We start from the raw sequence: 72,089 nt of genomic DNA on the forward strand, positions 1-72,089 counted from the left end.
AGTTGTTAAACCTATCAGATGTCAGAAAAAAGGAGATTAAAGCTCTAAAGGCACATGAGCAGCCTGCCTCCAAGGCTCACCGACAGAATTCTGACATTCATACGAGGGGTCAAGTTAACAATATCATGGATCACACAAGTCAAACACGGCCTAGGAAAATTAGAAAACGATCCAACAGAAATTGAAGACACAGACATATACAAAGACAGAATATACAAGAAGAACGTTAAGGCAGGAATGAAGTCCCAAAGAAAGCAGGGACCAAGTGGACTGAGAATAGAAAGAGTTTCCATGGAGAAAAAAAAAGAGAGATTCGTGAAAGATCCGAAAAAATGCTCAAATGAGGCAGAATTCTTTGCGTGATCCAACAGGGTCCCGATGCAAATAATAATAATAATAAGTATATGTATAAATGCGTATATGATTGTATATGTAAACTTCGAAGACAGCTAGAGTATACATGCCGTACTTTCTTGAACCGTCATTACAGACTTAGTTACGTGTCAAAAATATGTGTATGTGAATGTAGTTGTTAGACATTAACTACAAAGATAAAATATTAAATTAAATTTACAGCAACTTGAAACATACGCACACACGTACTTATGTACATAAGGATACTTAGATACATACATAAAAACACACATGTTCCTCTTGGAAACTGTTTTCATCAGGGACGACCATGGATAAATCCTCTAACAAATGTCATCTACGACGTGTTTTTAGTATGCTGCGTCACACTATAGGTACATCTACCATGTGGTCCATAGGTCAGAACAAATCTTGATTCACTAAAACTGGAGCAGTCCACAGTGCCGGGAGAAATGTGTAAGCCCACTAGTTCTCATGGTGGTTTCCAATAACACAATTTTCTTAACTACAAAAGCACTCTTTCGTTAGCACAGCCCTTCACAGAATCACTCTGGTGAATGAGAAGACTTTTTACCACTGGCGCAACAGCTCTTAACTTTTGCAGAAAACATTTCTTCGCACTTTTTGGAACTAATGACAGTCAGTGGTGGAAAGGAGCAAGGCTGGGAACATCAGGTGCTCTACGCGACTACTGTGACTCTCTGCACCAATTAGTGATGATGAAAACATATTATGAACGAGCCATTTGTGCTCCAAAGACGCCTCGTATTGATTGCTTATGAATTCTAAAGTTCCCGCGCGCTGATACACGGACAAACCCGACCACTTCATTCACACCGTGGTCGTGGGTATGCCCGGGCACAGTAGATGCCGCTGCCACTCTGCAACGGCTCCACAGCGACCCATCCTATTGCGCTGATTCCATACGTCCGACTGCATACGCACCACTGCAACGACGTATGTGGCCTGTCTAGGGCTACATCACTACACGAGACAAGTTCCACACTGATGAGACAAATATTACGACCAATGCTCACCGCAGGGCTGTATGCCTCCTGGTGGTGTTGAGTGCACTTGACGCAATAAGGGAGGAATGTAAGCGGAAGAGAGACAAATGGAAGTCATTATAGCAAAGATATGGGCCGCAAACGCGGAAATCAACTAATGTAAGTGGTTCTCAAACTGGTTGAAGGTTGGTGGAATAACGAGTAGGCCGTGCAGTATTGGACCATTACGTCTCATAACAAAACGTAGGGGACGGAGGATAGGCAGAAATCTGTGACAAATCTGAAGACAGAGTACAATGCTGGTGCAGGCGCAAATGTTTTAGAGCACACCGTTCGAAGGCCGTTGTTAAATATGCAGCCCCACATCACACGACCCCTACATGTTCCCGTATTGACCCAACGATAATTTCATTTATGATTGCATTGGGCGCAGCATCACTAAATTTTCCCGGTGGAGTAATAGATACGTATTGCCTACCGAATGAATCGCATTTCTTGTTACACCAGGTCGATGGTTGTGTCATTGCACTCCGTCATCCTGGCGAATAGCTGCACGAAACATGCAACACGCCGCAGCTGCAGACCGATAAGGGTAGAATTATGCTGTGGGGTACATTGAGCTGAGATTCCCATGGGATGTGTGGTAGTAACCAAAGCCATCATGACAGTAGTGAACTACTTGAACTTTATTGCGGAGCACCTGGATCGCTTCAAGCTTGAATTATCCCCCTACGGCGATGACATCTTCCAGCAAGATAACTGTCCACGTTCAAAGGTCAGAATCGTGCTTAAGTGGTTCGAGGGGCATTATGATGAAACCGGCCGTTGTGGCCGAGCGGTTCTAGGCGCTTCAGTCTGGAACCACGCTGCTGACGCAGTCGTAGGTTCGAATCCTGCCTGGGGTTTGGATGTGCGTGATGTTATTACGTTAGTTAGGTTTAAGTAGTTCTAAGTTCTAGGGGACTGATGACCACAGATGTTAAGTCCTATAGTGCTTAGAGCCATTTGAACCATTATAATCAACTCACATTGATGTCTCGGCCAGAAAATGCGCCGAGCGGTTCTAGGCGCTACAGTCTGGAACCGCAGGTTCGAATCCTACCTCGGGCATGGATGTGTGTGATGTCCTTAGGTTAGTTAGGTTTAAGTAGTTCTAAGTTCTATGGGACTGATGACCACAGTAGTTAAGTCCCATAGTGCTCAGAGCCATTTGAACCATTTGAGCCAGAAAATGTGTCTGATCTGCACTCACAGGAACACATATCGCGCCTGCTGCGTTCCCTTAAAGCACCACCCCGTAATTTTCGGGAATTGCTTGACCTGTGCGTAGACATCTGGTTCCATGTACCTCTGGAGTCCCGTCAAGGACTTCTAGGACCCATAGCAAGCAGAATCCCTGCTGCATTATGTTTGAATGGTGCACCAACACGCTATTAAACAGACAGTCATAATATTTTAGATTATGGGTGTACACTACGTTCAACGCTCCAAAACTACCTGGTAAGGAGGTGACTAATGTTTGTCTGGTGAGCGTATGATCAAATGCGCTCTCTAGATATTGTGCCATTGTTATCAGAGAAGTTGAGTGGACTCGTCCTAGGAATTTTGGAAGACGCAACTTTACAAATAGCGTGCCTCTGTCACTGTAGAAATTCTTTACATAGATTTTGTGTTAATCCTTATATCCAAAAAACCAGTTTGATAATATTTATACTTCAATGAATAATAGATCTTCTTTTGAATATTCATTGTCGAAAGTAAAAGTCGAAGCGGACTGTATGAAATGAGAACAAACTGCCTTGGCAGATAGTTTCCAATAGACAGAATAAATATTTCTTACTGGTTAATAATGAGCTCCCAGGTGTTCAGCGGAGTTGTTTCCATTTTCCGCACACTATTTTATCGGACGATTCAGTTTCGCTGTTATGTGTGCTCGGTGGCTGGATTTCGGACTGTGAGTTATTATTGACCTCGCGCCAATATTTATAGCCGAGTTCGATACCCGACATCCCCTGCGCCCTTAGATGCTCTTTTATTTTGCAGAGCACGCACTGATACTCCGTAAAACGCATATTACCTCAACGAGAGATTTGAATAAAGTGTGTGCCGGACCCCAAGGTTCACTGAAATTGAAAGCTTCATCCCTGGTTATTAGGTTTTCTTGCATCTTGCTGTTAGAAAACTTCTCGTTTGCAACAAGATACTGGTCTCACTGTAATTCGTTTCTGTTATATATGATTGACATTGTTAAGTTAGGGAGAGATCTAGATTAATGCAGAAAGACAAGTACGCCTTCAAACAGAAAAGATAGCTATAGTACAGCATTTATTATGATGACCAGTTTCACTGAATCTTGACCAAATGCATCTTATATCCTATCATATCACAGAATGATCTTTTATGAACATGAGAACAACATTACATCAGCAAGTGAAGCATAAAATAACTGTTACATAAAATAACGTTTGTATTTCATTGACTATAAAAGGTCATGTTCGTACATTAGCAGAATGAAGAATAATTAAGTTATAATCAACTTATCTCCCGAAACAGTTTAATATTAATTAACTGTCCATCGTAACACCAGTGTAGGTGTTTTAACTCTCCGGTGAGGCTCTCTTTGTTTCAAAACGTTCTTCACCTGTACAGTAACGACCTTGGCTGTTTGAATCTGTAGTTCTCTTTCAGCTTTGTTGTTTTAGTCGGGTGCGTCGCTCGCTGAGGTGCCTTGCATCTCCCCTCGACTGTTCTGATAAACTGCCCAATGTACGACATGCCACACTCGCAAGGAATGCGATACACACCAGGCTTTCGGACACGTAGGTCGTCTTTAACATTACATTTTATCTTAGTTGAAGGGAGCGAAATACACTGCATGCCATGTATCCGTAGAAGTCTACTGATCTTTCTGGGTATTGGGCCAGAATAAGGCAGATAAGCCATCTTTGGCTTCTTTTCCTCAGTCTCTGTCTCAATCTCTTTCTCAGCGTTCTTGATTGTGACTGCATCGACCGTGCAGTTTGACGCTCTGAGAACCCATTCCATCGGAACGCCAATGTAGTTGTTTTAGTTCTCCGGTGAGGTTCTTTTTTGTCTGAAGGTGTTCGATTTCCATGGACCAGTGTCCTTAGCACCGAATATGTTTGTGACGGTTGGTGAAGGCTAGGGGCGTCCAGATAAGGGTCAGTCTGTGTAGGTTTTCTGTATGCACTATGACCTGGGGATCAGTCCGATCTTAACTAACACGTCGAGGAACTCTTGAAGCTTTTACGCTCCATGCGGTCACAGCAGCAACGTGTCGTCCACGTAACTATAGAAACACTTGGGTTTCAACTTGGTGGATCCTAGTGCCTTTGCTTCAGAGTTTTCCGTGTGTAGGTCAGCCACGACAGGCGATAACGGACCCGTCGCCATACCATCGATTAGTTCACAGGAAATACTTGTGGAGAAAACCTGAGAGATTACATTAGGTACTGTTCTTTGCCAAAATTGTATAGATCTAAACAGAAGGAGATTTTCATAGTATTATTGAAAAGTTTTCTGTGGTATCCTAAAATAAACAGCAGTGCAGCTGTTCACCATCTTCCAAGATGAGACTGTGGTGAGTCTTAAAGAAGTGGCGTGGTCATGGTGGCATCGCCCTGTCTAGGCCTTGTACCAGGGGCCACCAGCGCAACGCACAATGCAGCCTGAGCGTCACGTGTTGGCCGCTGGTAAGAGCGATGAATCGCTGTGTATGATTGACACCATAAACCGTCTGCCTGCTAATTCAGAGCATTTTCCTCAGATAGATTACAAGGAGGTTCCCAATCCCAATTAAAGGAGAGTCCTTGTTTCTGTTAATTATATTATGCACCAAATCAGTTTCAATCTATTCCTTGTGTACGAAGAATTAGCAATAGAACGTGGTAGCAAGTACATTATCTTGCTGAATTCATCCCCTCAACCACTAAGCAGTGCTCCAATATAGACGATTTCTCAGGTGGTCGTAGTCTTTGGTGGCGACGGTGGATGGCAATTCTTAGCTTGGAAACACCAGTCGGTATGTGTTGGTCGTCACTGAACGCTGTACCCTAGGATTCAGGAATTCATTTTGTTTCATTTAATTTACGTCTATGGTCACAAACTTTTTGTTAACAGATTACCGGTTTCGGTCTAAAGTGACCATCATCAGATCTGTTTTATAAAAACAAAGTCCTGATGTGCTACTGACAACATGACTCGTGCATATATATTTGACGATGCTGGTGCTGATTTTGCATTTAATATTTGAAGATGCCACTATGGATGCAGTAAATTAGGACTTTGGTTTTATAAAACAGATCTGATGATGGTCATTATAGACCGAAACCGGTAATCTGTTAACAAAAAGTTTGTTACCATAGACGTAAATTAAAGGAAACTTATTGTATATACGGGTCACTGTTTTGCTAGCGACAATGTCACAGCTTGTGATTAATTTTGTTGACAAGTATATGCGAAACAGGTTCATTTTCATGCCTTCAAATTTGGCAAAAAGGACTGAACTTTCCAAGAAACTCCTAAGACTGCATGATTCTTGTCGTCAGATCATTTAGTTTCAATCAATTTATCTCCCCAAAAAGATTAATTTCAATCAACTGTCCTAAGAGCGGTATCCGTAAGATTTCCCACGAATAGCGGTTGCAGCTTAGAAATTTTGAACTGAATCCGTAGTACGTGAGAGAGTGTGAGTCATACCATGAGGCTCTCCGATGAAAGACAGAGGTGTGTTTCTTATGACTTCGGTCACGTAAAGGGAAAAAAAAGAAGGTAGACACACGCAGGGCAGAGCGATGAGTGATGGAAGACAGAGCACCAGCAGCTATTCAGAGGCATTTGTTGACGCATTGCCCTCGGCAACGTGTACAGTGGTGGTGTCTTTTTGCAGCTTTCGGAGACTTTGTTCTGCGACAGCCGAGGACAGGCGGTCCGGACAAGTCAGGCGTCTCCCGTGACCTTCCGATGGGCAGGGTGGCGCAACACGTGAGCACGCGTCCCGGTGATGGGCACGGGGTTCAAGCCCCACACTTGCTATATAACGCTGGGGCAGCCGCCTCTAAGCTCATCTCAGTGCAGCTGGCCCCCGCAGCGACTCCGACATGGCCGCCTCCGCCGCCGCCTGCCGCTCGCCGCCGCTGCTGCTTCTGGCGTTGGTCATCACCGTCGTCGCACCAGCTTCAGCCCTCCAGTTGCGTGAGTAGCCACGTTACAGGCTGCGAAGACGGCTTAGTTTCGCTGCTTATCAGACATGTACTAGATGTGGTTGCCAAAACCTGCTTTATTTGGTCTAAACTCGCACACACGCATACAGCGGTTGCGCAAAAGTGTGGAAACACCGCAAGAACAAACACATTACCGTGGCTAATGAGGTGCAGGAAAGTTGTTGACATTCAAAACAGCTTCCACGTATCCCGGAATGAATATAGGTCCTGTGTGATTTCCAAGGAAATTATTCTTGAAAAACAGTCGCAAGTTCAGCTATCGAAGATGAACGTGCACAGCAGTGAGTTCTGTTGACTGTGGGGGCCACGAGAGATGTGACGACTCATCCTCGAGCTCGTATAACCAGTCCCGGACGATGCGGGCTGTCTGAACAGGGACCATTCGTCTTAGAACACAGCACCTGTTGTATCCCGCCTACACGTCAAATATGGGGTGCCTAAGAAACCTCCTTTCTCGGATCGCTAGACAATAATTCAAGTAAATCAAATGAGAGAAGTATACTATGGAAAGTAAATGATTAAAATACTCTGTGAGATACGGATGTGTCACGAGCAAAAGACAACAGACATACAAGAAATCTCTTCAGCATATACAAATCGTAATACAAGAAAAGTAATGCAGTTACTAAGTCGCTGCTATACAAGTGCCTGTTCTTGATGCCACTGTGGAAGTCGTAGAACTCGCAGAACTGGCTAGTCTTAAATTGTGCCGCGGCCAGGCGCTTACGCCCTCTTCGTGCCGAGGGCGCTGCCGTTGGGGTGTCGTCCTAGGGAGGGGTTGGTCCGCGTGCAAATGGATAACGTCTTATTCATAGGCCTCTCTGCTCTGACCTTCCAAAGCGGCGTGCCGGCGCTTGACTTTACGCTCACTATTGAGGAAAAACATTGTAACAGGGGAGGGACCTGATCAGCCAAACTGGTCACATGTTGTTGTTGTGGTCTTCAGTCCTGAGACTGGTTTGATGCAGCTCTCCATGCTGCTCTATCCTGTGCAAGCTTCTTCATCTCCCAGTACCTACTGCAACCTACATCCTTCTGAATATGTTTAGTGTATTCATCTCTTGGTCTCCCTCTACGATTTTTACCCTCCACGCTGCCCTCCAATGCTAAATTTGTGATCCCTTGATGCCTCAGAACATGTCCTGCCAAACGGTCCCTTCTTCTTGTCAAGTTGTGCCACAAACTCCTCTTCTCCCCAATTCTATTCAATACCTCCTCATTAGTTATGTGAACTACCCATCTAATCTTCAGCATTCTTCTGTAGCACCACGTTTCGAAAGCTGGTCACATAATAGAATGAAATTTTCACTCTACAGCGGAGTGTGCGCTGATATGAAACTTCCTGGCAGATTAAAACTGTGTGCCGGACCGAGACTCGAACTCGGGACCTTCCTTTGCCTTTCGCGAGCAAGTGCTCTACCAACAGAGCTACCCAAGCACGACTCACGCCCTGTCCTCATAGCTACAGTTCCTCCAGTACCTTGTCTCTTGCCTTCCAAACTTCACAGAAGCTCTCCTCATTCTAGAAACATCCCCCAGGCTGTGGCTAAGCCATGTCTCCCATTTCCTTTCTTCTAACCGAGCGAGGTGGCGCAGTGGTTAGCACACTGGACTCGCATTCGGGAGGACGACGGTTCAATCCCGTCTCCAGCCATCCTGATTTACGTTTTCCGTGATTTCCCTAAATCGTTTCAGGCAAATTCCGGGATGGTTCCTTTGAAAGGGCACGGCCGATTTGCTTCCCAATCCTTCCCTAACCCGAGCTTGCGCTCCGTCTCTAATGACCCCGTTGTCGACGGGACGTTAAACACTACCCACCACCACCATCCTTTCTTCTAGGAGTGCTAGAGCTGCAAGGTTCGCAGGAGAGCTTCTGTGAAGTTTGGAAGGTAGGAGACGAGGTACTGGCGGAATTGAAGCTGTGAGGACGGGGTATAAGTCGTGCTTGGGTAGCTCAGTTGGTAGAGCACTTGCCCCAGAAAGGCAAAGGTTCCGAGTTCGAGTCTCGGTCCGGCACACAGTTTTCATCTGGTCACATAATTCTTCGCAGTTATGCGACCTCACAGAGTAATCATAGGGCCTACGGAATACCACGATATGACTACGCAAACCATCACAGAACCCCAGCCATGGTTCAATCTTGCGATGTAAACTCGGCTAGAAGTTAGAAACACTGTGAAACAATACTCATCTGACCAAAATACTTTCTTCCATTGCTCCATACTCCAGGTTTTATGGCTTCGGCAACAACTTTTCCTATTACGAGCATTTGCAACTCTGATGAGAAGTTACAGAATTCACTTCGTCCTGCAATTCCCTACTTACGGAGCTGCCTTCTTCTTGTTTTGACGCAGAGAGGATTTGCGAGTGCGACATTCAGTCCTGCAGTGGTTCTTGCAGCTCTCGTTCTTTTATCTTCCGTCACAATCCTCTTCAACGGCAGATTGTCATGATCGCTCTACACACACGTCCATCCTGGTTCTGACTTACCAGGTGACCTTTTCCACTGTCGCTGTATACGGTATAAACCTTCCACACGGTGACTCTTGAAACAACAAACACTTGCTTACGGAAGCATCCACCATACCAGCAATTTGACCACGTTCGTATGCACTGAGCTCCGACATGACGCACTTACAACTAGACACAACGCTGTTCCAATCACGACTGACACTTTATACGTATCCAGGACATTCCACATGTGCCGTTAGTGGCGAAATGCAACGGCCCAACCTGCCGGCTTGGCTAGCACCTGCGTTTATGTTCAGTCATGCATTTCTCGCGGAGCTTCTATTAATATGGTCCAACAACTGTGTAAGTTCTTTTTACAGGAAACTCTTAGAGCGAATTCTAAGCATAAAACGTTAGTTAGCTAAGTGAGTCGTCGAGAGGGATGAATAAAGGCATTCACAAATTTAGTCCACACGATGTCGTCTAACATAACATTTTCCAGTTCCAAGTACGCATGCGGGGGTAGGCTGTTGTTACGTGGATAGGCGGCACTGCTTGACACCCATACAAGCTCATTATGATCGGGCGTTAACAGCGACTACGCCTGTACGGCCGGCTACTTGCGACTGATTGCCTGCCAGCGACTTGCCGCTGAGGCATCCTTCTTGTCGACAATGTAGCCATGTCAATCATCGCTGGATACATCTATCTGCTAAAGCGGTACTCTAATCGGTCCCGTCAAAGTCGCTTGTTTAGCGAAAAGATCAGGACAATGTGGGAAACTATTTGACATCATAATTTCTTTTTTCTTTTTTTTTTTTTCCAACACAGTCGCCTGTTGCTTAGATGCAATCTGTTATGCCACTAAGTGAAAGTCTAGCAGATCCTCAAATTACCTATTTGCGGCTGCTATTATCTCTTCACTATGCTGAGTGCACTTTCCATCGACAAACGTCTTCAGATATGTAAATAAGTAGTAGTAAGCAGGTGTCATTCCTGGTCAATGGTATGAATTATCTAACAACTGTTACTTCAAATACCATAACTTTCCCGTTGCCCAAGCATTTTCTTTTTAAATCTGGCAAAACGCAGATGCTTCTTCTCTTGCAAAACAAACCTATTGCATATTTTTTCATTCAACTGGTTGAGAATATTTGCGTAGTAATAGTTTCTTCATGTGTGAGTCCACGGCCTCAAAGTAATTTCTAAATGCTAAAACCATTTTAAAGCCCCACCAAAGGCTCTCAGATTTTTTTTATTTATCAATTTTATTGCAACATGAATTACATTTCTGACCAGTTTCAGCCTATCGACATTTTCAAATCCAGCTGTGTCGGTGAAATGTGTATCGTATTTTAAAACTATTTAGCGTTACGTGTGAAACAGAATCCCGTTTCAACAAACACGCCGAAAACAGCATATATCGTCTCTTCTAATGTGACAGATATTTTAAGGACGCTACAGAATATGGAAACAGGCCGATACTGGCTACTAATGTAACTCATGACGCAATAAAATTCATCCACTTAAAGGAAATAAAAATTCTGACAAGTGAAATAAATGGCTGTAGCTTCGTCATAAGTTGCATTGAGAATTATAAGTTTTTATTTCTTGATGTGACTATTTTCGGACACCCGTGTCCATTTTAAAACCATCCGTGCCGTATGTGTGACAAATACAGGCGATAGCCCATGTACAGAAACTGTCCCTGCAGCAAACAAAGCATATACCGCCGACTTAAAACAGAAAATTACCAGTTTGCTTCTCAGTGTAATTTATGACGAAGCTACAACCATTTATTTCACTTATATGAAAATTTGCGGACCTATTTTTCATCTGCAGAATGCTCCAAGTTCATAAAAGTCTTGGCAGTCTGCGGTGGACATATAAAATGCTTTCAGTATAGAGAAATTTGTGTAGTAGCCCACAGTTATAGCGTTACGCGCTCGAAGGTAAGAAGTTGGAACTTAGCCTTCCTGGTGCAAGTGCATAGCCTTCTAATACATAAAACGCTGTTTTATTGCTGCCTTTACGTAGCAGACCAACGTATCATCTACGGTACAAATTGGGGCACAAAAGAAGTTGAATACTTTTAATTGTTCAAACATAGATGAGAAATCCGGTTTCGTATTTACAAGAACCTCCCATTTGCTGATCATCCAATAACACATTGTGCATGTTCTAATTGGTTTCGACTGTGGTTTCATTTTTGAGACAGACATACTTCGTGTGCATCATTTTCTTAATCAATACAGCAGTTTTTCAATCAGCCACCCAGTGCTTAAATGCCGAAATTGACGGTGCACACTCTTTATAAACCGTACAAAAAGAACGTCATCATATTTCGCTGTACTGATTTCAAGGTCTTACGTACATCACGACTAGTTTAGAAAGACGTATAAACCGAATTTCTCAAGCAATTGGCAAGCAAAGAATGATCGCATCATGATGGTACAACAATTTATTACATGAAGTCTGTTGTCAGTTCACCACCGAAACCTGTAACTAAAACTATTTGCGATTGTTTTTCGTAGTTTAATATTTCTGCACATTTATATATACTCTCATTTTAACGAGGCCATTCACTGACTGGTACTCGCCTCATGTAGGGGAGACATGCCTAAATTGTACCATTTTTGAGATTTCATTTATTATAGCCTAAACACTAAGTTTCAAAATTATTTAACCACTGCCATTCTCATCAACAGGATGTCGTTCTTCGCATGTAAAGTAAAGGATTGAAATTCCGAGAAAAATAAACACACTGTGCTTAATTTTCTAAACATCCCCAAGCGGTACAAATTAGGAATCTGGTTTCTCGATTTGTTCCAGTGGGTGCATAAATTGTACCACCCCTATCTTTCTGAGCTCAAAGATGTATACTACTCTCAAGTATAAGGAAAGTTGCATATATTAATTCTCACCCCTCTACAGGCATTGCAATACAAATTTTTCCTTTATCCCCCCCCCCCCCCCCCTTTCACCGCACTTTTCATCAATTCGCGTTTTGATTTTCATGAATATGATTATTTTTCCGTTCGATCTTCCTCGCACAACTCGCTGTACCCTTTTATGAATGGGTTTCTGTGATGGCTTACCCACAGAGCCTCCAAAACTTTTTTTTTTTTTTCGGGCGGGGCCGCGGGTCTATATTTCTTCTCTTGTGATTCGTTTACTTTTATACCATGGGCTGTTTATCAGCTTATAGGCTTCTTGGCTGCTCCTGAAGTTTTGGTTGGAGCTTTCATCATTTTCTTCGGATTCCGCGATATCTATTGAACGGAAACCTTCATCCCACTTTTTGCCTGCCATGGTGGCGATGATATTACGGGGCAATCAGTTTCGTTCTGCAATGCTTAACGGAACTATTCTTATGTCCGGCATGCTTAAACCGAAACTCATCTATTCATGTATAAGAATCTACTCTTCCAGTTTGTTTTCAGATTCGATGAAAAACACTTTAATGCGGCCAGAAACTTTTATATACCTGTTTACATTTTATTTCTATTTTGAGCATGCATCTTAATTGTTGGCTAAGGTACATTTTGTATGAGTGCAAATTCATTTAATACACGATCTTCATTTAAATATTGTTTTACAGCCAAATGCAATTCATCTGTGCACCACTTCCCATAAAGCCTTTCTGTGTCCATGTTGTATTACAAAATACTTACTTAATTAACGCTTTTGGTCTTCACCATACCATTTATAAACGTTATGTGGCAATAATAATAGTAAACGCATTTTTAAAGCCTGCTATACGATCACGTTTATTAAACTGCACCAGAACAATATCTAAAACTTCTAGCGGTACATTTTCTGTTTTTCAGTTTGCTGCAAATCAACCAAACGTACATTCTCAGAAATTTCTTCCCCAAGGTGTAGATGTGATACTAGTGGACCTCTCTTGGCCCTGTTTGAGAGTGCTAGATTGCTTTTGATGTCGTCATTGCTCCGTCCGTCATGGGTTATTCTGCTGCCTAGCTAGCAGAATTCCATAACTTCATTTTTTTAGTGATCACCAATTCTGATGTTAAGTTTCTCGGTATTCTCATTTCCGCTACTTCTGAGTACCTTCTTCGATTTACTCACTGTCCATATTCTCGACTGATTACCTTATTCATTCCATTCAACACATTCTGTAATTCTTCCTCACTTTCAGTGAGGATAGGAATGTCATCAGCGAACCTTATCATTAATATCCTTTCACCTTGATTTTAATCCCACACTTGAAACTTCCTTTTACTTCTGTCATTGCTTCTGTGATATATAGATTGAACACTAGGGGCGGAAACCTACATCTCTGTCTTACACCGTTTTAATCCGAGCACTTCGTTCTTGGTCTCTCACTCTTATTGTTCTCTTCAGGTTCTTGTACATACTATATTTTACCCGTCTCTCCATACATCTTATTCCTATTTTTCTCAGAATTTCGGACATCCTCCGTCATTTTACACTGTCGAAAGCGTTTCCCACGTTGACGATTGCTAGGAACGTGTCTTTCTTTTTCTTCAGTCTTGCTTTGTTTACCAGGCTCAACATCAGAAGTGCCTCTCTGGTGCCCCTACCTCTCCTAAAGCCAAACTGACCGTCATCTAAAAGATACTAACTTTGCTTTTCTATACCTCTCTATGTTTTTCTTTCAGCAACTTGGGTGCATGAACTGTTAAGCTGATTGTGCGATGATTTTCGCACTTCTCGGCTCTTGCTATCTTCGGAATTGTATGGATGCTGTTCTTCCGGAAGTCTTACGCTGTATCGTCAGTCTCATACAATCTACACACTGACGTGAATAGCCGTTTTGTTGCTACTTCCCCCAATGGTTTTTAGAAATTCCGATGGAATCTTATCTATCCTTTCTGCCTTATTGCGTCTTAAGTCATCCAAAGCTCTTAAATTCTGATTCTAATGCTGTATTCCCATCTCTCTACCCTATCGACTACTATTTCTTTTTCTATTACGTCATCAGACAAGTCCTCTCTCTCGTAGAGGCTTCCAGTGTAATCCCTCCACCTATCCGCTCTGTCCGCCGCATTTTACAGTTAATTTTCCATTGAACTCTTAAGGTTACAGCCCTTGCCTTTAATTTCACGGAAGGTTCCTTTGACTTTCGTATATATGCAAGTCAGTCCTGCAACAGTCATTTCACTTTCGATTATTTCACATACACTGAAGCGCCAAAGGAACAGGTATAGGAAACTGGTACAAGCATGCGTACTCAAATACAGAGATATGTAAACAGGCAGAAGACGGCGCTGTGGTCGGGAACGACTATTTAAGACAAGTGTCTGGCGCAGATCTTAGATCGGTTACTGCTGCTACAATGGCAACTTATCAAGATTTAGGTGACTCTGAACGTGGTGTTGCGGTCGGCGCGCGAGCGATGGGACACAGCATCTCCGAGTAGCGATGAAGTGGAAATTTTCCCGTACGACCATTTCACGTGTGAATCGTGAATATCAGGAAACCGGCAAAACAACAAACTTCCGACATGGCCGCGGCTGAAAAAAAATCCTTCAAGAACGGCACCAACGACGACCGAAGAGAATCGTTCAACCCAGGAGAAGTGCAACCCTTCCTCAAATTCCTGCAGATTTCGATGCTGGGCCATCAAGAAGGGTCACTCTAAGAACGATTCTATGAAACATCATCGATATGGGCCTTGGGAGCCTACGGCCCACTCGTGCACCCTTGACGAATGCACGACACAAAGCACTGCACCTCGCCTGGGCCCGTCAACACCGACATTGGACTGTTGATGACTGGAAACATGTTGCCTGGTCAGGAGAGTCGCGTTTCAAATTGTATCGAGCGGATGGACGTGTACGGGTATGGAGACAACCTCATGAATCCATGGATCCTGCGTGTCAGCAGGGGACTGTTCAAGTTGTGGAGGCTCTGTAATGGCGTGGGACGTGTGGAGCTAGAGTGACATGGGACCCCTGGTACGTCTAGATACAACTCTGACAGGTCATCCGTATGTAAGCATCCTGTCTGATCACCTGCATCGAGTCATGTCCATTGTGTATTCCGACGGACTTGTGTAATTCCAACAGGAAAATGCGACACCCCACACGTCCAGAATTGCTACAGAGTGCGCCAGGAAGACTTTCTGAATTTCAACATTTGCGCTGGTCACCAAACTTCCCAGACATGAACATCATTGAGTATATCTTGGATGTCTTGCAACGTGCTGTTCAGAAGAGACCTCCAACCCCTCGTACTCTTAAGAATTTATGGACAGCCCTGCAGGATTAGTGGTATCAATTCGCTCTAGCATTACTTGAGACATTAGTCGATTCCATGCCACATCGTATTGCGGCACTTCTGCGTGATCTCGGGGACTCTTCAGGATATTAGGCAGGTGTGCCAGTTTCTTTCGCTCTTCAGTGAATTTGCTGTACCCATTCCGCATTGGCTTCGATCCACTTCCCATTTATTCCAATCTTAAGTGACTTGTATCTCTGAATTGCCCGGAACATTTTTGTACTTCCTTCTTTCGTCGATCAGCTGAAGTATTTCTTCTTGTACTCGAAGTTTTTACACAGTTCCTTTTCTGCACATATGTTTTTCTCTCCACCATCTGTGACTGCCGTTTTAAAGATGTCCATTTCTCTTTACTTGAACTGTATGATATGCTGTTCATTATTGCAGTATCTATAGCCTCAGAGAGCTTCAAGTGTATCTCTTCATTCCTTAGCATTTTCGTTCCACATTTCCCTGCGCACTGAATCTGCCTGACTAGTCTCTTCAACTTCATCCTATTCTTCATTATTCCCAAATAGTGATCGAAAGTCTGTATCTGCTCTTGGGTACGCCTTACAGTCCAGTGTCTGATTTCGGAATCTGCGTGACCTTGATGTACTCTAACTGGAACGTTCCCGTATCTCCCTGCTTTTTTCAGTTTCATCTTGTGGCTTTTGAACTAAGTATTCGCTATTACTAGAGAAAATTTATTACAGAACTCAATTAGTCTTTCGCCTCTCTCATTCCTACTACCAAGCCCATATTCTCCAGTCACCCTTTCCTCTATTCCTTCCCCTCCGACCACATTCCAATTCCCCTATGACTATCGGATTTCCCCTTTACGTATTGAATTACATGTTCTATATCGTCATATACTTTTTTCATCGCTTCTTCTTCTGCTTGTGACGTCGGTATGCATACCTGAACTATTGTCGGTGATGTTTTGCTGTCAATTCGTATGAGAACAATCCTATCAATTAACTGCTGACAATAACTCACTCACTCCCCTATTCATTCTGCTTTATTCATATCGACTGCTACTGCCATTGTACCACTTTTCCATGGCATAAATAAGGAAACGCTACAATATAGGCAACTCATCCCAAAGTTGCATTAATCTTTCATTTACATCCACACCTTCATTGTAATAATCTGCAAGTTCTCAATCGTTTATACGTTATGGTGCTAAAAATACCATTGGAAATGGCTTAATAACATTTAAATAACGCAATGAAATCTCATTACTTGTAGATTTACAAAAAGTATTCCAAGTACTATTACGATTGCAACAAGGATGTGGTTTCTTCGAAGTAAAAGTTCTTCCTTGATTGTAATTTCCTTAAGGAAGGGAGAGACAAATCTGAACGAGGACGACTATGCCCAGACCAGCATCGCAGCTAGGGTTTCACTACGTCGTTTGGTTCTCATTTTCAGTTCGTTGTGAGAGCAACAATGAAAGAAGTTAATGCAGCCTGCATACTATTCATCCACGTCCAGATAGAAGGCCACACGTTACTGTGACGGAAGCGCGCTGCGCACCATGGTGCCCGTCACTCAACATGAGAGCCATCTAAATACTCATCGGAATGACGCAGAGATGGCTATCAACAAAATATTTCCTTTTTGCGTCGGTAAATGTTTTTTCAGTAACGTATGTTAATACTAAACTTGGTCTGTGAAACTGTTTCACTTATACAGCATTTCAAATCAGTAGTCCAAATGGATTACCTCGAATAGTATGTCCGACACAGTCTCTTTCTAGAAACTGCATTAATAGTGGAATTGTAGCCAAACTTAGTGAAGGTTAATGAGGAATGTGTTTCTCAGTTTGTAGCTACGTGTATAAATTAAAACGTGTCCGATTTCATTTGAAGGTGACCCACTAATAAGGGTTTCTCAAAACCGCAACGGCAAGTGAAAATGGGAAAGAGTGCAGTATGTTTTCAGTAATCAGGGGTTGAAGGTGTATGAAATAGACGGCTCCTACGACATAACACAAGAGAGATTGCAGGATCAGTTTGCGACATGGGTATCGCAACAACTAAACGCGGAAGAAAAGTAAAAAAGTGCTTATCAACACAATTTGAAGACCTTTAGAAAAATGTAAGTGATGTTGTGTGCCGATTAATTACTAAGGGGGCAATCACCAGATCGTTGGACTTCCTGTTATTTTCACGTCTAAGCATACCTGTGCCCGGAATATACTCTGCACATTTTGAAAAAATTGTCACTGTTACTGATGGGAATTCAGCACACGTCTAGGAATCAGACGTTAGAGATAGTATTCACTAATTAGAAAGTCGGTGGGCATAGTGGGTTAATTTAGAAGCCGAACTACAGTGACGAATGGGTACTTTTTACTTAAGAAAACGGAGTGCTTAACTGCCAGACAGAGATTTTCAAACTTTCATCCTATGGTGAACAACAGATTGGAGCTGCATAGAGCGATCAATTACATCTTCACATCCGTACTATGCAAGCCGTCTTGATTACAGGTGTCCTCGCGCAGCATTGTCACTTCGCTCTTCTCCTGTTATGGCCGTGCGGTTCTAGGCACTTCAGTCCGGAACCGCGTGACTGCTACGGTCGCAGGTTCGAATCCTGCCTCGGGCATGGTTGTGTGTGATGTCCTTCGGTTAGTTAGGTTTAAGTAGTTCTAAGTCTAGGGGACTGATGACCTCAGAAGTTAAGTCCCGTAGTGCTCAGAGCCATTTGAACCATTTTCTTCTTCTCCTGTTCCAGTTGTGACTGATGGTATGCGGATAAACGAATATTGGCTACTCTGTATGTGAGCCCGAATCTCTAACTTTACCTTTATTGCCTCTATTGAGATATGTATAGGTAGGATCAATATATTGATAGACTCGTTTGGGAATATACGTCTATGGAAACGGATCAGTAGCCCATACCTCGATGACACTCCCCTCTCTAGCAGCCTGCGACAATAGAGAAAGCTGAGAATCTCTGTGACGCTTTCACGCTTACTGCAACAAACCGTGTCCAAATGTCCTGTTCTTCTTTCTAGTTTCAATGTTTGCTATATCAGTGCTATCTCGTAACGCTCTCACGCTGTAGAGAAACTCTCATGTGTCGGTCGAACGAAAACATTGTAAGCTACAGAACGTCGTTAGAATGCCCATAATCAGTGTAATATCTGCCTCCCCTACGATCAGTTTATTTGGTAGTCTCACTTTAAGACGGCCCGTACGTGTACTCCTAGATGTTTAATGGAAATGACTGTCTGCAGCGATTGTTCGGCAATCGTGTAATTAGACAATAGCGGGAGTATTTCAGTTTATTTACAGGAAGTACGTTACATTTGTTTACGTTGAGCGTCAAGTGCCAGCTCTACAATCTATGTCGAGTCTCCGTAGGTCTGCCTGCATTTCGCTACATTGGTGGACTCTATGACACATTTAGCCGTCAATAACAGCAATTCGAAAAGCACTGCTCATTTCAGAGGTATTGACCATTATCATATTTCACTATGCCTGCTACGTCGCTTATAGCATTTGACTTTTTCAGATTCCCCGAGTTAAAAGACTTGTGTTAATCCTTCAGTGATCTTGTCTGTAGCTTTAAGATTTTTCGCCGGCATTCCTGTTCTATGGTTCTAGAAATAATCACCAGTTTAACTTTTCTCTCTTTCTTGCTTTCAGCCGAATACATCAAAGCGTGTTCCAGAAACGATCCGGATCTCAATGCTTGTGCATACAAGAACGCTCTGGAAGCTATACCGAACCTTATAAAAGGTGAGTACTAATTCTTAATGGAATGCATATCGATAAATATAAATGTGCGAAGATATAAAAGGGTCTCGAGGATTACTTTTTAAAAACGAATCAAATAATTTTAGTGAGTTAACAGAGTATCTAAGCGACAAACTGCTTGTGGGAATCACAGACCGTACCATGATAAAGGTGATGGTACGGTATTTTTCTCGCAGAGAATTATTTAATTTATTCAGCTGTTCTTATTTACGTTTTAACATGTTTAGAATCTAAAATGTTGTCTGCAAGAGCGGCATATCTTTTTCACTCACCTTATGGAGAGTTTGTGAGGCATCGTCTCTGATCTTGAGAAATTGCAGATTTATGTTATGAAGGGGATTTTTTTGAATCGTCGGTCTTATCACTGGTTTGGCGCTGCCAGCCACGAGTTCCTCTCCAGTGCTAACCTTTTCATATCAGAGTAGCACTTGCAACCTACGTCCTCAATTATTTGTTGGATGTATTCGAATCTCTGTCTACATCCACAGGGTTTATCCTCTGCAGCACCTTGTAGTACCATGGAAGTCATTCTTTGAAGTCTTAACAGATGTCCTATCATCCTGCCCTTCCTTGTTCGAGGCAGTTTTCTCATTTTTTCCTTTCCTCACCGATTCCGCGGAGAACCGCTTCATTCGTTACCTTTTCAGTCTATCTGATTTTCAACATTCTTCTGTAGCGCCTCATCTAAAGGGCTTCGATTCTCTTCTGTTCCGGTTTTCCAACAGTCTATGCCTTACTACCATACAATGTCATGCTCCAAAGGTACACTCTCAGAAATTTCTTCATCAAATTAAAGTCTATGTTAGTAGAATTCTCTTGACCAGGAATGCCCTTTTTACCAGTGCCAGGCCGGTTTTGATGTCTTCCTTGCTTCTTTCGTCAACGGCTTCTTTGCTGCCTAGGAAACATAATTCTTTAACTGAGTGACCGCAGCGCTACAGTCAGAGAGATACGTTGTAGTCGCCAGCCGGGAACCAGCACCGGCAGAGGAAGCTCGTACTTTCTTCTATCTCGTGGCGGCATCGGCTGCTCTGGAACCTACGGGCTGAGGTCGTGCGATTCGGATGATGATTGTTCTCACGCGATTCTTCGACATCACCTTGCTACAACTACAAACGTATAGTTCACATCAGGCGGTGCAGACAACGAACTGCTCCTTTTCCTCACAGTCTCATACACTGTACTTTCTTTTACTGTATAAATATTTATCTCAACACTGCATAGTATTCTGTTTCTTAAAAATAAACAATTAATATCTGAATTTCTAAGTTACAGTGAATGCAGTAATATAACTGTTCTCGAATGAAGAACAAAGGAACTTCAGTTCTATCGAAAATGGGTCCCATTAGTCTCGTTAGTTTCAAGTGTTGTTGACTGTGTGGTAGAAGTTATTTACAGGATAAATTTAACGTAAAAAACAAATCAGTAACATCTTCATCTGTCTTTATTTGTAGTTTCATTTAATAATCGGTATTACCCTACGCCATCTTCAAGCCCCTGACAGACGTGTAGGAAGAACCCCACCTCTCTAAAAATTAAAATAGGGGCAATGTTACAGTCACTAGTATCCGTATACTTCTTTTTAACAACTGTAACTCGTTATTTTGGATGTACAAGGATTGACATTCGTCCTACACGTCAGTCAGTGTGCCTGAAGATGGCGTAAGGCAACGCAGAAACTGGCAGCAAAATAAAATAAAATTGTAATATAGACGACTGAAGGTGACTTTGATTTGACATTTTATAGTGAGGTCCCGCAACCATCGTGTATAGAGATATAATTACAGAAATTTAACATAGGCTTCACAAAAAATACCTGCACTCGCACGCTACTTCGAAATGGTACGGGGTTGTAACACCACACTGTTGTGTCAGTACAGCTGGATGTTCGTAGACAGCTCGCCGATCCACTTCTAGCTCGGTTCCGTTGGGGAGCGTTTCAGACGCTACGATCCTAACAAACCAAATACTGGGTGTCTTCTCATTTCTAGGCCAAAATGTAAATAAATTAATTAAGTGGAGTAACTAGAACAGAAAGTAAGAAGGACGAGGATTATTAATTATGTCCAGCAATTATATTTGAAGCTAAGCGTACAGCTAATGTTCCTGGTCGAATAAAATCTCTAATTTTTTCAATTGAAACGATAAATAATATGCTACTGAAGTGACATCGGGACGCAGTCTGTAATTAGTGCAACAAAAAGATTCAGGGTTCGGGATTGGGCTTATTTGTCTGTTACGATGACTCGTTTCTTTCCGCAGAGATGAGTTGTGATATTTCAGTCTTGTCTCCACTTTGTCATATTTGTTATTCATTGCAAAAACGTGGAGTAAATCCGTTTACAGATAAAACAAGTCATTTATTAAATGCCTCACTGTCACTTACGCAGGCCACAACAAATACTGTATCACTTTACCAAAATCTTTAGCCGGAATACGTTATTTATCATTTGACGGACTGGTGAGCTGTATATTGTAAGTTTCTTCGAACTCGGAGCTAATAAAGTTACACAAATACGTTCATGGCTGTCAGATAACGCAACAGCCTTTTCCTTCTGTGTCTCGCACGTTTTCGTTGATTATTCCACGAAGCTGGAAGATTCTACAACGTGCGCGCCTTTTGCTCGGTGGGTTTTGCGCTGCCCATTATGAGGTTTTGTAGCAATACGGATTTGGAAAGCAGCCACTTCTACACAAAACGGGTGGATGCCTTCATTTTCAAACAGAGAGGTACTGTCATCACTTAGCACTTCCTATTTATCAGAAGAAAGTCTGAATTTACTATATTCTTTCCTCTATTAAATTTTCATTTGTTCAAAGCATTTTCATCTTCTTTAATTTAAGGATCTACCTTCCCACCTCGAAAATGAAGTTTATTTCGCGCTTAACACACAACGCCATTTTCATCGTTTTCCTACATTTTTCTTAAAGATTATCAATTACATTTTCTGAGATCTAGTGCTTAGTGCTTCGCTGAGGTCTATGTGTTTCACTTTTCTACTGTTTTGTCGTCTCAGAGCGTATTTCAAAGAACGTACCAGTTCCAATAGCACCGCAAAAACTTCAGCTTTACACTCATTTGTGTTTTGACTTTTATTTAAATCGTCATTGTTACGTCTTGTGCGGAACCACTCTCTCGTGATGGACTTACTACCAAACATTTGAACTGGCACACAGGTTTACGAGTTTTGCGTGGCACGAATCGGTGTTGAACATTTCGTATAACTATTAACACGAAGTACTCGTCCATGTGCGACTTCGTTATCGCGTTCACGTGACGACATATTTTTTTCCGCTACATTTGTTAAAATATAGCGTACCACACTCTCGAAATTCCACAAGTGACCTCATTTCCTCGTTGCTTTTAAGTTTATTTCTGGAGTTAGTGTACTCCTAATCTTGACTGCAAAAGGAAAAGGTTGGTGGAATAGATAGAGGGCCTCACGGATTAGTGTATTTGGTTGTAGAGGGAAGCGTGGGTAGGGGGAGAGAGAGAGGGAGGTAAACTTTGTGAATGTAGGCCTGAACTTGATTCAATAAGCAGTATTAGGAGGAAGTAGGGTGAAGTAGTTATGCAGATAAGGAGAGAGGTTATCGTGGAGATCTGCATCAAACCGGTCTTCAGACTGATAACTAAAACATCAATCATTAGCTATTGAGAATCCCCATCAATCGTACATTTGTGAAGGTAGTTCGTTTTATGTTGACTTGGTTAAGGTTACAATGTCCTGTATTTGCGTTCACCATTTGAGAGATTTTATATGTGAAAAAAGGGAATTGTGTTGGACACAGTGGTTGATTGAGGGAAGCCTTTCCCTCGAGAAATGACTTCGATCTTGGTGCTTCCTTCACCTGCTCGTAGACCAATGAAAGTATGAAGGATGTTTGTTTGTAATATTTCCTGTATTTGCAAAGTAAACACACATTTCCGCAAAAAGCAATCATGGATAACGTGTATAAATCTTACTGTGGTGTTTCAGACGTATGGCCTTGGTACTGGCTTCGGGGAGACACAATTATGAAACGTGCCGAAGAGGCCTGTATGATAACAGTTGCTCCGTTTCGCAGGTGACCGCCAGTACAACGTTCCGCCGCTGAACCCGCTCAAGGTGACTGAGATCAAGGTGAGCGGCGGCGAAGGCAGCGTAGGACTAGATATCACTTTCAGTGACGTCAGCTTCCACGGCTTCACTGAGGCGGTCGTCAAGGAGACTAAGTGAGTACTGGTTCAAACTACTTTCACGAGGTACGCGAAACCTCAACCGTGATAACCCACTGCGGAAGTGTGGCTGAGCTGTCTGGCGGTACGTTTGCATGTGCCGCCAGTTTATAACGCACTCTTTCAAGCTCAGTTCTAAGCTTTGAAATGCCCAATCATTTACGCAGTACAACACCGTAAAACACCGTGACAATGAGATTCTTAGAGGTGCTGCAGATTTAGATTACCTGCTGATTTGTACTTTCTGCCCAATAAAGTTTGCAATATGAAATTAATTAGTTTACGATGTTTAACAGATTTGCGAAGCTACGATCGTAAATCAGTGTGCAACAGCAGGTTGATTCAGATGTCCCCAAAGCTGTCGTTTTAAGCTGTTAGCTGTTCTTTAGAAACCAAGCGCGAGATTTTCGTGTTCTCTCAATCGCTACGAGCGTAAATTACTAGTCCTATAGAAAAAGTGTGCAGGACGGTTTCGTAGGTCATTTAACGTAAAATTTTGCACTGGGATACGTTTTCTTTAGAGGCCCTAGTTTTCAATCTATTAAGAAAAACGTACAAATGGCGACCTTCAAACGCACCTCTGCTCTCATACTTCACCCCCACAGGTGAGGATTTCTAGTACGTTGTTCGTAGACCTCCCTCCTCCTACTACTGTACTGTCATTTTCTGGTCTTCAATTATCGGTCGTATTATGCCACTGGTTTAGTCGAACAAATACAGATTGTAAAATTGACGTTTGTGTAAATTTTACTTAACAATTTTGTGAATTTTACCAGTATAAAACAACAGTTACATCGTTGTATTTGTCAGGGCTTATGACCACAAAACTAAGTGTTGTAAAGATTAAGTTTGGATCGAATTGTCAACGTAATTAGTTTTAACTTAATGCTTACGAAAGGTGTTTTACGTACTTTACCGTCACCGGTACAATTAAATTAACAGTGTTAACGAAGTAGTAGATTATGCTGGTGGCTTCATGGCCCAATCAATAGAGACCATAAAAGGTCGAATATCGGGAATAGTTTGTCTAGTCGGGAATTTTTTACAGTAGTAGGAAGGAGTATCACGAAAAACATACTAGAAATCCTAACTCATGAGAATAAGAGTGGAGTGGAGGTGCGTTTTCCTAGAATATCTCGCAAAACATGGTCACTAGAGAAAATTTATCCTAGAACAAAAATGTAACTGCAATAAATGTTCTAGAAAAAGGTGCTGCTCATTTTTTTCCGTTCGGCTAGTAGTCTGCGCGTAGCGAGCGAGAGAATTTGAAAATCTCGGTCATGGTTTATGAAGGCCAGCTACAACGTTGCGGGTTTCATAAAACGACAGCGATAGGAACACCTCAGTCACCCTGTCCATATACCATTCCTGATACGAGTCACCATACAAGAAACTGTGAGACATAGTTTTGGATCTCAAGCGATGTATACAGTTCCATCTATTAATCAATATTTCAATAACTGACCTAAGCATTTTGGTAGGGGACAGCTAGGACTTGTACGTTGGTAGGTCTTTTAAGTAGGCTGACCAGCGCTAGTTAACTGGGATCATACTTCACGATAGTTCCTTCACATCCGGCTCTGCGTTATTTAAGACCAATTTGATGCTGTTTAAGGTCCTGGTATATGAAAGATGGTCATGCGTATTTACTGTAACGTTATGGACTTTGGAAACATGTAACAGAAAGTTGAAATGGTTTCCAAAATGATGTTTTGCCTTTTCTTCCTGTAATTAAGCTCTGGGAGACCAAATCCGCTGAAGAATAAAGCTTTACTTGCTGTACGGCTGATGGTTAAACGTACATATCCTTAAGTATCTGACGGCTGTCTAGAGCATTAATTTAAAAAGTGTCTTCGATGGGTGATGCATGTAGCTTCTGGCCGGGTTTCAGCTGTTGCCGTCCGCGTTTTCGTGCGATCTTCTCGCGGTGCAGTCCTTGTGGAAAGACCTGTGTCTACTATCTTTGCGAAACTGTTGCCCTCAGTCCAGCTAGTCACCACTTGTTCTGCCGTTATGTCAGATAACTGGCAGTGGAATATGTCGATATGATGCTCTCCTTTTCTTCATGCGAATGGCTCGACTTTTGTCAATGTGAAATACGGTGATAAGCTGCACGTGATCATCCTCTTGGCGTACTGTGTAGCGATCTCCTGTTGAAAAGTTCCAGTGACGTGAGATACACCCAGTAGCCGTCATGTGCTCACACTACTTCTTATGTATAGGAACGGCTTTCTTCCCCAATGAAAATATGCTCGAAAATGGATGGAAATACTGAACTATAAGTTTGGTAGTGTTCGGTGAAGATGCTCTTGGTATATTCTGTCTTTTTCGTCTGCTTATGACGTCGACATGTTCGTTTCCTGTCGAGTCTGATATCAATGATCCTACCACTGAAGTGTTCGCACCAACTCTTTGCCCTTCCTACCTGCTCATTTCTATCTCTACTACCGTTAAAAATTTCTTATGTTGCTGACATTCCTTCCATTTGATTTATAATATACAAAAATACGTATCAGAAAGAAATAACACTTTTCTATACGGAGGAAACGATACGGATAAGGAGAAGTACAATATACCTAAGGAAGTCTTACTTCCCTGAGTCACCTGCTGTTAGTATGATTTATTGGGGAGACATTCACTGTGTTCGGCAGTAGTGGGTGCTTTGGTATCATCCAACTATTCAATTGTGACTAACGGTTTATTAACATCAGTAAGGATGCTTGAATCACTACCAATTTTTTCAGTGAGTACTAAAAATTAGATAGCGGATAAAAACAAAACTTTCCTCCATGTCAGTACCAATTCCGTCACTGTGGATGTTTTTTGGCAAATATCCAAAACACATTTCCCCTCAACGAAAAAAACGGTGCTTGCTTTTTTTAGCGAGTTAAATGGTTCAAATGGCTCTGAGCACTATGAGACTTAACATCTGAGGTGATTAGTCCCCTAGAACTTACAACTACTTAAACCTAACTAAACTAAGGACATCACAAACATCCATGCCCGAGGGAGGATTCGAACCCTGTGACCATAGCGGTCGCTCGGTTCCAGACTGACGCGCCTAGAACCGCTCGGCCACACCGGCCGGCTTAGCGAGTTAACATGGAGCTAATAAACTATTTAGTACATCTAAAAACTAATAATATGTTTACCGAGTGAGGTGGCGCAGTCGGGAGGACGATGGTTCAAACTAGCGTCCGGCCAGCCTGATTCAGGTTTTCAGTGATTTCTCTAAATCGCTTCAGGCAATTGTTGGGATGGTTCATTTGGAATGGCACGGCCGACTTTCTTCCCGGTCATTCCCTAAACCGATGGGACCGATGACCTCGCTGTCTTGTCTCCTCCGGCAAATCAACCAACCAACCAATAAATATGTTTGTGTCACGGCAGTTACTACACTCATGAGGATATAGTTTGTTTAACATGAGTGATATTATGTTAGGGAACTGATATTTGCGCCATTTCCTCCTAGTTATTCATTTAAGGCCACTGATATAAATTTCTATTACCTCTAAATGGTCTTCTTGCAGTCATTCTGCAAAATGTATATCATTTTTGGGTCAGCTACTGTGACACTGTGGTCTCCTTCACTGGCATTTTTCTCTATTGCTGATTTGTTACATTTGTTGGGTCTGAAACGGTTTGCTTGTAGAAAAATATTATGTAATTCCTACGCATTTCTGCTATAGAATTTATTGCAGTGACAGGAAGACACTTCACATTTACTACTACTGCTAAAACAGTCGGTTGACGGGTGTTGTGACGCGCTACTTCCATTTTTTATAATTTTTATTCTTTTATTTATTTTTTTGTCATTGGTGGTGGCAAACGTAATTTTAATTCATAAACAGGGCTTAGATATGTTCTTTGGTCTTTAGTCCATGTTATATGTTATTTTATGTACTTAGGATAACTTATTTCATAACTTTCTATTTCCTATGTTAGTTCCAAAGGTATTAGTGTATTTAGTTTTGGTTGAGCTCGAGAATTTGAGAATATCCTTGAATTCAGAATGCAGCCCCATATCGCCTGTTTCTTCACTTTGGTCTCACTTTTCCTTTGTGGCCGTGCAATCTAGATCTTCCTCATATTACAGTATATTAGCGTATCCACCTCCTTATTCTTTTAACCTTAACTGTGGTTCCTATTTGTATTTCTGATGATAGTACTTATAGGCCTGACTAACCAAACATGCATTTAATGTAGGGTGTGCTTGTATATCTTGAGTTTCTTCGCATTTCTAGTTGAGATATCTTTTCATTTTCATTTACTCTTTCTCTTCATATCGTTCGTAAGCGTGATGTGCTACAGATATAATGCCAAGTCCTGTATTTTCGTTCTATTGCCCTTAAAGTTTAGTATCTATTATTTAACCAGAAATTCATCTGCTTGTACTTTTCTAATTCCTGTAAGATCTATTTCTAAAAATAAATGTTTCCTTCTTCATACTTTACTAAATTTTTGGTTCCTGCCTGTGAGAATACCCCTATTATTATTACTAGGGTTCTCAGTTTCTTACTTCTTGAGATCTTTTCATTTCTTTTCTTATTCTTCAGCTCTTCTTTTTTTAACTAATATTTGTTTTCTTTTTTACCGTACAATCCAGAATCTTGTCACCGAATCAGTAAACTATCAGGAAGAAGTTCTTTCTAACCTGGTGCGCAAAATTTAAAGACGAAAGTAGCTTTCGCATGATATGTCATTGTCATGTATTACAGCTCAATAAATTTGGTAGTCCAGGTATGGGGAGACATGGTGTTGCATGGACGTACTGACCTCCAAATCTTGAACACGGTATGCTCACAGGTCAATGGTATCATGACGCGGTACACTATCTCCATATATGTCTCTTCAATAGTTTCGGCTCTGACATCATTTTTATAGATCGAACACCGCAGGTAAAGGAGCTCTTGGAATAGGAATGTATTTGGCGAATGGACTGGTCTACCCGTTCCCTCAACTTATTTCCCGCCGAGAACGTGTTGGACGAGTTGGAGAGACGTATTACAGCACGTCCTCATACACCAACGACCATCCAGCAATTTTCTATCGCGTTAGTGGAGGAATAGGACGCCCTACCACAAGATTACCTTACCAAAATACATGGGAGCACGTTGTAGAGGGTGCATGGCCGTCTGTGGTGACCATGCGTCAGAAATCCTATTAAGAACAGTGTACCACCGTTTGTAATGTCCAGTGGACCATTATGAACCGCGGTGACTATAGTACAATCACAGTTCTTAACAAAAAAGGATCATTTCTGTTTGTCTCATTGCTTATGTCTTTGCGCTATTTTCTCTACTACACTGTAGCATTTCATCTTGTTTATAGTCCAAGTTTCCTCGACCTCTGTCACGTGGCAGTGGCACATCTTGCGAAAGTTACTTTCGTCCGTAAGCTCTACACCGCAGTGAGTTTAATAGTTATACCTCAGTCTCGTCTGATTCTTTAGGAATGTAGCTCATAACATGATAAAGTGAATTTTGATATACAAATAACAGTAACGAATATTTTTACTGTCAAACGATGACCAACGTCGACAATTTCTTCCAAATCGTGATTTGTATTTTGTGATGTGGCCTTAGGCACAAATCACTCCTTAAGATCCATGAAACCTGTTCAAGTATGACATCTCTTAAATCTTTGCGTTATTTCCGCCTTAATTAAAGTTATGTGCCTAAGTAGCATCATTATTTGGATTCGTGTGGCTGTAAATTTTAATGGCAAGTGTTTCCGTCTTCGTTACAGCTTCGACCTCGCCAACAACAAAGCGGAAATTAAGGCATCCGTCCCGGTGGGCCAACTGCTGGGGAAATACGAGGTGGACGGCAAAGTCCTCCTGCTACCCATCAAGGGCAGCGGAGATGCCAACATCACACTCAGTAAGTTCGCCGGCGCTTATCAACTACTCGACGTACCTGTTAGTCTTGCTACAGTCGTGAGTCGGTCACAGTCATATCAGACCTACTGAACACAGACATTTTTCAACTTTCACAGGTTTCTCGGTGCAGATATGTTCCGTATCCATTTCAAAATTGACTGAAACCTCATTAAGCATAGTTTTGAACTAATTGGTTTTACCTTGCTGGTTTATTCAGTTTTTGTATGAAATTGTTATTCACGTGGAGACATGCTCCCAGATATATAGACGGCGCAGAGTTTTCAGTACACTGTATGGTGACATGCATTTTACCACTAATGGTCTGAAGATGGTTGCTTAGTCAAGGGAAACTAATCATTATATTTTAATGTGTTATAATGTACGCGATAGAGATAATAATATATATATTTTTAAGAAATCTGTATGTGATCGCTTTCTCCTTCTCTGACAATGTTAGATATAACTATTAAAGCCATGCACTAAACAGGGAATTCAAAAATTCAAAGCAAACCCTTGTTTTGTATGGCAAGTACTCTTACCTCTGGTGTTATGAGGAAGTGTTATAATAGCATAAGTTTCACTGCTGTTTAGCCTTCTGACATTCCACGCTCCGACTTGCAGAATGTTACCCTTTCGTTGGTTATTCAATCTTTTTCTCTTGGCACTCAACCCTCGGAAATCCAAATGTGGAAATAATTTGAACATTTCCTCCAATGGACAGATCATTATGGTACTTCTTCTGGTACAGGTCGTGAGTATCCTCTGAAGACATACTACATGTCTTTAATCCAGAGGTTTTCTTTGCCCTCTGCGTTTCTGATTCTTTTTCTTTAAGGCGCACTTTTTCACAATACGGGTAAGAGGTTGCTCTTGACCGCTATCCACTACACCACTATCTTTCACAAGACCGTTGTTACTATGTTAGTGACTCCTTGTACCGGAAAACTTCGACTACCATTGCTAATAGTTTTAATTCAAAATCTAATCAGTAACTTAGAAGCTTATAACTGCAGTAGCTGCGAACTTGTACACATGTCTAATATTATAGTCTTATACTAACACCAAGACAACGATCCAATATTAGTGTAGCCCCCATCCATGTGCAAACACTCCATATCCTCTCTTAGGGAATATTTAACGCCCTTCAAAGCCCCCTCCCCACCCTGGACCGAAAAATCACGCTTGGTTTCTGTACATATTATTAGCTGTAGATTATATACTGAACTCTCCCCTTTTCTAGAAAGCTGTAATTCTGGTCATCTCATCATTTCAGAAAACATCATCTTGAACAGCATCCCCATACAATCGGTTACCTACATATCTCAACACGAAGAACTCCATAGGAGAAAGTATTAGGCATATCAGTTCTGAAGCTATTGTTTTTTAAACTTAGTATAGTTTTATATCTGTTGATTATTTTTTAAATTAAAAGATGAAAAGAAGCCAAGTGGTCGGTAACATCGTGCCGATAAATAGGAGGTAATGTATGTAATATTTATGTAATCCCAGAACTCTTGTATGGAACAGAGGCATGACAATACTTCAATAATGAAGGAGATTGAGGCAGTCGATATGTGAGAATATCGTGGAATGTTAAAAACATCCTGGACACAAATAATTTTCAGTGAAGAAATTCTAACGCGAATCAGTAAGAATACGGAATTGAGAAAGTTGACGAACAACGTGGCTACAAAAGCTGAGAGAGTGGTTTGGATGCACGTCCCTACCACTAATTAGATATGCACAGTTAAAAACAATATTAACCGCCTCTCTGACGGGAGACGACACCTTGAGAAGAGAAAGAAGAACAAGAACAAGAAAAAGTATATAACAATTAAATAAAATATAATACTTTTATATAGACGAGACATGAGGCAGGCAATCACGGTTATATTGTAATGTGGTACTATATTGGAACTGAATAGATCGCTTAAAAAATTAAGGCAGCCGGTGAAAATTGCTTTATTACTCAAATTGTTCCCCTGACACCTTTCGGATTTATTTGCGTCATCATAGACCGTACAGAGTTTCGGGGAGAGCATAAGGGAACAACTGACAGGAATGGGGGAAAGAAATACAGTAGAAGAAGAATGGGTAACTTTGAGGGATGAAATAGTAAAGGCAGCAGAGGATCTAATTGGTAAAAAGACGAGGGCTAGTAGAACCCCTTTGGTAACAGAAGAAATATTGAATTTAATTGATGAAAGGAGAAAATATAAAAATGCAGTAAATTAAGCAGGCAAAAAGGAATACAAACGTCTCAAAAATGAGATCGACAGGAAGTGCAAAATGGCTAAGCAGGGATGGCTAGAGGACAAATGTAAGGATGTAGAAGCTTATCTCACAGGCAAAAAGGAATACAAACATCTCAAAAATGAGATCGACAGGATGTGTAAAATGGCTAAGCAGGGATGGCTAGAGGACAAATGTAAGGTTGTAGAAGCTTATCTCACTAGGGGTAAGATAGATACTGCGTATAGGAAAATTAAAGAGACCTTTGGAGAAAGGAGAACCACTTGCATGAATATCAGGAGCTTTGATGGAAGCCCAGTTCTAAGCAAAGAAGTGAAAGCCGAAAGGTGGAAGGAGTATATAGAGGGTCTATACAAGGGCGATGTATTTGAGGACAATATTATGGAAATGGAAGAGGATGTAGATGAAGATGAAATGGGAGATATGATACTGCGTGAAGAGTTTGACAGAGCACTGAAAGACCTGAGTCGAAACAAGGCCCGCGGAGTACACAACATTCCATTAGAACTACTGACTGCCTTGGGAGAGCCAGTCCTGACAAAACTCTACCATCTGGTGAGCAAGATGTATGAGACAGGCGAAATACCCTCAGACTTCAAGAAGAATATAATAATTCCAATTCCAAAGAAAGCAGCTGTTGACAGATGTGAAAATTACCGAACTATCAGTTTAATAAGTCACAGCTGCAAAATACTAACGCGAATTCTTTACAGACGAATGGAAAAACTGATAGAAGCCGACCTCGGGGAAGATCAGTTTGGATTCCGTAGAAATGTTGGAACACGTGAGGCAATACTGACCCTACGACTTATCTTAGAAGAAAGATTAAGGAAAGGCAAACCTACGTTTCTAGCATTTGTAGACTTAGAGAAAGCTTTTGACAATGTCGATTGGAATACTCTCTTTCAAATTCTGAAGGTGGCAGGGGTAAAATACAGGGAGCGAAAGGCTATTTACAATTTGTACAGAAAGCAGACGGCAGTTATAAGAGTCGAGGAGTATGAAAGGGAAGCAGTGGTTGGGAAGGGAGTGAGACAGGGTTGCAGCCTATCCCCGATGTTATTCAATCTGTATATTGAGCAAGCAATAAAGAAAATAAAAGAAAAGTTCGAAGTAGGAATTAAAATCCATGGAGAAGAAATAAAAACCTTGAGGTTCGCCGATGACATTGTAATTCTGTCAGAGACAGCAATGGACTTGGAAGAGCAGTTGAACGGAATGGACAATGTCTTGAAAGGAGGGTATAAGATGAACATCAGCAAAAGCAAAACTAGGATAATGGAATGTAGTCGAATTAAGTCGGGTGACGCTGAGGGAATTAGATTAGGAAATGAGATACTTAAAATAGTAAAGGAGTTTTGCTATTTGGGGAGCAAAGTAACTGGTGGTGGTGGTGGTTTTTGGGGGAAGGAGACCAGACAGCGAGGTCATCGGTCTCATCGGATTAGGGAAGGACGGGGAAGGAAGTTGGCCGTGCCCTTTGAAAGGAACCATCCCGGCATTTGCCTGGAGCGATTTAGGGAAATCACGGAAAACCTAAATCAGGATGGCCGGACGCGGGATTGAACCGTCGTCCTCCCGAATGCGAGTCCAGTGTCTAACCACTGCGCCACCTCGCTCGGTAAAGTAACTGGTGATGGTCGAAGTAGAGAGGATATAAAATGTAGACTGGCAATGGCAACGAAAGCGTTTCTGAAGAAGAAAAATTTGTTAACATCGAGTATAGATTTATGTGTCAGGAAGTCGTTTCTGGAAGTATTTGTATGGAGTGTAGCCATGTATGGAAGTGAAACGTGGATGATAAATAATTTAGACTAGAAGAGAATAGAAACTTTGGAAATGTGGTGCTACAGAAGAATGCTGAAGATTAGATGGGTAGATCACATAACTAATGAGGAGGTATTGAATAGAATTGGGGAGAAGAGGAGATTGTGGCACAACTTGACTAGAAGAAGGGATCGGTTGGTAGGACATGTTCTGAGACATCGAGAGATCACCAATTTAGTATTGGAGGGCAGCGTGGAGGGTAAAGATCGTAGAGGGAGACCAAGAGATGAATACATTAAGCAGATTCAGAAGAATGTAGGCTGCAGTAGGTACTGGGAGATGAAGAAGCTTGCACAGGATAGAGTAGAATGGAGAGCTGCATCAAACCAGTCTCAGGACTGAAGACCACAACAACAACAACAACAGACCCAAGTGCACTGAGGGTCATTACTACACGTATATGCAACATAAGTCGACAGTCTAATCAAGTAATCTGTTAACTTATGTTACATACACCTACATCTAGTAGCGCTCGTATCCTTTGATCCTCTGTGCGCTTGGATACTTGATGAAGGAAATAAATCCGAAACAAGTTAAGTGAGCAATTTGAGTTATGAAGTAAGTTTTCAACGGCTGCATGCCTTTTTTTGAATCGACCTATTCAGCTCCAGTACTATACTACATTGTAATAATACATCCAAATAGGTATTTTTAGCTCGTACATAAGTGGCTGCACCAAACATTCTGACGGGTCATAGCTGCAGTGCATTTTGTTCACTTTGATTTGTTCACACCTCTTCATCATCTAGCATAGATCTAATCATTTTAGACTGCTCTTTGTTTCACGTCAATAGTTATATTTATTTTCAATGATCATCAGGGAATCGCATTATACTCATATTTATACACTGTAAGAAGTAGTTCAACACTGGACACACGGATTACCAGTAGATGTGGTAAACACGACTCAGTGTGCTTATTTTTCTTAGCTGACTTAGATGTTGACATCACGGTGCAGTGGGAACTGGAGACGAAAGACGACGGGAAGGAGTACATCAAGCCAGTGGACTCAGACATCAAGTACGAGATGAGCCGCGCTTACATGTACCTGGACAATCTGTTCGACGGGGACAAGCTTCTCGGTAAGTGGCTTCAGACTTCTGTGTGGAAAGAATGTACTGTCAGAGCACAAGCTATTGAGTAAAACCTTCTGTTACTCGTTACGGGCATTGTTCAAGCCCAATTCTAAGAAACAAAATTCATATCCTTCTTTGATTTTATACGTAACTTTGGATCAACATTGGCTCAGCAGCTCTCCTAAGTGGAATGACAGCGAAACAAATTATAGGAATCGGTGAGTCGGCCGTCATTAGTCGATTACAAAATTAAGACAGGCTATTGAGAGGTAAAGACGGCACCAAAAGTGCTGAATCTTTTTGTGTCCATGTTCCTATTACAGCGTTCTTTTAATGTGTGCGTTTAGTTATAAGATGCAAAAGTATTTATTATTAATTAACCGTGAAGATCTCGAAATGCTCTACAGTGTATAGACCATAGTGGATTAAAGCGTACAGCTGTGTAAAACATAAAAGGTGCAGAAGAGTGAATAATGACAAAGTCATCAATTTCTTTGGGTTCAATGAATTTTTGGATAAATCTGTTATTTTATTAGTTATGCGAATGAGAGGTTTATAAATCAGTGCCTCTGAGCAGCAAAATCAGCTGTCAGCTAACAACAACAGATAACACCGCAAGCTGCTACTCGTGTGGTGGTGATTTTCAGTTCTAAGAATGGTTTGATAGTGCTTTCAACGCTAATCTGTCCTATGAACCTCTGTCTCCTCGTAACTACCTCAACCTATATCCATTTGAACCTACGTATTGTACTCATCCAGCCCTTAGTGTCTTTATACATTTCTTCAGAATTCAAATTGATCTTCCCCGAGGTCAGCGTATACCAGTTTCTCATTCTTCTAACTGTAATTCGTATCATTATGTAGGAGCTACTGGTTGTTTTGTAATATTACAGTTATCAGCTCGTGTGTTCGCTTGAATCGTAATAGTTACATACTGAGGTTAGTTCACCTAGCAGATATATCTTGCAAACAACGTGAAATAGTTCTGTCACGGCAGGCTCTCTCAAGAATCTCAATGATACTGGAGGAAAGTCGTCTACACCAGGTGTCTTGTTTCGTCTTACGTCCTTCAATGCTGTCTTAAATTCTTCTAGCAGTACCATGACCCCCTGCTTTTCATCATCTACTTTCTCTTTCCTTTCTATAGTACTGTCTTCTAGTTCACTTCCCTTGTGCATTCCTCCTATCAGCTTTCCCTTATTTGTTTAAAACGGTTTGCCTTCTGAGCTCTTGATACTTATGCAGCTGCTTCTGTTCTCCGCAAGAGTTTCTTTAATTTGCCTATAGGCAGCATCGGTCTTTCCCACAGTCATGCATGCTTTTATATCCTTGCTTTTGCCATATAGCCATTCCCTATTTTTAGACGTCCGTTTATTGCATTTTTATACATTCGCCTTACATCAGTTAAATTCAGTGCCTCGTGTGTCATCAAGGTTTTCCACTAGGCATTGTCTTTTTGCCAGTTTAAATCTATGCTGCCATAACTATTTCATATTTCAATATTGTGATTCAATTTTTACTATCTTCCTTTCCTCTATTTTAGTCAATCATTGGGTAATGGTCCCTTTGAAACTATCAACAACCTTTAGCTCTTTCGGTTTATCCAGATCGCATCTCTTTAATTTCCTGCCTTTCAGTAATATCTCTTTTTCAATCTATAGTTCATAACAAAAATGACGGTCAGAGTTCGCATCAGCCCCTGTAAATGTTTTGGAATTTAATGTCTGGTTTCTAAATCTCTGTCTTCTGGAACCTCTCTGTGTCTGCAAGTCTCTTCTTTTTTCATGATTCTTAAAGCAAGTGTTGGCAATGATTGAAACATATTCTGTGGAAAATTGTACCAGGCGGATTACGCATTTATTCCTATCCCTGTCCCACTCTCCCACGTCCATATTTCGTCTTCACTTCCTTTCTCTACTATCGAATTCCAGTCCTCTATCGCCATTAAATTTTCGTGTCCCAGAGTAGGCCTACTGTAATTTATTTTTATTCTAAATTTTTATGCTAGATTGACCTTGCGTCGATGCCACACAAAAGTATAGAAACGCATTTCAAAGACAAACGTTCTTAAAGAAGCTTTTGGTTGAACAAACCATCTTTGGGGTAACAGCAGAAAGAGCCATTCGGACAAGGATTGAATTAAGAGGATGCATATAAAATAGTCTTTATAGCAAATGTATTTTCTAAGGTCAAGAGCCTTAAGTATACTGCATTGACAGTATTTGCAGAGGTGGAGAGCGTGTGCTCTCCAGATACGTACTGGTGTACAGCTGTTGACAACAGAAGATTATAATTCGTCGCTACAGATATAAAGATGTAGTTCGTGTGCCTCGCTCTGTCTCCCTGTTTCGTGTTGTACTGCAGGGCTGGGCATGAGAGCAGACCCCGGAAGGCTGATGGGCAACGCGGATGGCTCGTTACGGAAGTGCAGCTTGTCTGCAGGGAAAGTTTCAGCAGAGACCAGGGCTGGGTTAAGGTGCAAGCGACGCCCTTGGGGCCTTGCGTATCATTGACACGGTTGAAAGTGTATGACGGAAAACGGGTTGAGGAGGGGGGGGGGGGGGGCAAATGAGAAGTCGCTTGTGTGGAAAAACGTTCCCAAACCGGCGCTGACAGAGTCTGCAGCTGTCCTGCCCGTCACAGGCTGAAAACACGATCCTGTTTCGGACCACAGTTTAGGTCCAGTCAATTTCGAAACGCGCCAAAATATTTTAAAATTTATGGTCGCCCATATGTAAAGTAACAAGCAAATTACATATGCTTTTTATTAAACGTTTCCTAAGATCGTTCATTTAATCTTACACAGAAGCTCTAACTTCGAAGCAGGCCTACTACATGCGAGAAAGAAACGCTCCTTTACAGCAATCATCATATTTTCATCTCTTTTTCTGATACCTCGATGTTCAGTGTTAAACTATTTGTCATTGCTCCAGTAGCATTTGCATCAGAGAGACTACTTCCATTGTTTCAGTTAATTTTGATGTTGAAGAACCTCTCTCACAGTAGTGAATTGTTCCAGGATATTGCAGATTCAAGCTGCCGTTTTATACAACTACAGGAACTTTTCAGGAGGATAATTTTTGTAAGAGATTTCCAATTTTCTGTAGTATTAAACTCTATCTTACCGTGAGATTGCACTGAAAGTCAGTGAGCTCCTAGAGAAATTCAAGAGGAACCTTTTCTCCGTCCATTGCAAAAGAAGATGCAAAATATTAAAATCAAATAAAACCAATTTAAATGTGTAAATCTATTATTAAAATTTTCTCTCAGAGGTTATAGGGCAGTAAAAAAATTAATTGAAATGTCATTTCCATGTTTCCTTTCTCAGAGTTATTCACTTACAACTAGTCAAACGTTTCGAAAGTACACACACTAGCTTTCTGAAAGAAATTTTCTCTTGAAACTCAAAACGGTGTCAAATGATTCCGTGCAAAGATGTGTTCAAGAAGTGCAGGTTCTTGGTCGGGCCTGTTGGAAAGGCAAGATCTTATGCCTTCTGAGGGCATATCCATCAATAGCGCTCTGTCCTTAAGCAAATTCGAAAAACGCTGGAAACAAATCCTTCTGGTCTACCAGCGTACTTCACAAAAATAAGACACACCGCCATTTTCACTGAGGAGATGTGTCAGTAAAGATGTGACTTTCAGATGCCCGCAACTACTTCGTATTTCAGAATGAATTTATCGTCTTCCCACAATATCACATTTGCCCAGCCTTGTATTGTGTAGTGAACAACTAGTTCACTAAAGATGCAATACGAACGCTGTTTGGTAAGATGAAATCGACTGTAGCATTTCGTTGATTAAATATTCAACTGATCTGACTTCGTTGCAATATAAATTGCGGCTAATTCTCAAAGACATTCCCTTATGTGTCTTTAACACAATGATTCCTATAAGGAACCATTGTTCGTCTGGCGAAGTTTGTGAATGCCATACATAAACGTCTGCAGCCAGTACTCAAAATCAGGGAATTGAGACGAAATACTTAAAAAGCTAAGAAGCGGAAATACTCGTCCAATTCAAGTTGTTATACATATAAATTACAGAAATATCGAAGTATCGATATGGTTCAAAAATGGTTCAAATGGCTTTGAGCACTATGGGACTTAACATCTAGGGTCATCAGTCCCCTAGAACTGAGAACTACTTAAACCTAACAAACCTAAGGACATCACACAACACCCGAAGTATCGATATAGGCCCCATCACGTAACAACCTGTAACCCTGCGTTTAGCGATGGTCGTGTATCCTGGGAACGACAGGCTGCAGACCGACGGCTGAACATCGTCCTGGAGCATTAAGGCAACAAGTAGGAGCGGAGGAGACGATTATTGGCGATGATACTTCAAGCTTTCAGATAGGATCGTTTTTAGTCTCTTGAGAGACCGAAACACTGTCCGTGGTTGATATACCAGGTGATCAAAAAGTCAGTATAAATTTGAAAACTGAACAAATCACGGAATAATGTATATAGAGAGGTACAGATTGACACACAAAAAGTGTCCGACAGATGGCGCTTCATCTGATCAGAATAGCAATAATTAGCATGACAAAGTAAGACAAAGCGAAGATGATGTTCTTTACAGGAAATGCTCAATATGTCCACCATCATTCCTCAACAATAGCTGTAGTCTAGGAATAATGTTGTGAACAGCACTGTAAAGCATGTCCGGAGTTACGGTGAGGCATTGGCGTCGGATGTTGACTTTCAGCTGTCGGTCGATCACGATACACTTGCGACTTCAGGCAACCCCAGAGCCAATAATCGCACGGACTGAGGTCTGGGGACCTGGGAGGCCAAGCATGACGAAAGTGGCGGCTGAGCACACCATCATCACCAAACGACGCGCGCAAGAGATCTGTCGGACATTTTGTGAACTTTGTTTTTTTTTGTCTTCTAATAAAACCCCATGTCAATCCAAGCATGTCTGTCAATTTTCACCTCTCTATCTACATTATTCCGTGGTTTATTAAGTTTTCAGATTTGTACTGACTTCTTCATCACCCGGTATTATTTCAACGTTATCGATACTAGTGCAATATTTTTATATCTTGGACAGACAGTTTGTGACAACCCACTGTTTGTGCTCGTTGTACGTTGATCGGAGGATGGCCGGTGATGATGCAAACCAATCAAACTCTTGTTCATGTTCATGGGGATGTGCAGCCAGATTGATCTTAAGTACCATCTATGACGATAGCCGTTTTATTTCATCTCAGATAATCACAGGAAACTATTTACTTTGCAAATACATTCGAGTGAAATTCTAAATAGTATACAAAAAAGGTCTTGCAGCAAACCAAACCGTCACTGAGAAGCAAATTTTGCACTGCATTTTTCATGTTATTCCACTTGATAAAGAGAGAGGCCTAGACTCATTTATCAAAATTCCATCATTTTGTAATAATTATTGTTGCAATCTGTGCTACTTCGACATTGAAATTATTTTATTACTACATAAGAGAGGGCTGTTCAAAAGATGATAACTTCCTGAACGCCTGCTTACCCATAAGCGAGCGTTGGTGTCTCTGAGGATGGTGTTTATAAGCGTCAATATTCCACAGAAAAAATCCTACAAGTTACAAAAACTGTCGTTTAACTCCAGTGAGTATAGTGGTATTCGGTGAAGCATGAGCATTTCCTCTACCTATTTCCTCTAACTTATTCCCTCAGAGTAGTTTCAAGATACTCTACAGAACGCTCACACATACCAGAACAAATGTTTCCGTTGTTAAATTTTGTAAACTACTACTCAGCTGAGGCTTCTACCTCAATTGCGTTCGACGCTGCACTATAATCACTGTACGCTTAAGCCCGTTAGATCAGTAGCTTCGGTCACTATGAACTGACTCACGCTTACTTGTCTTCACTTGGAGAAAAAAAAACATGTTTCGTCTAGAATAAAAAGATAGTATTGTAGACGAGTTTGTAGGGGAATACTTCAGGACAGACAGTTTTCATTTCAAGGGATATAGGAACCAAATCAAATGACGTCTCCTGAGGACCTTCTAATAAACATACTTTTCTTTGTTCCTCTGCATGGCAATCTCTCGATACGTCTAAAGTAGTTCAAGGGTTTGCGCACTGGGGAAACATCGGAGAAGAGATGATGAATAACTGTAAGACTATTGGGTTCTGGTTTCCACATTTGTTATAAAATCAACTGTCTGTAACTGCAGTGTGAATACTCTCTGCACCCAGAGACAATCTGTAAAACAGTGGCCAATGTTCAGGCGGGATAGTGTCTAAAATATCCCCTGCCTGCGCCAAGTACTGAATAAAAATAGGAAACTTCCTGCCAGAACGGTGATATTCCAAAGGCTCTCATTTGTTTTCATACTGTAAGGGTGATTTTGTGCCTAGTCTTTCTGATCAGTCACATATGACTCGATTATGAATACGTGTTAAAACGTAGTAAAAGAAAGGTGTTATACAAACACTGTTCAGAGGATATTCTTCAAACGTACAGACAATTAGGGGGCACGGACTAAATCATAGTATCTCGAAAAGATGGCAGAGAGTGCGTAAACCAACTGAAATATAAAAACAGTCTCTTCTGCCATGGCTCGGGTAAAGGTAAAGGTAAAGGTAAAGGTGAGGGAGAGAGGGAGAGATTGATGAGCCATGATTCAGCGGCTCTAGAGCAGTTTTGACTGAGCGGAAGCTTGGTTGATTTTATGGCTCTGCCATGTTTTCCCATTTCTGCCACTCTCATTAAATTAATACGAGGTATCGTAATCGTGAACCGCAAAACGAATAGAATAATTGGCCCTTTTTGCATCAAAATCTAAAGCAACCGCTTTATGACATTAGGTTTTTAGGTCATGGAGATTTTTTTAATGTGAATTTCACGTTGCAGGCCCTTCATTGCAAGTGAACGCGCGCTTCTCCTTAAAACGGGCTCCTGTTTAACAGAAACCACCACCTTGGCAATAATTGATAATGTATTAAAGCCAATACATATCAAAAATCGGGTAATGTACCCTTATCCCTTTCCATCCGAGCCGCCCAGAACACACTGGTTTAATTTTTATTTCAATCGACGTACAACGTTTGTGCACGCTCTACGCTGGGTATTTCTCTTTTTATGCTCCCCCTCAGTGCCAATAGACCCCAGTGCATGAAACTGAGTTTTCTAAAGACGCACCTTGCTTTCGCGAGGTCAGTAATTGCAATTACGATAAATTGAGCTGTTTCGGCGATCTTCTATGTATGATTGTTAGGAAAGGAGTATGTAATGTTGTACTATCGGCTATTATTGGAAATTTCGTGTCTATGTACAGTAATTTTAGGCTACATTTCTACTATCGTGATTATGCGAGTTAAGTGTTTAAATTATAACTTTAACCTTTAATGGACACAGTCGTGTGCTCGCTCTGTCACAGCATTTTGTACGTTTTTTATGGAAAAGCTTTGATGCACAGCATTTTTTTTGTATGTTGGTCTAACAGATCAGATTTCTTCATTGTGTAATTGATTCTGATTTAAGTGATTTGGGCCAACGTTTACTGTATTTCGCAGAGCACTTGCCGTGAAAATCAGCCTGCGGAAAAGATCATTGCGGATCTTTTCAAATTTGGATGTCTCTGTCACAGAGACTCTTTTAGCTTTACAGACTCAAAGAGGAGGGCAGAAGTGTATGTTGCTGTTAAATGAATTACGCTCTTTAAAAAAAGCAAAAATATACAAATCTAATCCGAAACCACGTATCGAAAACCGATGTGATGGATGTGGTTAGTACCCTAAAGTGGATGACATTTTGTCACCGCGAAGATGTCAATACACGCACTATGTTGTCGGAACAAAAAGTGAATAAAATTCAACCAATACCTCGGCTTCGCAAACGGAATGGATTGTTTTACCTCTTTCACAAAATGTGAAGCAGTTTGCACCATGTCTCTGTGCTACAAAAGACACGAAATTTTTATGATTATCACATTTTACACCGTTAGAAACGAGTTGCAAACTGCGTAATATTTCGCTAGCATTAATATGAAACAAAAGCAAAATAAGAAGAAAGTTTTATTGATTATTGTTTCGAATAATACCAGATACGTTGCAGCGAGTCAGAGGTTAATTAAGCTTAAATGAAACGTGACTTGCATGACCATGATAGCACTTTTCTCAATTTTTTATTGCTGTTTTCATCGACTGATGTGCCGAAATATTCAGCGAAGTCAACTTATCTCACAATTTTCTGTAAAGGAACCGTTGAGTGCGTAAAAGGCTTTAGCCTATTTGTGAAATACCATCATTACACTATCTTAATTTCTCGGCAATCTTGGAAACATACATAAAATTAACATTGAAATTTCTTTACGTAAGGGCTAATAAATGTTTTAGATTTTTCAAAATCTTAGCTAAGTTGTTCTTGTTTTCACTTGAATTTTAAACAGAAACATGGTATTATTTCCCCTGTTGTCTGTGTTGCATTACAAATATTCACATTGGTCTATATTGCACACGATTCTTCGGTAACCGTAACCCTCGCCTTTCTTGTGACGTATCCTTCCCTGACCTGCCAACTTTCTTCCCTCGCTGTTCCTCCCACCTATACATTGAGGTGGCAAAAGTCATGAGATACCGTCTAATATCGTGTCGGACCTCCTGTTTCCGGCATACTGCAGAATCTCGACAAGGAATGGTCTTAACAAGTCTTTGGAAACCCCTCCAAAAATATTGAGCCATGGTGCCTCCATAGGCAAAGTGTTACCGCTGCAGGATTTTGTGCACGAACCTACCTGTCGATTATGTCCCATAAATGTTCTATGAGATTCATGTCGGGCGATATGGGTGCCAAGTAATTCGTCGAACAAAAAATTGTGATCCGTTGACATGGCGTAATGTCATTCGTAAATGTTCCATCCTTGTTTGGGATCGGTTCAGTTGGAACAGAGGACCCTGTCCATTCCAGATAAACAGAGCCCGCACCATTATGGAGCCACCACCAGCTTCCACCTTCCTTTGTTGTCAACCTGACTCCATGGGTTGGTGGGGCCCGCGCCCCTCTCGAACCCTACCATCGACTCCTACCAGGTGAAATCTGGAATCATGAATGTATGTATGTGTGTGAATTCCTAAGGGACTAAAGCGCTGAGGTCATCGGTCCCTAGACTTACACACTACTTAAACGAAATTAAACTAACTAAGAACAACACACACACCCATGCCCGAGCGAGGACTCGAACCTCCGGCGGGAGGGGCCGCACAATCCATGACATGGCGCCTCAAACCACGCGGTCACTCCACGCGTCCAAATCGGGTTCATCTGACCAGTCGTATAGGGTCCCATCGATATGGTCACGAGCTCAAGAGAGGCACTTCAGTCGATGTCATGCTGTTAGCAAAGGTACTCGCGTCTGTCGTCAGCTGCCATAGCCGATTAACTGTAAATATCAGTGCACTGTTATAATGGGTACGTTCGTCGTACATCGCACATTGATTTCTGCGGCTATTTCATGCAGTGTTACTTGTGTATTAGCGCTGACAACTCTACGCAAACGCCGCTGCTTTCGGTCGTTAAGTGAGGGTCGTTGCCCACTTCCTGTTCTTGAACACATCCTTGACACTTTGGATCTCGGAATACTGAATTCCCTAAAAATTTTCGAAGTAACGTCCTATACATCCGGCTCCAGCTACCACTCCACGCTCAAATTCTGTTAATTCCCATTGTGCGGCCATAATCACGTCGGAAACCTTTCCACATGAATCACCTGAGTGCAAATGACAGCTCCGCCGATGCACTGCCCTTTCATACCTTGTGTACCCGATACTACCGCCATCTGCATGTGTACATATTACTTTCCCATGACTTTTGTCACCTCAGTGTACTTGGTCCTTCTCGGAAACAAAGCGTGATGATGTGTTGTTGAGAGACGCCTCTTGTGTTGGACAGGAGACAACACGAACCAGTTCCTGAACGAGAACTGGCAGGAGGTGGTGAAGGAGATCGGCCCCGCCCTGGCCGAGGCGCTGTCCCAGGTGGTGACGCTGGTGCTGTCCGGCATCGCCGGCCTCGTGCCCTACGACGAGGTCTTCCCGGAGGCGGTGTAGTCCGCCGCCGCCAGTCACCACGGAACGAGCGACATTTTTGATTCTGTTATTGACATGATGTAGACACTGTTAAGTTCTTGTGTAGTGGTGAAATTAAATCCAAAATACTTCTTGCTTATGTCTTCGATTATTTACTTGAAAACCGTTTAATACCGTGAATTATCATCACCTAACGTCAACAGTATAGTCACCAATGGTAGCTGACAGTTATCAAATAGTTTTTAGTTTACTTGCAATGCGTTTAAGCGTAATGCTTCTTCAGCCCTCTATATTTGAGTGACACAGCTACAAAATTTTCCTGCTGCCGCAAAAAAAAGTAAAGGCACATTTGTCCATTATATCACTGGTCTGTGCCCTGTTCTTTCGGGTCCTTTAGCCGCGTCCTGAAGTATTATGGCACCGGCGTTCTAACGTGTACTAAATTTGGAGGTCTGTAAACAAAGAAAAATTAATTACTTAACTCTATTTTTCGTGGTGATAATTAAAACTTAATGATTACCTCTCGTACACCACAGATTTATACAGAATAATTTGTCACATTTATTAAGGTGGCATATTACAATTCAGTTGTAATATTACTCATGTTAGAGCCCACTTTGACCTTTACATCGCCTTCAAGGTGATCATGTGATCATGAAGGTCATGCGTGATGTTATCGATGACCTCGTACTCAAGCTGTCATCACACTTATCAGTGATGTCACCAATCAATAATGTCAGTCAGTCTATAGATCAATCAGTCACTCAATAAAATAAATAATATGCATTTAGAAGAACCTAGCTATCTGAGTTGTGCTTTATACCACATTCCCTCTCTTCACCTCCCCTCTCTTCTCACACCCCTATCTCCATCTAATCACAGTGAAGCATTAAAAATGAAACAGCCAATAAAATAAATTCAACGTGACAGAACTAACGAAACTGTGTCAATGGAAAATTAAAAACTTATCACCCTCTGTACTCCAACAGTCTTAAAATGAAACAACCAATGAAAAATCCGAGATGTTGGAAATACTGCATTTCCATCAATGGTACATTAAAAACCACCTTCTCTTTTCAACCAGTCAGAGCATAGTATTAATCTGAGACACAGAAAAACCACCAAAAATTTAGTAAAAAGTTGTTTAACCTCCATGAAACTCAAAGATATACATTATTTCTGGAGTAAAAACGGTGACAAGTTACATTATTTATGTACACATAGATATCTCTGAAGTAATATTTAAGTGATGCTAACGTCAAAGTGATGCATTAGTTACGCACACATAGCTGCTTATCTCTGGCATAATATTCAGAAGTCAACGGTATATCTTATGTATGTAAAATGACATACACAAACACACAAACATCACACAAACATGTGATCTCTCTGTATTTCATATGGCAAATACTACGCCCTCTCTCCCTCCCTCCCTCCTCTCTCTCTCTCTCTCTCTCTCTCTCTCTCTCTCTCTCTCTCTCTCTCACACACACACACACACACACACACACACACACACACACACACGTACACAAATGTCTGAAATTACCTTATCATTATATTCCGGAGTGAATAAAATGGGAAACAACCAATTTTCAGACGTTACTTTTACAATATAACTGTCACACACAGTGGGAATATATGAATTCAAAGCACATTCTACATCGTCTTCTACACTTTTTATAACATCATATATTGCAAATAGCAGTTCCTTGCAATTTAAGAAGATATGTTGAACAAATCCATTGTACAGCCAAGATTTCACTTCTGCATCAGCCTCAATAAAACCGAATGGCATTGAATGGGATGAACAAACACTGTACGGTATGAATAATGTATATTTAATGTAGCAATTTACCAGCTTCTACTGGAACAGGAACAGTTCTGTGTAGTAAATACTTTCATATATATCGTATACGTCAGCAGCAGCACAGTTTTCAGAAACAATAAAGCTGTTTCTCTGAAGCGAGTGTATTATCATCTCATTCACTTCTGTAAAGCTTTTAAATCACCAATCACTTTATACATGAGAACTAAACACTCCGGCGAATAATATAAAGAATCGTAACTGTATTCTTTTAGAGATCTAATACTAGTATCACCTATTCTTCGACTGTATGATACTTAGTGAATAGAAACTGAATTTTTATATACAAACAATTACGTATGAATGTCTTCAAAATCGTTATTCACTCTTCTGCGATATATTTTGCACATGCTACTACTGTTGAGGAAGTAGAGTTTGGCAGGACTGATGGTCAAGCATCTTGATGATAGATATACGAGCCGTGTTTTTTAAGTAAGTACAGATTTGAAATTAAAAAAAGACGTGCTAAGATATCCCAATAATTTTATTTTTACATGAAAGCCTGTACTTTAATCTACTTTTCTACATAATTTCCGTCAATATTGAGGCACTCTTCATAATGTTGTACCAGTTTTTGGATACCCTCCTCATTGAAGTCTGCCGCCTGACTCGTTAACCACTGCATCACCACTGTTTTGACTTCGTCATCGTCTTGAAGACGCTGAACGCCCAGGTGTTTCTTCAAGTGCAGGAACAGATGGTAGTCACTGGGCGTAAGATCGGGGCTGTACGGAGGATGATCTAAAGTTTCGCATCAAAAAGATATGATGAGATCTTTGGTCTGATTCACCAGATGCGGACGGGCATTGTCTTTCAGCAAAACGATGCCCTTGCTCAAATTCCATGGACTAGTAATTTGATTCTGGTGTGATGTAGGCCACCCATGTTTCATCGCCCGTAACAATTTGGCTTAAGAAATCATCACCGTCGTTGTGGTACCGCTCAAGGAAGGTCAATGCACTGTCCAAACGAAATTACAATTAAATGAACACCCTCAGCTGCTTGCAGGCGTTGACATACGTCAACGGGGACAGATGAAAATGTGTGCCCCTACCGGGACTCGAACCCGGGATCTCCTGCTTACATGGCAGACGCTCTATCCATCCGAGCCACCGAGAAAACAGAGGATAGCGCGACTGCAGGGATTTATCTCTGGCACGCCTCCCGCGAAACCAACATTCTCAACGTATTGTCCCGCACTACATTCGTACTGCCCCGCCCATTATACTCATTACTCACGGCGCGTTGCCGATTCCCGTAAGAGTTCGGGCACTGTTTGTACATTCGCACAGAAGAAGAAGATGGTCAAGTGTCCGGTGAGCCTTAACTATATATATACTAAGATGGTATCTATTCATTCGGACATGTCCGAAAGAACAGATACCATCTTAGTATACATACTGTCTAAACGTTTGGTTTAGTGCACATCCGTCAACATTTTCGATACCCAACGTGCGCACAAATTTCGGTAATTCAAGTGCTCGGTCACAGTACTATACAAAACACTACGAGAAACATAAGGAAAGTCATCCCGCAAGGAGGAAATCGCAAAGCTCTGTTTTCTCTCAACTTATTGTCCACTTACAGCACCAAACTGCCATTAACGACCGAAGGACGGCCACTCCTTTGTTGATCATGCACATTTGTGCGGCCATCTTTAAATGCTCTCACCCACTTTCTTACCATTCCATCACTCATAACGTTTTCTCCGTAAACTGCACAGATCTCACGATGAATATCGATCGCTTTTAGGCCTTTAGCACTGAGAAATCTTATAACAGCCCGCACTTCACAGTCGGCGGGACTCACGATTACCGGAGGCATCTTAAACACTCAGTACACAACGTAAATAAGGAAGAATGAGAGTGTAATAGGGTCAGTGCATAGATTAAGGTACAGGCTTTCATGTAAAAATAAGATTATTAAGATATCTTAGCACGTCTTTTTTAAATTTCAAAACGGCACTTACTTAAAAAACACGCCTCGTATCTTGCGGTCCTTCAGATAAATCAACAACATTGATACAGATTTGGCGGTGACATCGTTCCTGGCTAGGGCCGCTCCTCGTTCAACATTGACAATCTTACAGTGCGTATAATAATCAGATTCTTCAAGTTCTGTAACACAAAATGCATGCTTTAATGTGTTACAGCACGTACTTCATATGTAAAATATATCTATAGATTCGTATTAGTAGCAGTGCAAGTTGTACTTAGATTTTCTCCAAAGTGTTGTCTCTGTGGTGGTACAGCATCAACTGTAGGCCTCTTAGCGACTCTTCCGGCTTTTATACCCGCACCTCCCTGCTGAGTCAGCAGGAAAAATGTGATTAGTAACCATTAGCAAGGTTTTTTTTCATACCATCTTCTCCTTTATAACACAAATATCCCAAGGAAGAGGATCTCTCTCTCTCCCAGAGAATTCCCGGAAACATAATCACTTCCCAGGTGTACGTATTAAGTCTCTTGGAGACGAAACACATTGTGCACACATCGCTTCTCCCAAACACGTCTTTGCATAAGGGCAAAAAATTTGATAAAAATATTTGTAATGTGCACGCACAATAGTTCAACAAGATACTACACATATATGTTTCTTGCCTGTCTCGCAATTACTATACACTATAAACAAAAACCTGGCTTTATTATTTGGCTAATATTTTCAGTTCCTCTGCAGAAGTGAATATGATGTCTCACCATACGTTGCGATAATCCAACGTGTGCTGTTCCCTATGCAAAAATATAAATCAGTTATTTCATGAACTATTTCCGAATCTCAAAAATGAACTTCTGGGGGCCATCTCCCAACTGAAGTAATTTCTCCATCATCCTGCTCTTTCATTTTAGTATTTTCTCCAGATATTATGTCCGCCCCAGTAGCTGAGTGGTCAGCGTGACGGATTGCCGTCCTCTGGGCCCGGGTTCGATTCCCGGCTGGGTCGAAGATTTTCTCCGCTCAGGGACTGGGTGTTGTGTTGTGTTCATCATCATTTCATCCCCATCCGGCGTGAAGGTCGCCCAATGTGGCGCCGAATGTAATAAGACCTGCTATATGGCGGCCGGACCTGCCCCGCGAGGGGCCTCCCGGCCATTGACGCCAAACGCTCATTTCCATTTCCAGATATTATAAATCTATAGACAATAACCAAATGCTTTTCAAAGTTCTTCAGTAGATATTATTTCATTAAAATGTGAATTACTGCCCAGCTAGCCAAGTTTTCACCGCTGTAGTAAAATTTAACTGGCACTAAACTTCATTTTGCGGACAATTGCAGCTTCGCATTGTTTTTGTTCCACTCTTTAATCTCATTTGCAGTATGCTACGAGATATTTTAAAAATTTTGACACCTTTATTTGCCTTTTTCAAATCTTTATCTTATTTACCATAGGTTTCAGCTGCCTTCGTAATTGGTAAACCTTGATTCTGTATAATCAACAGTGTGTCGTGCACCGAAACATTCCACAAAGTTCTGGTATTTTTCGACTTTGTGCCTCTCTTTGCCAGGGAGGCTTGTGACGGGATTGTGATCCGCGAGGCGGCGTGGGGCAGGCAGCGACGGAGGGCTAGTGTTAGCAGTGGCACGAGGAAGGTGGCAGCTCGTGAACGTGTCGGAAAGCGACTTGGCCGCACTTGGAGAGATGGCACGGCCTAGTTGTAGTTGAGAGCCATTGTTTGGAAAGCTCTAATTTGGAAGGGAGCTCCCTTTTGCATGCAGGAGGGATTCGAGTGCACAATGCTGGTGTTGCCCGAATGAGATCGGCGTTTAAACCAACGGCTGGAAGTCTGTACAGTCGTCACTGTACTGTCTCTGCACCCTGCTTGCATTTACACACGAATGTTGGATAACTACACGTGAAGTTGAATAACCTTACAATTGAGTATTTGCCCATCTGTATGTGTCAGTTGTTCGTCTTGCTATACTGAAAGTGAATCGCCCTTGTGAGGCGCCATTAGTTAGCTTTAACTGTTCATGTTATATGGCTGTCATTGAGTTTGCCCTCGCGGGGGTCATTATTTTGCACACATCTGTGGGACCAGTGGTAACTGATTTATGTTTCAGGTATTATCACACCAATTTAATGATGTGTGTAATGCATTGACAGGAACAACTGTGTGCGAAACTGACGTGTGAAATAAAAAAAGACTGCAAGATTACGGCTCTGTAAATCCATTGAGGTAGCAGCGGATGAATTATAATGCTGCAGATCTGTTCTTGAGCTAAGTGATTATATTTTGAAATTGAACATTTCGTATCTCTTAATTTGATGTTCATACGAAGGATTTTTGCTGCCATTTTTTCAAATTGTTGGGTAAATGAACAAATTTTAAATTGCGGCATTAGAAAAACTGGTGTGTACAGAACATGTAATAAGGGGGTCCCACTGTAAATTGTTGTTGTGTAATTAAAGTGTTTTTGCTAAATTGGATTTGTCTGACTGCTGTTTTTAATTTTGAATTGCTGTTAGTCTGTTTTTATAAATTTATTTAAGAGTTATAGCATGCATTTTTAAGATAAAATTGGCGATTTTAAATTTTTTATCATAAGCAGTTACCGAGTTTGGCATGCCAGCTTAGCACAAACAAAGTCAGTCACACTCACAGCTTATGAATAATAAGATCACCATGTGTTCAGTGGCGCATACAAAATCAATCACGCTCATACTGTATAAATAACCAAATCAGTAAGGATCTCACAGTTAAAGGAAACATCCACACGACCAGCATGTCATCACACAACAGCCATAACGTGCCATACTGTACCCATGGACTTCCCGTGTGTAACATTACTGATCATTCGATACACTCAATACAGCGGCTTTATCCTACTCTGTACACTATGTTGCAGCCCTGGAATGACCAGCGACTACATTATTCACTGCAAAAGTTTCAAAATATGCACAGTGGTTTAGTTATTTAGGAACTATCACAACAACTATGGACAATAACGAAAATAAAGCTAGTTCAATATCTAACTGTGCTGTCAGACTATAAGACATCGAAAAATCTTTTTCTTTTTTCATTGCTGAATAGTTTTCTCAAAACCGCATAAAGAAAGACACGCATGGATCGCAAAACAGTGGTTTTTCATTTTTTACAGGAAAAGTAGGAGTTCTACTGGGAAACTATCCACAGGATGGATGCAACTTTTCTTCATCTACATATTTTTTTAATTTTTTTTTTTTAAGATGCATCGGGTGCCTTCAGATTAATGAAGGCAGCAGCATCCCATTTGGACGCCTCTGCCACGCGTCCCTCCGGTGCGCTACTCGTGGCAACAAACAGACGTGGCGTGGACCATGTGTGAAACGGCGCCAGCTGCGCCACATTCGCCGCCAAGAGCGCCCCCTATGCAAGCACTAGCGCGAGGGCAGCGCTGATGCGGACAGCTAGGCTGGAGAGGAATCAAGACGTGTTGCTAACTACAAATCCACTGCACAATACTAAAACTTTGTTGAAGGAAATAACAGTAAATGTAGCTTCCTTCATATACTACACTCATGCTCATAAATTAAGGATAATGCTGATACATGGCGAAACAAGGCTCTGGTGGGCGGTTTGCGGATTTAAATCACCTCGGAGTATAACCATGCGGTGCATTTGAGCTGCGGTCGTCGCACGGTGGCGCTAGCAGCAGTCCACATACTCAGAAGTGTGTTGATGCATGTCAGAGTACGATGCAGCGAGTAAGTGTGCAGACGTTTTCAGACGTGCTAATGGTGACTGCATATTGAAAATGACTCAAAGAACACCTCTTGATGACGTTATTAGGGGTAGAATACTAGGGCGACTGGAGGTTCGTCAAACACAGCAATGTGATCTCAGGATTATGGCAACGATTCCAGCAGACAGGAAACGTGTACAGGCGCTACACTACGGGGCGTCCACAGTGTACAACACCACAAGAAAACGCGATATCTCACCATCAGTGCCCGCTGACGGCCACGGAGTACTGCAGGTAGCCTTGCTCGGGATCTTACCGCAGCCACTGGAACAGTTGTCTCCAGACACACTGTCTACAGACGACTGAACACAAACATGGTTTATTCACCCGGAGACCTGAAAGGTGCATTCCGCTGTCCCCTGGTCACAGGAGAGCCCGTAAAGCCTGGTGTCAAGAACACAGAAGTCATTGGAACAGTGGTCCCAGGTTATGTTCACGGACGAGTCCAGGTACAGTCCGAACAGTGATTCTCGCCGGTTTTTCATCTGGTGTGAACCAGGAACCAGATACCAGCCCTTTAATGTCCTTGAAAGGGACCTGTAAGGAAGTCGTGGTTTAATGGTGTGGGGTGGGATTATGATTTGTGCAGGTACACCCCCGCATGTCTTTGACACAGGAACTGTAACAGGTCAGGTGTATCGGGACGTAATTTTGCACCAATATGTCCGCCTTTTCAGGGGTGCAGTGGGTCCCACCTTCCTCCTGATGGATGATAACGCACGGCCCACCAAGCTGCCATCGTGGAGGAGTACCTTGAAACAGAAGATATCATGCGAATGGAGTGGCCTGCCTGTTCTCCAAACTTAAACACCATCGAGCAGGTCTGGGATACTCTCAGTCGACGTATCGCTGCACGTCTTCAAACCCTTACGACACTTCAGGAGCTCCGACAGGCACTGGTGAAAGAATGGGAGGCTATACCCCAGCAGCTGATCCAGAGTATGCCAACCCGTTGTTAATGCTGTTTGTGGATGACGCTGGAATTGTCCGATGATGTCCGATATGTGCTTTTGTTGGAAACAGATGTGGTGATCAAGTAGGCGAAGGCAGTATTTCTACACTCTTTATGTATGGTCGGTTATAACAGCGGTACGTGGACGAGCGTTGTTCTTTTCGAAAACAGCCTATAGAATGCTGTTGATGAATAGCAGCACAACAAGTCGAATCACCAGATTGACGTACAGTTTTGCAATTAGGGTATGTCGCGTAACCACGAGTGTGTCCCTGCTATCATACGAAATGGCACCTACGACCGTAACTGCAAGTTTAGGTCCAGTGTGTCTAGCACGCTGACAGCTTGGCTGCAGGTGCTCACTTGGTCCCCTTCTAACCAACACATTGCCATCACTGGCGCCGAGCCCGAACCAGCTTTCATAAAATAACAGAGCTCCACCCTGCCCTCCAATGAGCTCCCGCTTGTCGCCACCGAAGACGCAAATAGTGGTGGTTTAGGGCCAGTGGAACGCACGCTACAGGACATCTGGCTCGGAGCTGTCCTTGAAGTAACAGATCTGTAACAGTTCGTAGTGTCAGCGTGGTGCCAACTACGGGTCACTTTGCTGCTGCAGATGCAGTACGATGCGACAGAGCCATGCGCCGAACACAATGGTCTTCCCTTCCGGTAGTGCCATGTAGGACTCGAGAGCCCGGTCTTCTTGCGACTGTACGCACTCGCGACCACCACTGCCAGCAACCATGTACAATGGCTACATTCCTGCCAATCCTTTCTGCAGTGTCGCAAAAGGAACATCCACCTCTCGTAGCCCTACTACACTACCCCGTTCAAACTCAGTAAGGTGTTAATAATGGGGTCCTTGTCACCTTAAAAGCATTCTTGACTAACATCAACTCACCTCATCCAATTACAAAGGTAATTAACGGTCACGACCTTTGCAACTTGCATTTAAAACAAATCTGATTTGATCCTCATGGTGGCGCTACTAGTGCTACGCTTCTGCGACTGGCTTGAAATTGGAGTAGACACCACCTTTCAGATCTAAAAACACCCCTACCAACTTTCGTTTATGTTACACAACTCCTTCTTCCTGTTGCAATTCTTTATTATTCTACAAAGAGACTAGAAACTACGCTAGATTTCAAGTACTCGGTGAAGTGCCAGTGGGATCTACAGAACCGTTTCCTAGCTCTAGTGGAAATGGAGCCTTCTTATACACGAAAACAGTCAGTTACAAGCCAGACAAACTGGAGAAAAAAGAACAATATCATTTTACATTTACCAGCAGCAGTCTCCCCAAGATGAATAAAAAAGGAAGCACTTTGGAAATATCATAAAATCAAATACGAAGCAATGTATTTCATATAACACGAAGGCTGTTAGTGTCACTAATTAAGTGATATATGGAATCTCGTGAGATGTCTCAACGTCTGACTACATAATAAACAAGGAAAGCGCACGACGCTCATAGAAAGAACTGCATCTAGGTCTACATAAATTCGACTAAAGATTTCATACCCGTCTGGTCAGTCTGCTTGATAATAAAGTGATATGTCTTCTGAATTGTTTAGGAAACGGTTTTTCAGGTTGTTTATACAAGCAAGAGCTGCAAAATAAATAACTAGCAAGAAAGGTTATATTTTGACTAAAGTTCAGTCTTGATCACGTCATGTATGTTTTAAGGACACAGGTGACCGGTTTCGGTTCTTTCTACAAAACCATCATCAGACCCTGGCTGCTTTATGATGGTAGGCGGAGCTCTCCTCGCTGCTATGCAGTCAACTATCAGTTGACTGCATAGCAGCGAGGAGAGCTCCGCCTACCATCATAAAGCAGCCAGGGTCTGATGATGGTTTTGTAGAAAGAACCGAAACCGGTCACCTGTGTCATTAAAACATACATGACGTGATCAAGACTGAACTTTAGTCAAAATATAACAATTTATTGATCACTGCTTTCCAAAAATGTTTTCCAAAATTGTAGCAAGAAAGGTGCTGTAAGGGATATCTTAAATTGATGTATAGTACATGGTAATACTACATGAAACAGTCCTAAGCTTTATCACCACCTGAAACGCGGGTATCTTAATTTTCTGCTTAGCTACTATTGATAATAAAGTAACTCTAAGCGGCTGTCACCACACGGAAACGGATTTATGTTCATTGGTCAATCGTGAACATTGTTTGCTGTCACAGCGGGGGCAATACACAGGAAAAGATTTCTTTCAGTCTGGGTAGTTCACTTCATAGGCGGATGGAACGTTCACTGCAAGTGCAAGGGTTGTACTGCATAAAGACTTTTTACAATACAACATTTAAGCTATACACTGTTTCAATGATATGATAAAGGAAAAACAAACGCTACAGATACGATGAGATCCAGTACGAACATGCAGCGAAGAAGCTATTTTGTTTCATTCACTATGCATTCTATTTGGTAGACTACTAACATCATGCAAATACTCTCTGAAGGAAAGGAAAGTGGAATAATCTCGAATGACAGTTAACTATCGTTGGGAAGTCTCTCTCTCTCTCTCTCTCTCTCTCTCTCACACACACACACACACACACACAGGGAAACCAGACAGACGGATATTAGCGAGAGGGGAAACTTTCATTCCTGACTGCGCTAAATTCTAGAAGGTCACAAATGATTCATTTAATACAGTGAGTATTACTGCTCGTTCGTCTTTTGTACCTTAGTTCAATCCAGCTAAGGAGTTACTGATAGACTTGGAGTGGCCTGTGACCACATGGTGACTGACACCATGCTAAGAAAAATTGCACGTATACTCAACACTGTATCTAGAACTAAAAGGAACTACTTTTTTGCCCAGGAGCTGTATTTGATAATCTTGGCGAAATAATTAGTGGTAAACTAGTCATGAATTTCATAGTGCGACCTTATGAACTGTTAAAAGCCAGCACAACGATCTGAATATAGAATCTTAAATCCCTCTCGCGATAATTAAACTTCACATACAAAAGTTAATGTAAATAAATGGCTCAAATGTCTCTGAGCACTATGGGACTTAACATCTATGGTCATCAGTCCCCTAGAACTTAGAACTACTTAAACCTAACTGACCTAAGGACAGCACACAACACCCAGCCATCACGAGGCAGAGAAAATCCCTGACTCCGGCAGGAATCGAACCTGGGAACCCGGGCGTGGGAAGCGAGAACGCTACCGCACGACCACGAGATGCGGGCTAATGTAGATAAAATCAGTCACTCCCTACTACTGATGTTGCTGATACTAAGCGATTTAAACGCTACCTAAGTTATAAATCTCAACCTGACTTAACATCTAATCCCACGTTCCATCAGAACGTGGGTACTCATCGGCTCCTTGGGCCCGAATGTCACACTCGAAGCTTCACTGGCTTCCTCCGAACTCTGTGTTTAGAATCAATTTTCTATGGAGGATCGGCAAATGAGCAATCCTCTGTGCCCGCTAAAAAGGATGCGCCGTTTTGCTAACCAGAGCGCTCGGGAAAAAGAAGGTCTTTCCAGAAGATTCTAGGAAGTTCTACACTGAATTCTACGTGGACAACCAAAGGACTCGATTTCTAAAAACGGTAGGAATGTTTTCCTCTGCCGGCGAGACTCTCACGCGACAGCCAGGTTTAGATAAAGCAAAGAACTCTTCCGCACCTTCCAGAGAAAGAGAGGAACTAACTCTAACTTGAAGATACGCCGCCATGTTCCCATCTCATGAAGATGAGAATACCGGGGCTTGGTATCTGAAAAGGAGTGAGGCTGCTGCTCCCAATAATGAAATGAAAAATAAAATAAAGCCAGATGTCCAGCAGAATACCTCCTCCAAGTATCTGGATTTGGCAGTAACACATGAGTCTGAAAGAAATACATACAATAGTAAACGCATCACATCCTATCTGGAAGGATGCACTGTGGAGGGTACGGTCTAACGCTCTATCACAGGTGTGGGGATGGTTTGAAATGCAGTGTAGCCCATGACGCCTGAAATCCCATATTTTATTCATTCAGTATTTGAGAATGGGGGCACTTAGAGACTTCAACCAAGCTTACACATAATTCAAACCTTTAAGAAACTTTATTTTGCTGACGATCGTCACAAAATGATGGCACCAAAGAAGTTTGTCGCTGTTTATGCAGTAAAAGTGCCGCATGGAGCATGACGTCTTAATTTATTACTTTTTTACTACTAATTGTATTCATTACATTTTGCGGACAGTATTGGCATATACCACTGAATGCAATAGATACAGTACATCATTGACGACAATTTTAGTAGATACGACGTCATAACTACTGAGATACCTGAAAAACTACCGTATCATGCAAGACGTTTAAATTTATTACTTAACTTCTGCTATATTTGCAACAAATTTCGCAGACATTATCCACAGATACCGCTGCATGTACCTGCAGAAACATATCACTGCACGCCACATAGTTGAAGAGATATGATGTCATTACCATTGACATGAGTGAGAAGCAAATTTGGCAGACAGAAGCCATATACACATATCAAAAACAGTTTTGAATCACCTTTGTTCCAAGAACTCCTGAAGATAAACGTTGACTGTGGATACTGCACCACAGACACAGTGTCTTTGACTGTTCAGAGATGTCACTAAACCAGCCCAATCATGTAAACAACGATGCAAAAGCAGCGCTTATTCGACGGAGGGGGTCCGACCGCCGATCAGTTCCAGTCAGTCCACCAGGAAGGAGGTACACGGCTCGTGTTGTCTGTAGTTCAACCATGTCTAGAAGGTCAATACCGCGGTTCGATCGCGTCCGCATTGTTACTTTGTGCCAGGAAGGGCTCTCGACAAGTGTCCACGGATCTCGGATTGAACCGCCGCGCGGGATTAGGCAACACCGACTCAAAGGAAGGCCTCGGCGCTTGTTGTTGTCACGTCAGCTAGGCACGGCGAACGCCAGGTCTGTTGCAGGCAGAAACGCCTGGGCGTGCTTATCACTATAAATCTCTTATTTTTGGACAAAATGTTTGGTATTGTTTTGGATTCTGCAGTTTTATTTAGATGAAAGATTTTCTTAATATCGTAAAACTACAAATGAAGATCATAGTTCTGTATTACTAAATCCTGTCGAAACAAACGTAGATCAATATGAGAAGATGCTTTGCCCCATTGCAAGCTTCGGAAATTTTACATTCAAGTAACTATATTTACTTGATCCATTATGTTATCGAAACTTACCCCAACCCCCTTACCATGAACTCGTTTCTTTTATTTATTTATTTATTTTCGTTTGACATCGTCACTGGAAATGTGAACTGATTTACATGTGTAAATGTTCAACTGTTGCCAGTCATTAGATTACAGTCGTTTTCAACGAAAGGAATTCTAAACAGGAAACAAAATAGCTTCATACATCGAAAATACTGTTGAGCTTAAACTTTTTTAAACATGCACATTAGAAAAGATAAATATTCCCCCCTTGCAACTGAAAGGAGACGCTTTATAAGATAAAAAAATTTTTATTTGATAAAACAAGTATCTCTCTTTTGCCTCTTCTTCTGTCCCTCACCCCATCCCCAAACGTGTACAATCGCAAGATATTTCATTAACATTCAGTGCTCCTCACCAACCAAGATACCTAAAGAAGAGCATCAATATGTTCACAGTTTCTTGTAAAAGCAACCCAGATTTACAAATAAGGTAAAGAAGCACGAATTCTGTTGGTGCTGGACCATGAAGTTGTTTTTGTATGTCAATCCTTAAAACAGGTCGAAATTTAAGTTCGGAGTACACTATTTGTTAAGAAGTGTAATGAATTGCACAATTAATTGATTGCAGAAACCTCTCAGAACAATGTGTGTTGGTCAACTACCGCCAATAGTTTCACATTTTCCTGTGTCAGAGATGGAGACACCACCATTATGAGTATGCCTGCAACAGACCTGGCGTTGGCCGTGCCTAGCTGACGTGACGTCACGAACAAGCGCCGAGGCCTTCCTTTGAGTCGGTGTTGGATCAGCCCAGCGGTGTAAGGCGCTGCGGTCATGGACTGTGCGGCTGGTCCCGGCGGAAGTTCGAGTCCTCCCTCGGGCATGGGTGTGTGTGTTTGTCCTTAGGATAATTTAGGTTAAGTAGTGTGTAAGCTAAGGGACTGATGACCTTAGCAGTTAAGTCCCACAGGATTTCACGCACATCGGAGTGAACCAAAGCGATGTTGTTCGGACATGGACGAGATACAGAGACAGACAGGAAATGCCGATGACATGCGTCGCTCAGGCCGCCCAAGAGCTACTACTGCAGCGAATGACTGATTCCTACGGAATATGGTTCGGAGGAACCATGACAGCAACGCCACCATGTTGAATTATACTTTTCGTGTAGTCCAGGACGTCCAGTGCGCAATAGGCTGCATGATGCCCACTTCACTACCGACGTCCATGGCAAGGTCCATCTTTGGAACCACGACACCACGCAGCGCGTTACAGACGACCCAACACAATGCCGAATGGACCGTTCATGGTTGGCATCACGTTCTCTTCACCGATGAATGTCGCGTATGACTGGCCAGGGTGGCCGAGCGGCTCTAGGCGCTACAGTCTGGAACCGTACGACCGCTACGGTCGCAGGTTCGATTCCTGCCTCGGGCATGGATGTGTGTGATGGCCCTAGGTTTAAGTAGTTCTAAGTTTTAGGGGACTGATGACCTCAGAAACTAAGTCCTAGAGTGCTCAGAGCCATTTGAACCATTTTTTGACGCATATGCCTTCAACCAGACAATCGTCGGAGACGTGTTTCGAGGCAAGGTCAGGCTGAACGCCTTGTACACACTGTCCAGCGAGGGCAACAAGGTGGAGTTCCCTGCTGTTTTGGGGTGGCGTTATGTGGGACCGACGTGCGCCACTGGTGGTCATTGAAGGCGCCGTAACGGCTGTAGGATACGTGAATGCCATGCACCTACCGGTACTGGAACCAAATCGGCAGCATACTGGCGAGGCATTCGTCTTCATGGATGACATATCGCGCCCCCAGCGTGCACATCTTGTGAATGACTTCCTTTAGGATAACGACATCCCTCGACTATAGTGGCCAGCACGTTCTCCGGATATGAAGCCTATCGAACATGCCTGGGATAGACTGAGAAGGGCTATTTACTGACGATGTGACCCAGCAACCATCCTGAGGGATCTACGCCTAATCACCGTTGAGGAGTGGCACAATCTGGAGCAACAGTGCCTTGATGAACTTGTGGATAGTATGCCACGACGAATACAGGCGTGCATCAATGCAAGAGGACGTGGTACTGGGTATTAGAGGTACCTGTGTGTACAGCAATCTGGACCACCACGTCTGAAGGTCTCGCTGTATGGTGGTACAACATGCAATGTGTGGTTTTCACAAGCAATAAAAGGGCGGACAATGATGTTTATCTTGATCTATATTCCAGTTTTCTGTGCAGGCTCCGGAACTCTCGGAACCGATGTGATGCAAAACTTTTTTTGATTTTGTGTAACACTGAACGTACCTGCAAAATTATGTCACTGTACAGCACATAGTTCATGAGATACGACGTCATGAACATTGAGCTGCCTGAAAATTAAACTGCAGGGCGAAATTCGGAAGACGAACAGGTGAAATTTGCGTAAAAATACGTGTGAAATGTGTTAAATATATGCCGAATACATTTGACACATGGGAAAAGTCACGATTAAAAAGTTGTTCCTTAACCTCTGGAACGATTTTAGTCAAATTTGGTACATATATTATTTCTATCTACATCTACATTTATACTCCGCAAGTCACCCACCGGTGTGTGGCGGAGGGTACTTTACGTGCCACTGTCGTTACCTCCGTTTCCTCTCCAGTCGCTTATGGTTCGCGGGGAGAACGTCTGCCGGAAAGGTTCTGTGCGCCATCGAATTTCTCTAATTTTACATTCGTGATCTCCTCAGGAGGTATAAGTAGGGGGAAGCAATATATTCGATACCTCATCCAGAAACGCACCCTCTCGAACCCTGGACAGCAAGCTACACTGCGATGCAGAGCGCCTTTGTTGCAGAGTCTGCCACTTGAGTTTGCTAAACATCTCCGTAACGCTATCACGCTTGTCAAATAACTCTGTGACGAAACGCGCCGCTCTTCTTTGGATCTTCTCTATCTCCTCCGTCAACGGAGTGGTACGGATCCCACAATGATGAGCAATACTCAAGTATAGGTCGAACGAGTGTTTTGTAAGCCACCTCCTTTGTTGATGGACTACATTTTCTAAGGACTCTCTCAATGAATGTCAACCTGGTACCCGCCTTACCAACAATTAATTTTATATGATCATTCCACTTCAAATCGTTCCACAAGCATACTCCCAGATATTTTACAGAAGAAACTGCTGCCAGTGTTTGTTCCGCTATCATATAATCATACAATAAAGGATCCGTCTTTCTATGTATTCACAATACATTACATTTGTCTATGTTAAGTGTCAGTTGCCACTCCCTGCACCAAGTGCCTATCCGCTGCAGATCTTCCTGCATTTCGCTGCAATTTTCTAATGCTGCAACTTCTCTGTATACTACAGCATCATCCGCGAAAAGCCGCATGGAACATCTGACATTATCTACTAGGTCATTTATATACAGGGTGAGTCACCTAACGTTACCGCTGGATATATTTCGTAAACCACATCAAATACTGACGAACCGATTCCACAGACCGAACGTAAGGAGAGTGGCTAGTGTAATTGTTTAATAAAAACCATACAAAAATGCACGGAAGTATGTTTTTTAACACAAACCTACGTTTTTTTAAATGGAACCACGTTAGTTTTGTTAGCACATCTAAACATATAAAGAAATACGTAATCAGTGCCGTTTGTTGCATTGTAAAATGTTAATTACATCCGGAGATATTGTAACCTAAAGTTGACGCTTGAAACCTCCGACAGCTGCAACATACATCGCCTTTCTACAGAATGATCTGCCAACGTTGCTCGAAAATGTCCCACTGGAAACGCGTCGACGTATGTGGAATCAGCATGATGGTACACCTGCACATTCCGCAATTAACACTAAGCTGACCCTTGACAGGATGTTCGACGGGCGTTTAATAGGACGTGGAGGACGCATAAATTGGCCAGCCCGTTCTCCTGATCTTACACCTCTGCACTTCTTTCTGTGGGGTACGTTAAAGGAGAATGTGTACCGTGATGTGCCTACAACCCCAGAGGATATGAAACAACGTATTGTGGCAGCCTGCGGCGACATTATACCAGATGTACTGCGGCGTATACGACATTCATTACGCCAGAGATTACAATTGTGTGCATCAAATGATGGCCACCACATTGAACATCTGTTGGCCTGACATGTCGGGACACACTCTATTCCACTCCGTAATTGAAAACGGAAACCAAGTGTGTACGTGTACTTCACCCCTCATGATAATGTACATGTGCGTCAGTGAAAAAGACCAACAAAAAGGTGTTAGTATGTGGACGTAATTTGCTGTTCCAGTCTCTTCTGTACCTAAGGTCCATCACCGTTCCCTTTGGATCCGTACGTAATTCGGTGCTCTCCGATACACACGATCGAACATCGGAGGAACGGTGCTCAAGCGTCAACTTTAGGTTACAGTATCTCCGGATGTAGTCAACATTTTACAATGCAACAAACGGCACTGATTACGTATTTGTTTATATGTTCAGATGTGCTAACAAAACTAACGGGGTTCCATTTAAAAAAACGTAGGTTTGTGTTAAAAAACATACTTCCGTGCATTTTTGTATGGTTTGTATTAAACAATTACACTAGCCGCTCTCCTCACGTTCAGTCTGTGGAATCGATTCGTCAGTATTGGATGTCGTTTACCAAATATATCCAGCGGTAATGTTAGGTGACTCACCCTGTATATTGTGAAAAGCAATGGTCCCATAACACTCCCCTGTGGCACGCCAGAGGTTACTTTAACGTCTGTAGACGTTTCTCCATTGAGAACAACATGCTGTGTTCGGTTTGCTAAAAACTCTTCAATCCAGCCACACAGCTGGTGTGATATTCCGTAGGCACTTCGTTTATCGGGCGACAGTGCGGAACTGTATCGAACGACTTCCGGAAGTCAAGGAAAATGGCATCTACCTGGGAGCCTGTATCTAATATTTTCTGGGTCTCATGAACAATAAGGCGAGTTGGGTCTCACGCGATCGCTGTTTCCGGAATCCAGTCTGGAAAGAAATTCTGTAGTGGTAAGAACCACCAGACTTTTTTCGGTGTGAGCGTGATAAGGTGGTGAGAGGGAAGAGGGAGGAGGCAATGGACAGAGAGCGAAGGTAACGGAGGAGATGGGCACAGACAGCAGGAGGGGGAGACGGACAAAGAGAGGGGGAAGTTGGGGGAGGACGCAGAGGAGATGAAGGAGATGGACATAGAGGGGGACAAGACCGAGTACTCAGCTGGTATTAAATAAAACAACAGTAAGTCAGGAAAGTTAAAATTACGAAGGGAGTACGAAAACGACGGATCCCTTTCAGTACTACATGTAATTTACATTACATAACAATGAATCATCTCTTGCTATTAAATGAGGTGCCCACTATAGAAGAAAGTAGCTACTACCTCACAGAATGAAAAACAACAATCCTCATCTCAGGCGAAAAAAATATCTTCAGTCTCTTAAATCAAGTATTAGGATGTCGCTCACAGTTCGTAACGGGGAGCAGAAACCGCGCAGAGAAGCACGCGACGCTGATGGGATTGTACACCACGGTAACTGGCAGCAGAAGCTGCGTTTAAGAACCATTAAAACGCTTATCAGGCGGAAATGAATGCGTTGATTGTGTGCCGCGATCGCTATGATCGTCACTAAGTGCGAAAGTTTGCTGAACATATAAGACGACTGTTTCTGGACATATTGTGGGAATTGGTAAATGCAGAATTATGGCTTCATTTCTGATGCTTTGGATCGGCAGAGTACCTAACATGACTAACTGCCAAGAGGCAAAGTGGATGGGAATTGCTGGAAATTTCATTGACACGTTTGACAGAAATGCGATTATTCTGCACACCATACGATTTGCCACCAAGTTCCACCATTAGATACAGGCAAGGGTATGCAATCGTTGTAGAAGCAGGGCACATTTCTCTGCTTCACATTTCGACTGAAGTCCTCAGACGGGGTAAATCAACTTTTCCATCGGTTCCAAATAGATGCCTTCGCTGACATTTTTCGGCATATTTATAAACACTGATGATACAGTCTGTAATGTAGCGATTGGAAGATATATGGAAGGCTACTAAGGTTGATTTCTTTTTATCAGTTGTGTTCTTTATTTTATGGTAACATTCCTTGAAATTTTAGAAGCTCCTTCTTCCTCAATTAAAGCAATAGAAACATTATTACGATAACACGTAGTGTTAGTAACCACTATGATTGTTACTTAGCTCCATTCTTTCTGAGAATTGCTCCCGTTTGGCAAGTGAAGAAAAGGGAACGCCAACCGTGAGAAAAATGAGAGTTTTCCATGTGTGCGAGATAAGTTCAGTCTGGGGAGACCCTGCTAACCTCTGCTGTACTAGGTAGAGCACAGTTACAAGTACATGTGAAGAGCATCTATTTGTTCTCCTGTGAATCTCCTGCCCAGAGTTACCCGAGACACAGTATACAAACACCTGAGCGGCAGTAATAACGATTTTGTGGATAAAAGCCTGCACCGATGGGGATATCTGCGGATATCCGCAGTGATAATCAATTCGTGAGTTCAAGTTAAATAACTATGTCAGTATAACAATTTTCGTCTGTTTTCATTATATGTGATGGATAACAGTAAGCGTTACTAAATTATCTATTATTACCCATCTCGGACGGACCGTCACTCACTCGGCATCAAAGCACGAAAGTCTGAAAGGGACAGATGCGTTTTCGACCTCTTACTGAAACAAATATCATTAGGGGCAGCCAAATGAAAACGAGACTCATGGAAAAAAGTAAGTTAACTTTTTATTATTTCAAAAGTAACCGCTGTAACAATCTTGGCAACATGTGGACTGGTATTACCCTGCAAAAGAATGATGCTGTCCGTCAACAAGTCCAAACGGACTTGATTTAGCGCGCTTCAATTTATGCAAAGTGATCGCGTACCGCTGTTCATTAATTGTGGTACGGTGTTACAGAAAGCCAATAAGCAGCAGACCCTTGCATTCAAACAAAAGACCATCAAGACTTTTCTGGCCGCTGTGGCCGAGCGTTTCTAGGCGCTTAGTCAGGAACCACGCGGCTGCTACGGTCGCAGGTTCGAATCCTGCCTCGGGAATGGATGTGTGTGATGTCCAGGGGACTGATGACCTCAGACGTTAAGTTCAAAATGGCTCTGAGCACTAATGGACTTAACATCTGAAGTCATCAGTCCGCTAGAACTACTTAAACCTAACTAACCTAAGGACATCACACATATCCATGCCCGCCCGCCCGCACAGAGAGGGAATCGTGTGGATATCTTATCCGAAAATTACCTTGAGCAGATCGTTAGATAAACAACTCGCGAGGTTAACGTCTTAGACCTCCTGACAACAAACAAACGTGATCTTACCGAATCAGTTAACGTAGAGGAAGGTATCAGTCATCATAAGGCTGTTACAGCATCTATGACGGCGGGCCCTACAAGGAATGTTAAGAAAGGTAGGAAGAAGTATCTCAGCAGCCAGCATCAAAATTCGGTGATGAGGACAAAGATGTCTAGAACAAATGGAAAAAATTCAAAGGCATCGTTCAATATGCCCTAGACAAGTATGTTCCGAGTAAGGTTTTAAGGGAGGGGAAAGATCCACAATGGTTTAATAGACATGTCAGAAAAGCGCTACATAAACCAAAAGCACTTCATCTCTGATTCAAGAGAAGTGAAAACCTAGCGAACAAAAGCTGAACGAAGCGAAAATGAGCGCAAGGAGAGCAATCAGAGAAGCTTTCTATGATTTTAAAGAAGACGTTGTCAACCGACATGAGTAAATACGCTGAGAGATTTTTGTCGTATGTAAAATCATTAAGTGGGTCAAATTTATCTATTCATTCTCTCAAAGACCACAACGACACCGAAAAGGAGGATAACAACGAGAAGGCCGAAATACTGAATTCGGTCTTCGGAAGTTGTTTCACCGCGGAGTATCGTCGTAAGAGCGACGAAATGGCAGATATTGAGAGAACAGCAGCTACAATCGCTTAGTAGTGGAAAGGCATCAGGTCCAGATGTGTTACCTGTAAGATTATATAAAGATTATGTGAAAGAACTTGCTCCCTTCCGGCAGTAATTTATCGTAGATCGTTTGAGCAACGAAGGGTACCTAACGACTGGAAAAAAGCGCAGGTCATTCACGTTTTTAAGAAAGGCCGTAAGACAGATCCACACAATTGAAGACCTATACCATTGACGTCAATCTATTATACAGTAGAATTATCTAAGATGTTTTGTGCTCAAGAAGTATGACGTGTTTGGAAAATGAACATCTCCTCTATAAAAATCAACATGGATTTCGCATACAGAGATCCTGCCAAACACAGCTTGCTGTGTTTCTCCATGAGGTCCACAGCGCAGTGGACAACGGCGCTCAGGTTGATGCCGTGTTCCACTTCAGAAAGGCTTTTACACCGTCCCGCACTGCCGTTTAACGAAACAAATTCGAGCTTACAGAGTATCGTAGCAGACTTGTGATTGGATTTCAGACTTTCTTGCAGATAGAACTCAACACGTTGCTCTTAACGGAACAAAATCAACAGATGTAGAGGTAACATCCGGAATACCACACGAACGTGTGACATTACCGTTGCTCTTTACAATATATATATAAATGATTTAGTAGAAAGCGTCAGATGCTCTTTAATGCTATTCGTGGATGATGCAGTTGTCTTTACCAATATAGCAACACCAGAAGATAGTAAGAATTTGTAGAACGTCCCGCAGAGAATTAATGAATGGTGCAGGCTCTGGGAGTTGACCCTAAACGTAAATAAATGTAACATAATACGCATACATAGGAGAGGAAATCCACTACTATACAACTACACTGTTTATGGCAAACATCTGGAGACAGCGTCTGCCGTAAAACATCTAGGCGTAACTATCCAGAATGACCTTAAGTGGAATTACCACAGACTCAGATTCATCGGAAGAATCTTAAGGAAATGTAACTCATCCACGAAAGTAGTGACTTAGAGGCACTTGTTTGCCCGATTCTTGAGAATTGTTCGTCTATGTGGGATCCCTATCAAGTAGGACTGATAGAGGAGATAGATAAAATCCAACGAACAACGGCTATTTTAGTCACTGGATCGTTTAGCTGGCGAGAGAGCGTTACGGAGGTGCTAAGCAAACTCCACTGGCAGACGTTACAAGAGGAGCGTTGTGCATGACAGAGAGTTTTACTATTGAAAGTTCGGGACAGCACTTTTCAGGAGAAGTCAGACAACGTATTACTTCGCCTCACATACATCACGCATATTGATCACGAGGATAAATTTCGAGAAAGTAGAGCCAATGCAAAGGCTTGCCGACAGCATTCTTCCCACGCACGATTCGCGAGTGGAACAGGGATGGAGGGATCAGATAGTGGTATCGAAAGTACCCTTTGCTGCACACCGTTAGGTGTGTAGAAGGAAAGGAATGTCACTTTTACGGGACCCACTAAATCGTGAAACGATTTCAGAAAAAGAAATAAGGAATACAGAGTGCGAGTTTGTAAAAAAATTAAAGATGAGAAATTGATCTAAAATGAACTTTGTAGTAAAATGTGAAAGTCAGAAGTAATAAGTAGTACTACATATACAATAATACTTAAAACCTCACAGATATGTTCATTTTTTAGCTAACGTTACAGAGTTCAAATTCAGGTTTTGTATTTAACTAAAATCGAGTACATAAATTGGATAACGGCAAATCAACGTCTCCTACGATAAAGAAATTGAAATCTGCCTCGGAAAAAAGCAGAGAATGACGCGGTAAAATCGGTGAATAGCACACACAGACTGATTTAACAGATTTAAGAAATAATCACTACTATAGATCCCTTTTATTAAGGATTCAGTCATACGTAAAGTAAATAACAAACACAACCACCACAATGAAGGGAGTGTAGAAAAAATTTTGTTAAGAAATTCAGTAATGAATATGAATTCCGTGATACGTACGATCACAAGTTTAACAACTGATCTGTACTGCGTGGAATACGAATAAATTTGGAGCTTCTGTGTAGTGAATTGAAAAGAATAACGACCACACGTAGAAGAGGCTTTTTTCAGATTTCCTGTTTGGAAATACGGCAGCCTCAGACAGGGGGCAGGTTAGTGATTTCCGTATATTTAGCTCCACGGATTATGAAAGAGAGATTTAAGAGACAATTGTTTAAATGGAAACACTTACTGTGTTCAGTAAAATAGAAGACTTAGTCGTTCATTGAAAAACTTAAGAACACAAAGATTTGGCTTGTCAAGTACACTTTATTCATACCTCTACGTACGATATGCTTTTCTGTAGGTAGATACCTATGACGTGACGGATCCTGATGTCATTAGTATTTAAAAGGATAATAATGGATGTAAGAAACAAGACATTCAGATGGTTTTATTTGCAGCATAATTTTTTTTGTTGAATTCAGTATTTAGTTTATGCTAATATTAGGTGTGCGTTTTAAATCAACTTTTTGTTCATTATCATGACCGCACACTTGGAATTCTATAACTTTAATTTTATAAACGCGACTGGGGTAACAGGCATGTCCTAACTGCATTAGTATTATGTAGCACTGGTGCTGTGTACTTGTTCTGATGTCCTTGACATTTCCGGCTGAATACGGCCATAAAATCCTCCTTTGCTTCTTTGGGTTACTGGCCACTCCATGTCCCTTTCCTCCTATGTTTGTTGCTGTTCTTTCCGTATGAAGACGTCAGATGTGAGTCTGATCCCTTGGAATTCACTTTAGTAACAGTGTCTTTAGCATATCTGTCTGCTGATGTTTCAGCGTTCTTTGATCGGCATGTGTGTATGTCGATGTCAATTTTACTTTCAGAATGAGTCGAACACAGTGTGCCTTGTACATAATCAGCGATTTTCACATTCTGACTCTGCAGAGTGCGTTTAAAATCTGTTATGATTACCACTTTTTCGAGTTCGTTCCTTATTCCAAAGGTCACACCTCCTAGCGTTGCTAAAATTTGAGAAGTGTTTATTACTGGACAGTAAAAAGCATATCCAGTTTCTTCTGGTGTCTTGCAGCTTTCGGTGTAGATCTGGGTGTAAGTCGACCAACCCTATTCTATGATAGACATTGTTTTCCGTTTGTCTTCTGAACTGTTTGTCAATAAGAACGAATAAATCACCTTGTTTCCCAAGGAAGTTAATTCGTAGGGATAGCTGTATTCTGTTATACCGTTGCCTTGTAAGACTGATGGTAATAATTCTCGGAGCTAATGACAGCTTGCTATAATAACGGAAGTTATATGAGAATGGTTATTACTTTTTTTCTGCAGAATCTGACATAACTGCTACGGCTGTGTCTTCCCTCACAAAGGCCTGCTACACCATGAGCACTTACGCTCTCGTAAGGCCTCGTGTGTGAAGGACACAATTTATCTGGAATCGTAGATGTTGAAACGTCCAACATACAGCGCTGATTCGGCTATATCAGATTTTAATTTCTTTGTGCTATGAGAAGAACATTTGAGGGGCCCAAAGTTTATGTTGACGGTGAGGTCACGGAAGAAAGATGATAACGAGCGCATTCCTTTTGTTGTGAAAGAAATGTTGAACTTTACAACACAAAAAGACTGCGGATTCTCCACACTGTAAAGCGTATCTCGTGCACACGATGAATTCGTCACTAATCACTAGTATTTGAAAATTATGGAATATTTAATTATCTGAATAATTATATTATGTGAATGCTAATGTTATATTGTAGAAGTTTGCTGAGGTGCGAGAAGCGTCACGACAGTCTGTACGCAAATTCGCGGCGAATGTGCAGATTACGAGAAGATAAAAGAAAATGCATTTCTGGCATCGGAAAAAATTAAAAGAGATCTGGGAAGTTGGCCGACTAAACAGATTTTCCCAAAACTAATCATGACAATTATTTATTATGAAAAAGATAAATATTGCGGTTCATTTCTTCTTACACACTTCTATTCAGATAGTGTTTTGGTAGTTCAGGTTTGCTGAGTGCGAGTTGTCTGTATCGGATGTATTTATGAGAGTACATTCTACAGTTCAAATTAGAATAAGACGGTAATAAGGTTTAGGTAAATATAAGATTTCAGAAGATTCCACTGGAGAATACAATTGAGTCTAAGCTCCGTTTAAACCTAGCGTGCTCTATCGTTATGGATATAATTTCTCATACTAAATTCGGCTTCGGAAAGATATGAAATTGCTGTTGACTGTAATTATACTGGTCATTATCCGATTGACATTTATCAATATGTCGTGCCATGTCCATTGCTACCAGTAACTAACTGTTTTTAATCGAGGAAATAATTCCGATCTCAAAGACGCTCGGAATTTATATTTTTAATGAATGGATAGTATAATAATGGTATCGGAAACGGGTGAGACTCTTGTGACTCAAGTTATTCGCTATTACAGAACAGAGAGAAACCTTGGATTTTGACTAATGATTTTCGGGCCTTTGAATTGTAGGCAATACTGTATACTTTAGTTAAAAGTTTTTAGTTACAGAGGTTTATTTATATAATGAAATCAATTATTAATTCTAAATGTATTATTAGAAGATTGGGCGTTTTGTTTAACAGATTATACCGCAGTTATATTCAAACTACTGAAATAGAAATTATGAATAATCTGCTTTGTGCAAAACGGGATAGATAACAATGAGTCATTGACAAGTGCTACTATCGCTAGAATTGTAAGCTTCTATTGAGATTGACAGTTAAAAGCAGTATTTAAAATTTTAACACAAGCTGCAATTTAAACATAAAAAATGTACAAATTTGGAAACGTTTGTCTCAACGCAAACTGAAGACGTCGTCACACAGACTTTTCTACAAACGGATAGTAAGAATGAGAAATGATTAACAATTTTTCAAGGAAGATGATATAATTTACCTTGATCCGAACGCCTGTGGTAGATCGTAGAATTACATAAGCATTAGTTACCTGTATTTTAAAGTAGCGTTCATATGGTTCAAATGGCTCTGAGCACTATGGGACTTAACTTCTGAGGTCATCAGTCCCCTAGAACTTGGAACTACTTAAACCTAACTAACCTAAGGACATCACACCCATCTATGCCCGAGGCAGGATTCGAACCTGCGACCGTAGCGGTCGCGCGGTTCCAGACTGTAGCGCCGAGAACCGCTCGGCCACGCTGGCCGGCTAGCGTTCATAGCAATTACATTATTCCAATCGACTAAATGAAAACTTTTATGGACGAATTATTTATTTTATAGTGACATCTAATGACATATTTCATTCATTTAAAAATAATGGAATATTTTTCATACGGGAGCGACTGTTGACTTTGGGGCCAGGTGGAGGAGCAGCAGAGGTGCCGCTGGCACACGCACCTATGCGCGAACATAGGATGGAACACTGGCTCTGCGGGAGCAGTGGAGCTAGGGATGCTGGACGCGGAAGGCCGATGGAGCCGCCGATCAGAGGGCGAGGGGGAGAGGGAGATGAAAGCGGGGCGCTGGCCACTGGTCAGCCGCGATCAGCTGGGGCGGGCGCAGTGTTCACGTGACTGTCAGTGAGCGTTGCGCTGGTGCTGTGCTCAACTGAGGAGAAAGAGGGGACAGACTGTGCTGCGCGCCGGACTGCAAAGTATCGTGCTGCTGTTCTCACAGCAAGGGCAAGTTGTCATGTAATCTGGCGCGCAGCATGGCGAAGCAGGGCTGGTTAAATGCCATAACAACGAAGACGACAAGATGAAATCGATAGTCCAGGCTGCCGAAAACATCGACGAGTGGGTGCAGCAACAGGAGTAAGACGACCACAGTGTAACCATTCCCCCTCTGTACATCCAATACGAAGGAGACGAGCAGACAGAGCTGTACGTTCAGGCATGACAGGATTGCAAGTCCGAAGTTGTCGTCGGGTCGGTATACTCCGACACCATGATCGAGCTGCAAACGGCGAACATGGGAACTACAAGACGCTGAAGCGCACAATAGCCGCCCACTTCCCTAACGCACCCGACGAGAAG

The 72,089-nt window shown here is 41.9% G+C and overlaps 1 protein-coding gene and 1 non-coding gene across 2 annotated transcripts; both read left to right on the forward strand.

Annotated features, from left to right (window-relative positions):
- The first annotated feature begins 6,466 nt into the window (after window positions 1–6,466).
- On the forward strand, window positions 6,467–44,520 carry LOC126457262 (protein takeout-like). Its single transcript, XM_050093426.1, has 6 exons — window positions 6,467–6,593; window positions 18,979–19,071; window positions 23,158–23,305; window positions 29,057–29,190; window positions 34,199–34,351; window positions 44,245–44,520. The coding sequence occupies exons 1-6, from the start codon at window positions 6,500–6,502 to the stop codon at window positions 44,400–44,402; spliced, it is 780 nt and encodes a 259-aa protein (XP_049949383.1). The 5' UTR covers window positions 6,467–6,499; the 3' UTR covers window positions 44,403–44,520.
- On the forward strand, window positions 8,565–8,639 carry Trnas-aga (transfer RNA serine (anticodon AGA)). The gene has a single exon. It is a non-coding gene; the product is annotated as a tRNA-Ser (tRNA).
- Window positions 44,521–72,089: the final 27,569 nt, after the last annotated feature.

This window comes from Schistocerca serialis, chromosome 2 (assembly GCF_023864345.2).
Source record: "Schistocerca serialis cubense isolate TAMUIC-IGC-003099 chromosome 2, iqSchSeri2.2, whole genome shotgun sequence".
Lineage (NCBI taxonomy): Eukaryota > Metazoa > Arthropoda > Insecta > Orthoptera > Acrididae > Schistocerca > Schistocerca serialis.

Excerpts from the sequence above, each read along its gene's own strand:
- LOC126457262 (XM_050093426.1), top strand. The coding sequence starts at position 6,500 with ATGGCCGCCTCCGCCGCCGCCTGCCGCTCGCCGCCGCTGCTGCTTCTG. Across the intron at positions 23,306-29,056 it reads GCGGTCGTCAAGGAGACTAA|CTTCGACCTCGCCAACAACA; the intron begins GTGAGTACTGGT and ends TCTTCGTTACAG. Across the intron at positions 34,352-44,244 it reads CGACGGGGACAAGCTTCTCG|GAGACAACACGAACCAGTTC; the intron begins GTAAGTGGCTTC and ends TGTGTTGGACAG.